The sequence below is a fragment of the Chenopodium quinoa genome, unplaced genomic scaffold (genome assembly GCF_001683475.1).
Source record: "Chenopodium quinoa cultivar QQ74 unplaced genomic scaffold, ASM168347v1, whole genome shotgun sequence".
Taxonomy (NCBI): Eukaryota; Viridiplantae; Streptophyta; class Magnoliopsida; order Caryophyllales; family Amaranthaceae; genus Chenopodium; species Chenopodium quinoa.
This window is the reverse complement of record NW_018742461.1, coordinates 1,051,296-1,122,772: the sequence shown is the minus strand read 5'-3', so window position 1 is coordinate 1,122,772 and position 71,477 is coordinate 1,051,296. Positions and strand designations below refer to the sequence as shown.

General features: G+C 35.0%; 7 protein-coding genes, 1 non-coding gene and 1 pseudogene across 9 annotated transcripts; 6 read left to right on the top strand and 3 right to left on the bottom strand.

Moving 5' to 3' along the window:
- Positions 1–3,685: 3,685 nt before the first annotated feature.
- On the top strand, positions 3,686–3,757 carry TRNAP-UGG. The gene has a single exon. It is a non-coding gene; the product is annotated as a tRNA-Pro (tRNA).
- Positions 3,758–5,840: 2,083 nt separating this feature from the next.
- Positions 5,841–11,817, top strand: LOC110718554 (thaumatin-like protein 1b). 2 transcript variants are annotated; one of them, XM_021897404.1, is made up of 3 exons: positions 5,847–7,050; positions 11,217–11,317; positions 11,421–11,817. In XM_021897404.1, exons 1-3 carry the CDS (start codon positions 6,275–6,277, stop codon positions 11,426–11,428), a joined length of 885 nt encoding a protein of 294 aa, XP_021753096.1. In that variant the 5' UTR covers positions 5,847–6,274; the 3' UTR covers positions 11,429–11,817. The 2 variants fall into 2 exon arrangements, with proteins under 2 accessions (XP_021753095.1, XP_021753096.1); XM_021897403.1 differs by having other exon boundaries at positions 5,841–7,050; positions 11,217–11,817.
- Positions 11,818–20,971: 9,154 nt separating this feature from the next.
- Positions 20,972–21,316, top strand: LOC110718937. Its single transcript, XM_021897874.1, has one exon. The coding sequence runs from the start codon at positions 20,972–20,974 to the stop codon at positions 21,314–21,316; it is 345 nt and encodes a 114-aa protein (XP_021753566.1).
- Positions 21,317–21,886: 570 nt separating this feature from the next.
- LOC110718553 (thaumatin-like protein) lies at positions 21,887–24,260 on the top strand. Its single transcript, XM_021897401.1, has 3 exons — positions 21,887–22,209; positions 22,481–23,150; positions 23,879–24,260. The coding sequence occupies exons 1-3, from the start codon at positions 22,140–22,142 to the stop codon at positions 24,237–24,239; spliced, it is 1,101 nt and encodes a 366-aa protein (XP_021753093.1). The 5' UTR covers positions 21,887–22,139; the 3' UTR covers positions 24,240–24,260.
- Positions 24,261–29,368: 5,108 nt separating this feature from the next.
- Positions 29,369–30,284, top strand: LOC110718552 (photosystem I reaction center subunit III, chloroplastic-like). Its single transcript, XM_021897400.1, has one exon. The coding sequence runs from the start codon at positions 29,451–29,453 to the stop codon at positions 30,150–30,152; it is 702 nt and encodes a 233-aa protein (XP_021753092.1). The 5' UTR covers positions 29,369–29,450; the 3' UTR covers positions 30,153–30,284.
- Positions 30,285–30,513: 229 nt separating this feature from the next.
- LOC110718936 lies at positions 30,514–34,179 on the bottom strand (annotated as a pseudogene).
- Positions 34,180–34,545: 366 nt separating this feature from the next.
- On the bottom strand, positions 34,546–39,324 carry LOC110718549 (anti-sigma-I factor RsgI6-like). The gene is made up of 8 exons (XM_021897398.1): positions 37,238–39,324; positions 37,104–37,138; positions 36,774–36,906; positions 36,320–36,492; positions 36,133–36,231; positions 35,872–36,018; positions 35,073–35,711; positions 34,546–34,983 (listed from the first exon to the last, which is right to left on the bottom strand). Exons 1-8 carry the CDS (start codon positions 37,317–37,319, stop codon positions 34,645–34,647), a joined length of 1,647 nt encoding a protein of 548 aa, XP_021753090.1. The 5' UTR covers positions 37,320–39,324; the 3' UTR covers positions 34,546–34,644.
- A 99-nt stretch (positions 39,325–39,423) lies between these two features.
- LOC110718551 (protein NUCLEAR FUSION DEFECTIVE 4-like) lies at positions 39,424–43,277 on the bottom strand. Its single transcript, XM_021897399.1, has 3 exons — positions 42,942–43,277; positions 41,443–42,281; positions 39,424–40,336 (listed from the first exon to the last, which is right to left on the bottom strand). Exons 1-3 carry the CDS (start codon positions 43,275–43,277, stop codon positions 39,868–39,870), a joined length of 1,644 nt encoding a protein of 547 aa, XP_021753091.1. The 3' UTR covers positions 39,424–39,867.
- Positions 43,278–63,944: 20,667 nt separating this feature from the next.
- On the top strand, positions 63,945–68,592 carry LOC110718548 (peptidyl-prolyl cis-trans isomerase CYP21-1-like). Its single transcript, XM_021897397.1, has 7 exons — positions 63,945–64,264; positions 65,130–65,202; positions 66,578–66,625; positions 66,915–66,938; positions 67,054–67,236; positions 67,362–67,437; positions 68,112–68,592. The coding sequence occupies exons 1-7, from the start codon at positions 64,163–64,165 to the stop codon at positions 68,281–68,283; spliced, it is 678 nt and encodes a 225-aa protein (XP_021753089.1). The 5' UTR covers positions 63,945–64,162; the 3' UTR covers positions 68,284–68,592.
- Positions 68,593–71,477: the final 2,885 nt, after the last annotated feature.

Genomic DNA, 71,477 nt, shown 5'->3' with positions numbered 1-71,477 from the left:
TAAAAGCATATTTGCATATACATTTGACCATGAATATAAATTCTCATATCCAAACAAATAAGAATCTTGACATTTCTTTGACCGCAATTTTGAACTAGCTAGGTTATGTCACTCACATATCACATATGCTTACACTGTTACACATGTCTAATGCCTTTGAAAACAATCTATCCTCAATGTTCTTAGAATATTTTTCAATAGATAATATTTGTGAAAGTTAAGTACAACAAATATCATTATCAGTGAGTATTGTACGAAGTATGCACTATGATTAATATCAAATGAATCAAAAGTTATCTGGAAGATAAAAAAAAGTGACACACAATTGATTCATAAAATGTGGAACGAAGGAATTCGAATTCATTATATATTGAGCTTTATACGCATCTGACTTGATTAGACGCGTGATGATATGAGAGAGGGAATCAAGATATTACTTTGCATTGATGTTGTAACTATGCTACATATTAACATATGAAATTGGTCCATTATGAACACATTGCCACATCGGTTTAACCTTGGCATGCCCTTTCAAGTGCCTAGTGGCTTGCTTATTGAATGCCCTATGAACCTATATGTAACTGGTTGCATAGTTACATTATGCAATGTAATCACTTAATTAAACTCTAACGAATTTCACTGCTACATAAAGATATTCCATCAATAATTAACTGGTTTCATTAACCTTTATTTATTTATTATTATTTTTTTTCAAAATTAGTAAAAGAGAGCATCACTCATTGAGCTTTTGTTGTTACTTTCTAGAGATTTGGCGTTCTAGTGTTTCTTTTCATTCTATATATATACTGTATTTTTGTTATATGCTTCAACCTATAATGTTGGCTTTTGTGTTGGGGTCTTGTGGATACCATATTAGGTGTTTTTAACATGCTTTAGGTATTACTTTTATTTTGATATCGAAAGATGGACTTAGATGTATTGAGTTTCTATGTTTTTAGCTTCAATTCTACTTCGTTCCAACAAAATGAGTTATCGAATTGTGAATTTGGATGGTGTTTAGACTAGATTTTCTTCGTTCACAATACAATATATAGAATGTGAGTCATGTGACACAAGAATACAAGATCAATTAATGTAGATGAACATGTGACAAATGACAATTATACAAATACAATTATTAGCAATTTTGCAGCATAAACACCTAATATAATTAAAAGAGTCCACTCATTGAATAATTTGTGGTGAAACTTAAAAAGTATACCCATTTTCAAGAAAATACCTTTGATTGAAATTACCCACTATAAAATTAATCATTTAACCTGCCATTTCATGAAATATCGGGCTAACCCTAATGCTAGTTAATTTGCATATCACGGATATATTGTGTGCGCATGAATGACAGGTCTGTACATTTATATTCTGTTACAGTGTTAAACTGTTATAAATTAGTCACATACTGTATGATTTTAACACATTACTTTTAGCTTAACATTCTCTGATATTTCAGACTATAATGTCTTGCTTAGCAGTGCCCACTGCATGCTCAGTCCTGCTACATTAGCTGATTGTATCATCAGATTATATGGGCTTCCACGCACTTCGAATTGTGTGATACCCTCAATTCTCAATCGAGTAGGGAGTATGTTACAAGTGATTCAAATTATTTGAACATGGTTTCCGAAGTAAAGATATTAAAGATTGGATCCTATTGAGACAATCGAGTTATTTGATGGTTTAGTTTTCTAATGTTTTTATATGCATGGTCGAGATTATATGAAGTAAAAATGCACACACATTAAATTATACTGAGTATATAATTTTGAATTAACAGTCATGGTTTTTTTATTATATATCTGTCAAATGACCAAATCAATCAAAAGATTAATCTTATGAATAGTGCATTAAAATTCTATGATTAATTTTAATACACTGTTATTAGTATAACTTGATTGCCTAAGTTACTTTATCTGACGTATTTTGAGTAAATTTATGTTGAAGGTATTTAACTCTGACCCACTGAATTTCCTTGGATGCACAAAAGTTTACATACTTAGTTCATAATATATGATATGATGAAATAAATCGACAAGCAATGTTTATTATGTTTTGCTGCTCTGAAAAATAAGCATGCCATGGAGGCGTCCACACCATAGTTAAGTTGCTCGCAAATCTATTGAAAAAAAAACATGTTGGTGTGTATCACGCTAAAGTTGATCATGATGAGCAACCAACACATCTATCATACATGCTAGGACATATAAATAAAGGGTAACAAGCAACTTATAACAGTTATAAGCCTTTGATATATAATTTGATCAATAGGCTATGATGATGGATTGAAGGTGTGCTGACTAATAGTCCACTCGGATATTTACTTAATTGAGTATTGATAAGATGTTACAATTATGCCTCTCAAGCTATCCAAATAAAGCTCCATTACCCAGGCCACTATAAAACTAGACTATTTTCTCTTCGCCTTATTTAAAGTGTTTTGAGATTATTTTTTTATTTTAGGTTTGGTGTGCTCTGGATCTTTCTAGTTTGATTTTAGTAGTTATATGAAATATATCTTTATAATTTGATCTCTAATCTACTCTTATATTTACAAGAATATGTCATATATATACGAAATATTATAATAAGTTGAAGAAGAACAAAGCTTAAATTGGTGTACCTGAATCGTATGCCCTAAGCCAATATATATTAACGTGACCATTACTAATCATTTATCACAAGAAGGTGATTGACAATCATCCCAACCCCAAATGTGACTTGAGTAGTCTTAAACATAATGACTAATCACTCAAATAAGACCTAAAATGAAATACATACACCAAGTCGATCGTTTGCCACAGTTTACCTTGTTCAAACAACTTTTTAAGAACAAAAGTTTTGGTTCTAGATATAGTGTGAAACATAATTGTTCTAATAATGATTGAGATCAAAGATAAACTTTTGCTTTAGAGCAAACAACATGAAGAAACATTTGACTTAAAGATGATGATGAAGTTACTAAAAATGTGGGTCGCCAATTTTCGAAATCTTTATTGTTGTAATCTATTCGTTAACACTTTTTGCTTGTTCTGATCACTCGTTACTTATGCATTGATTGGTGGTCAGCTCGATTAGCATACCTGTGTTTACAATTGATGGTGGCAGCATTATTATTTATTGTGAGTATGTATGGATAATAAAAAGTCAATTTTTAAGGCTATGAACACACCATCATGTTTACCCTTTTTCTATGGGCTTCATTCCATGTTTCATGTTTGTGCTCTTAATTTTAATCAAATGCTTGTCCTCAGTCTTATATTACATGTGAACTTAACAATTTGCAAAAATTTTAGTACATTTTTTTCTTAAAATAAAAAAAAAAAAACAGGAAAATAAATTGTTAGTCAAGTTTATATTGAAATTCCACTAAAATAAATATCAAAATAGGCGTACTCTTTTAAATTTTTCTGCCTACAGGGTTACTAAGGTCCCTCTTGGCTGGGTGACTCCTGTGCATTGGTTGGCTGGGAAAGCTCGATGGCGTGGGCTTTTATTTTGGTCATTTTGAGTAGTTGTTGTTCTCGTTATTAGTCACTCTTGTCAAAAAAAAATAAAAAATAAAAAAAGGCAGAATCCAAGAAAAAGAAAAAAATATGAAATGAATAATTTTCGTAAAAAAAATGATTGATAATTAATACTATATTTTGTTTTCCACAAAATTCATATCAGTGGGCGTTTGGTCTAGTGGTATGATTCTTGCTTTGGGTGCAAGAGGTCCCGAGTTCGATTCTCGGAACGCCCCCATTTTTTAGTTCTACTTTAATATTTTGGCTCCTTCCATTTGGACTTTGGAGGTGGATCTGTTATACTGATATGGGCCTGACTTTTTGCACATTCAGAGACCAGGCCTTCTGTGACCCAGTTCTAAGATCCTATTACTGGCCCATTTATTTTCGGCCAATCAAAAGCTTCTAGCCCAACAGCTATGTGATCAAAGTTGGTGGCAAATTTGCATATTCTTCTGTTCTGTTGTTGTACTGCTTACAATTTGCATACTTCTAGGCTTCTAGCCCAACAGCTTGTATAATCAAAACTAATCAAAGTTGATTACATAAATTCTTTTGTTCTATAAGGAGGAGGAGGGCTAAGGAACATGCATTTGATACATGAAGTACAATTCTTAGGAATATTGGCTTTATTTTCTAAAATGATTAGTCTTTACAAAAACAACACCAATCTTGTATAGAGGGATACAAATACGATAAATGAAAAATGAATTCATTATAAACTTAATTTCTCTTGCTATGAAACATGGTTTAATTAAAGACCACTATCTTCTATCCATATGATTATAGGAAAATGATTTTGGCACACTCATTATGAAAGTACAAGTTTATATACTTTACTCACAAAAAGGTGTGGCAGAATCAATTTTTGGGGTGCCAAAATCAATTTCTCTAATGATGCTTGTACATGTGGATTACCATTCATCATATCTATAGAGAATAAAATTGTGCAACAGGTCATCTGAAAATCGCGAAATATGTTTGTAATAACTTTACTTTTGTTATTGTTCTTTTTTACGATACATTAAAAATTCCCTTCATGAAGAAGTTTTTTTAATATTTATTTTTTTACCACCTTTTGTTTTTAGAAAAAAACACATATACATGAACTTTAATATGTTAGGCTTCATTTTCTCTCCCTCCTAGCCAAGGGCGGAGCCAAGGAGGGGCTGGGGTGGGCCATGGCCTTCCCTTGGCTCAAGGTAAAATTTAAATTTTTCTTATACTTGTTATAAGTTTTAGTGTAGAGGAGTTGGTTTTTGCCCTGTGATAGTGGACAAGATGTCAAGAGTTTAATTCTTGTATTTATTTTTTTATAGTAAATGTAATCAACAAACTCAATAATAGTTGCGAAATTACACATACATAGATATGATCTTGGTCCCCCTCACTTAAAAATTCTAGTTCCGCCACTGCTCCTAGCTATATACACTATGGAGTATGTGTTCAAGTCTATTAATGTATATCTCTAAGTTTTATAAGTCTAAAGCGCTCCTACTCTTCTATCCAATTGCTTTAGATTTCATTGGAATCTCTAATGACTAACCAACTGCATTTGACTCGTAGATGCCTCACTAACCCTTTAAATGTTATCACCATCCAACCTTCAATTAGAAATTTTGGTTGGATTTATTTTGCAGTTATATGATGATATTCTAAGATTAACTTTTATATTCAATGTTGAATATATAAATTGACCCTCACTCTATTTATTGAGTACTCAATTACTCGTATGTCAGTACATATTCAAATGTGAATTTATAACCTCTCTCAAATCCTCGATAAAACCTTTCCAAAAAATTTAAAAAGTTTGAAGGGAATAGCCAAAAGGAGAATAAGTTAATCAAGTTAAACTTAATTTTGCTATAGTATAATGGACCACTTCAATGGCTTTTCAACCGTAAAAATCAATCACATGATTTAAAAATAGGATTTTTTGTGAAAAACTACCTTATATACATCAAATTTTGTGAAAAACTACCTTATAAAAAAATTGTTGTAAGAAACTAACTTATAGAAACTAAATGTTGTAAGTTGCTACCATGTGCTTAATTTAACAATGAAAGAGAAGGGAAACTAGGGGTTATGAAGGGGGCTATGGAGAAATTGGGTGGAAAAAGGAGAAAAAATAATTGAAAATGGGGCATTTAACATCTCTTATTCAATGCAATAATCCGGCGAAAATGTAGCTTCTTACAACATTAAGCATTTTATAAAGTGGATTTTATACAACATAAAATGTTTATAAGGTTGTGTTTTACAATATTTTTTTAATAAGGTAGTTTTTCACAAAAACTGAAATACATAAAGTAGTTTTTCACAAAAAGTCCTTAAAAATAACATAGTGTGAATCTTGCTTTGGAAAGGCCTTGGACTTCTGTTGACTAGTGTAGTGAGTGTGGTTACCAAGTTCTACAAAATTCAGTAAAAAAATTTCATCTTACTGCAATTATTACTTCATTCTTGACCGTCTGATAGAAGAATTTACGTGTGCTAAAGCGACTTCTAAACCACGATCAAACCAACAAACCCTCACATAAACCTGATTAAAGAAAAGATGATAAAAAAGGAAATTAAAGCTAAAGAAAGAAGAAACAGGTAAAAGATTCAAGAACCCAAAAGCAATTAATCAAAAGAACAAACCAGAAATAAACATTAGTGAAGTGGAAAACTAGCTTTAATTCTTCATCATTCTTTTTTTACAAAATCCCCCTTTGTATTTTCCCGGCAAACTATCTCATTCCCTTCTTTCAATGGCTAACATCTTCGTCTTCTTCTTCATCTTCGTCCTTTCTCTCTCCTCCCAAACAATTTACGCCGCAAAATTCCGACTAGTAAACAAGTGCAGACACACAGTATGGCCGGGCTTACTCTCCGGTGCAAATTCCCCTCCTCTTCCGACCACCGGGTTCTCTCTCTCCGCCGGAAAATCCCGCACTTTCCATTTCCCAAGATCCTGGTCGGGCCGACTTTGGGCCCGAACCCTCTGCTCCGGCGACCCCTCTGCCGGAAAACTGGTCTGCCTTACCGGAGACTGCGCCTCCGGTAAACTCGAATGCTCCGGCGCCGGCGCAATCCCTCCGGCAACCTTAGCTGAGTTCACCCTCAACGGCGCTGGTGGGCTTGACTTCTATGACGTCAGCCTCGTCGACGGTTACAATCTTCCTATCCTCGTCGTGCCACGTGGAGGCCGCGGCGGCGACTGTAGCCCCACCGGATGTCTCGTCGATATTAACCGCGCGTGTCCTAGAGAGCTTAGTGTTGCGGCGGCGCGTGGGAATGGGAGTGTGAAAGTGAGGTCGAAAACTGCCGTCGCATGTAAGAGCGCGTGTGAGGCGTTTGGGGACCCACGGTATTGTTGTAGTGAAAGTTATAATACGCCTGACACGTGTCCGCCGTCGGTGTACTCGGTGTTTTTCAAGGAGGCTTGCCCACGCGCGTATAGCTACGCGTATGATGATAAGACGAGTACTTTCACTTGCGGAAATGCTGATTATATTATCGTCTTTTGCCCGCCTCCTTACACAAGGTAATTAGGTTTTCTTTTCTTGCTTTTGCTTTTGAAATTCTTGTTGTTCATGTATTATTGGTTTAGCTTAGGTGTTAAGCTTTTTACTTTATCTGATCTTAAGTCGTCAACAAAACTTTAACCAACTAAATAAGTTACTCCGTGTAGTTGACTAGGTGACACTTGCGAATTGCGATTGGTTCGTTCAGTTGGTTTGATGTGTGTTATTAAAAAAAATCAGGGGTAATGAATTATTAAGTTGATGTGAGCTGCTTGTAATTGATTTAAATTGATGACAATAATAATGGACAAAAATATATTAATAATTGAAAATGTGCTAATAATTCATGTGGTTGCTTGTTGGGTCAGTTTAGGATAGTTAGTAAGTTATGTGGCAGTCCACTTGGGTTTGCTTAACCAGATTTGTGAGTTGGCATATCAATGTGGACTTTAGTACGAAGTATGATGTGGCTTATATGTCTAGTGCTTCCTACAGGGCCCTAGAATGCAATCTGCCTATAAGTACATAACCTTTCCAACGAGAATCAAACCCTTGTTGCCTGGACAACAACATAGACGTCTTGTTGAGTCGTGGGTGATAATATAGGGCTAGTCCCAAGTCAAGTGGATCCTTGGTGTTAACCGGAGTTAGGACATGTAACTTGTATTACGAAGAAGTAAGTTGGTGTAAATGGCGGCAAGGTAATAACATTAACATGTTAAGAGGAGAGAATGTTCGAAAATGAACTTCTAACAAGGTTTAGATGCTTTTAGTGAAGCCCCCATTTGTTATTATAACTTGTAACCTTATGATGGATGAGCTTTTGGTTCATTAACGAGATACAGATAAGAATATTGAGTCGGTAAACTAAAGGAGGAAAAGTAGTAGAGCCCTAAATGAAGCTATTGCTAGCCTAACGGATTGTGGCTGAATGGCAAAAGATTGTTATTGAATAGTTGAAAGTAAGTCGGTGAGAGCTGCATGACTGCCAATGTCAAATGGAGCCTGTACTAATGAAAGAACAATCAATTAATCAATCAATCAAAGCCTTAATCCCATTGTACTAATGAAAGAACCTTGCTGAAATATTATTTTGATCATTAGTTCTGGGCACTAAGCCCTTCCATTGAGGATCTGGTCTCTCTTACTTTATCTCGTTAGTTAATATATGCAAGTTTTTGTCACTGCCTTCTTAAGGCAAACTTTTATTGAAGCTGAATTCTTAGTGCTCTGTAATTGTTCCTATTGGTTTAACCTGAGATAATTCACCACTTTTAATAGTCTTCATAAAATTCCTACCTTAAGTGATAGTATTGCTCTTATGCTTAGCAGGTTATTCAAATTTCTAGAAAAATGGTCTTATTCTTTTTTATCAGATGAGAGGGATGCAATAGAGTACTACTATTGCACTATTGCTCCTAAAAAGCTCTAAAGTAGTCTCTCCAACATACTTTAGGATATAGGTATTAAGGTATTAAACTGGATGCTAAAACTAACAGCTTCTGAAAGGGATGCAGATGAACATATTTGATCTTACAGCAGAAAGAACAGAATCAATCTCACCTAAGAGACCTTAAAAAATAAAATTTATGCATTGTTTGCTTTTACTGAGGCTTTGATAAAAACATTCAAAGCCCTTTCTTTATCTTGACACTTCCAAACTGTCAAGGATAGTATTTTCCTAACCCCTGCTATATGCATCTCCTGTTGAAACACACGAGGAGAAGGTGTAGTTGAAATTAATATGATAACAATCCTTCATGCATTAGAGCAAAGGAAGCTGATTTCAATTTCAAACATATGAAAGTATCCTTTGATTGCTCATCTTTTAGAATTCTATGACCCCTAGAAACGAGTTAAGTATAAAGATGGGGATTATCTTTTTACTTTTTGTCACCTTTTGGGACCTCACTTTTATTTTTTCACCTTTTGGGACCTCAAGTGACTTTTCCGGCAAAATATCAATTGTGGGTGAGTTAAAAAGATAGTCCCCTATAAAGTGAACCTAAAATGATAGTCCCCCGTATAGAAAAAAGATAGTCCCCTATATAGAAAAAAGATAGTCCCCTAAAAGTGAGGCTAAGAATACCACAAATATTATAGAATAATAGATCTATCAATATTGTAAAAACTAAGGCTAAAATTAAATACTCAAATTTATTTAGAGTATTAATTTATACGTGCACAAAATAATTTCCTCCAAATAATAATAATAATAATAATAAAACAGAAAACTCAAAATTGTTTAAAAATCTCTCACATGCACCATGTTTAGAGCGTTAATATTTTTTTAGAGCGGTAATTAGCCAGAAATGACTAATTGAAAGCCTTGCTCACCAAGTTTATTATGCATGTATGTACCATTCAATATGGTAATTATCTTTCTATCCCTTATTACAAGAGTGATATGCAGTGGATGTGAAGAGGTTCTAAAAAATTAATTGGGTTGATTTTTTAAAAATAAATTTATAAACGTTTAACCAAAAATAAAATTTGCTTTATAAATATTTTTTTTCATACTAGCTTGGGTTAAAAATTAATTTATAAACGTATTTCATTTTTATTAAATTTAAATTTGATAGGATTTAAGTTGGAGAAATGGGGATTTTGAGCATTCTCGTTAAAACCGACTCTTAAATTATATAATAGATTCGATACAACAACGATACTTAATTATCTTTTCAATTACCAAGCAAATATAACTCCGGCCCCATATTTCTTGGTAATTTTATTTTTAATAAATAAATACGGTACACAAAAAATAAAAAAAATAAAAAAAATAAAAATCCTTCAGTATTTGGATAAATAACAGTTTAAAAAATTGTACTTAAATTTCCTTCAGTTATTTTTTAGGAGATAAGAATTTGAAGGACCTATCTTTTTGGAATTGACATTTATTTAATGAAGGGACTGTTTTTTTTACATGAAATTCAATGAAGGGACTAAGTTTTTGCTCCGGTGAGTTAAACAAGGGTTAGTTTGCCGGATTGTTAACTAGAGGTCCCAAAAGGTGGAAAAAAAAGACTGAGGTCCCAAATGGTGAAAAAACTAAAAACTTAGTCCCCATTGTTATGCTTAACTAGCGATGGCAATATCTTCCCTGAGTCATCAGCCATAAAGTAATGCTGAATATTCTCTACAAAATTAATCTAATTTTTAATAGCTGGTATGGGCAGAAACAGGATGGGAAGTAATAGGTCATTTCTTCAAGTAGAAAGAGGGCTCATCATACTTATAGATATATCTGCTACAATCCACTCTAATTCTTATGATTGGTATACAGATTATATGCCCAAGGTCAAGCAATCAGTGGAAATTTCCTGTCTTGATCAGGGGATTTTAATGTGTACATTGACAGCTTGGTCATATTACCATGGAGCTTTAACACTTGACAATCTTTCTGAATCTCCTTTCTAATTCCAACTGTGAAAAATATCATGGGACGGAGGGAGTAATATTCAAAGATATGATAGGCTGATATCTGTAAATTTTGTGTTCGAATTATGACTTGTGAAAAGGCTTTAGCTTGTAGTATGTGTAGATGTGCGGCTTGTCCTTTTTCTAGTGAAACTTTTAAACTGGAGTACTTTTCTCTAATACTATTTACTTATTTCATCTTGCATTCACTTCAAATAGTTTCCCCTGGTCTGCATACTGTACGTGTCATCTAATCTGGATATTCATCGGTTAAATTCTGGATTTAATTTGGCACTATACTGCTCAGAGAATGCTGAAGTTTAATGTGTGAAGTGGTTGATTAGCCTTTTAATTAATTGATCCACCTTTGAGACCTTAGGAATGTGACTTTTTTATACAACTTAATGAATCTGGTGACCACTTTGATCTTCCCTATTGTCACTCTTAAATTATCTTTGTTTGTTCGGGAAACAGTTCATCTTAGCCAACTCTAATATGTTACAAATGATTTTTCCCCCTTCATATTCCACTAAATTTACTTCTGCCTTTTCAATCTTCTTACTGTATGATGCACATACCAATTCATCTAGATTGTTACACTGCAGTTAGGGTAGTTCATTAGTTAAACTATGCACAGCTGTGGAAATTTTTTAACTAATTGTGATTGCATGCTAACTGTACTTCCCCCCCCAACGAAGTATATCTGTGAAGCTCTGATGCATTTTGTAATGGCTGCTTCTCACAATAAAACTGTGACTAATTTTTGTAGCTTGAAATTGCTGGGTAAACGAAGAGTAATGGCAGGTGAACTACCATTGGTGAACAAAACAATGATGTACTTGCATTCAAGAGGCAGCAAAGTATCCTCAGGTCTGACTATTCCTCTACTTATTGTTGGTACCTTGATAGTAGTTTTACGTTTTGTTTTCTGGGATCTCATTCTTGTTTACTAACATTGATGGGATTTTTCCAGGCCGGTAGTGAAGAGAAGTGGGCGTCTTCGACCCCATTATTTTACCCATTTCCTTTCACCTTTTACCATCTTCCTTCAAAGCCCTCTTCTCCGAAATCCTGGCTCAAACATGCTGGGAAAAGACGAACAATTCAATGTCATGTATAATCTGAAATATTGCTCAAATCAAACTGTATATATCATTTTTCCCCCTTGCCATAAGCGGCTCATTTAAGGAGCATATTTTAGTTTTTGACAGAATGTAATTCTATGTTGTACTCAACAATGTCAGCAAAGATATCCATTCCTCGAAGAACTTTTACTGTTGGGGTTCATCCCCAGCTGATCTTAAATGCTGTCAAAGCTTGTGTTTGTACTACACAAATCTTATTACAAGTTGAATTTTGTGGCCAGATAACTTGATGCTTTACTTCCAGATAAACTATTTGGTTATGACTTAAAGTCGAATAATTGAGCTGTGATTTGTAGCTAGTTGTATGCTTAGAACATGTTCTCATCTGGTTGATTTGCTATGAGCCAGTGATTGCGGCTTCCATTTATATGGACTATTAAGTACACTCCTGATATTCAATCGAAACAGCCCCTTCTTTCTACTTAGAGCAAAAAAATATATATTCATGGTAGCATTGGAACAGTTAAAATGAAAATTTAACTCTGTTTTTCTCAGTCTATAGCCGGCCTGGCCCAAATTGAGTGGGAGTGAAGCCAATGGCCCAAATGTAACCTGTAAGAGTTGTAACCAAAGCCATTAGGGGTAGTTTAACAAGGTAAATAGGAAAGAATACTAGTAGATAAAGAACATATGGCCCCAATATGGAGAAGAAGCAAGAATAAAGTGGCCCCAAATGTAGAAAGAAGGATAATGAGACCCTACTTTGAGGAAAAGATGCCCATAAAATAACATGATTTAATGCGCAAAAGGCTGGTCTTTAAGATTTACCAAAAGCAATACTGCTATTTCAACAAAGTGGGTCTCAAAAAAAAAAAAAAAAAAAAAATCTACAGCTTCCTCCAAGACAATTTTTTTCTTTATTTGTTTAATGGTTAACAAATTACTTGAAATTGAAAACAAATGGAGGAAAATGAAATTGAGATCCCTAATTTAAAACCTATGGAGTACTCTGTACAGCTACTTACTCTGTATAGGCGTATAGCTACTTCGTCTGTCTTAATTTATTTGCTCTAAATCCAAATAATGGTAGTTAAAGCAAGAGAGAAAAAGGTTAACTATATAAGTTATGGAGTGGAAAATTTACATTACGAATTTATGATGCTCTAAGATTGTAGAAAGAAATTCATTTATAGGGGCATGATACTAACAAAAATTTAATTCATAACCTGTAACTTTTATTGATACAACTAGCAATGGATATATGCAAATGCAACATAGACATCAAGAAAGTTAAAAATATATACATGACGTCAAAACGAAAGTTATTCCTTAACTATTGCATTTCATTATTGGTTCTAGTGGTGTGTTCTTTAACCATAATGCGTGAACAATCAAGAACTAACTAAATCCAACATGTATGCATGTTCACGTGGGGAAGGAATAAGGATCTCCTAAAGTTAATTTTTCTTTCCTCCTTTTTTTTTGTTATGCAATTGATAGAGAGAGTCCACTTCACAAGATCTAAGGAGGTTTCATCCCAAAATCATATGGCAATATGAAGAGTAGCCCCTTAGCCTTATTAAGTGTTTAACTCTCTCTTCTTATAATAATGTGGGACACGTACATGTGGTATTTGTTAGGATATGCTGTCAATCACAATTTTTTGTATGCGGCTTGCTGTACCATGCGGCATGCTTAAAAAAATAACGGACCCCCATTTCTAACCTCGTTTTCCATTATCGTAAAGCCAAAAATAACGGACCCCCATTTAAAGCCATTTTTTTCCCACTTCTCACTCCGCATTGTATTCCCCTACTCATGCTTTTCTCTCTCCTACCTTCTATGAGGATGATTACTCTGACAAATTAGGGTGAAGAGAGAATAAAATAGCTTGTTTATTATTCATCAATAGGTAGAGTATTTATACAAAACCTAAACTCATAAGATAAAAAACAATATTCCTAAAAGATATACTACCATAATCATAAATCCTAAAGATATATTCTCTAAAATAATTTCTTAACATAAATAAATCTAAATATATTATCTCTTAATGATATCTACGGAAAATATATCACACATATATTTTCCGATATCTTATATCTCTAACATACTCTCTCCTACCTTTCATGAAAATGATTTGTACAACATACAAACAAATTCGTGCAAGAAATTTACACAAAGAGCAAGTAATTTGAAAACCCCCAAATCGATTTTTGGGGTTTTTACGTATGATTTTTGGCAAAATTCTCAAGCAATTCCGCAACAAAAGCATATAAACGAGGTTGTTGATTTGGTGTAGTTGGGGTTGTTCGTCGTCATCGTCGTCGTCTTCTTCGGCGCTATTGAAGTAGCTTCGAAGGAGATCTATTAAAGAAGAAGATGAAGAAAAGGGGTTACTTATAATAAATAATAATAAATCAAAATTAGAGATTACTTATAATATGGGTTACTTGTTTTTGTCTTATGTTCTGAGTATTAGGGGTTACTTATAATATGGGTTACTTGAAATTAGGGGTCACTACTTAGAATTAGGGGTCACTGTTTAAAATTATGGGTTACTTGAAATTAGGGGTTATTTATAATATGAATTACTTGAAATTAGGGGTTAATTAAAATTGTGCGTGAGTGTCAGACTCCGTTATACACGTCCGTCATATATTTGCTGAGTTAGCATCAGGCCGCACAATATGACTTGTTTCACCAAAAAGTTGTTGAAGATAGGTTCCTGTACGTTACAGGTTTAGTGTGCTTGAGTTCATCGTCAAGCATTCTGCATTCCACACATTTGGAATCCCGCATGGGACACCCTAGCTCCACCATTATTATTGGTCAATCTTTACTTTTAAATTTACCATCATGCATGCAACACTATTGTACAATTACACAGTAGTTACTAAATTATTAGCTTAACTTTATACACCCTTTGCATAAAGGTAAAATTAAGTAGTACTCCGATATATAATAGATCGAGTATGCTGAATTTTGCGGTTTTTTTTTTTTTAAGTTAACAGTCTATTTGAACATTTATGTGTATTCTCTAATAAATGAATGTGATAGTAACATGTGATATAGTATAAAACATGTTCTTGGGCTTCAATCATCAGCTTAAGCTTTTGGTTGAGTTGGTCATTTAACATGGTATTAGAGTCAGCGTGACACAAAGGTCATGGGTTCGAATCTCAGGGTGTTAAACATATTCCTGAGCCTCAACCATCAAGGTTAAGTTTTGTACGAGCTGAAACTAGGTTCGTTGTATGAAATTTATGAAGGAAACAATATACTATTTCCCGTATATATAAATCATGTACTCTGTGAATCTGTGATTAATTCTATTTTCTAGCTTAGATGATTAACGCATAAGTTGCAAAATAATTTAACATACTACTTTTCCTAAATTAATGTTTGACATTCATGCTGCATTGCAAAAATTAGCATTGCCTCAATGCGAGAGGGAATCTGTCGATCAAAGAGTACGTTGTACCAACATCTTTATCTCTTTCCTTTATCTCTGGAAAAGCTGAACTTCTTTGTTGATCAAAGTTTTGGTATTAAATTTTGTTTGGTCCTCCTTCTAAAGTGTTGCAGAAAGATATTTAGCTACATACTTTACTAATTAAGTCTATGATATGATTAAAATATTCTTATTTAATGAGTTTATCAAAATATTCTTGAAATGATCTTTAATTTTTCTCCACTTCTAGATATGGATTTTGAGAAATTCGATCACATGCAAAAGCATTTTTTACAATATATGATTATGTCATTTCCCATGCATATGTAGCTAATCAATCATATATACGTACTATATTAGGCAGCCTGCATTTTAAAATATAAGTTGTAAATTGAACTATCTGTGTAAATTTGGGTTTAAATTGCGGAGATTGTTGTTTGAAAATATCACAATAATTAACTTTCTCCATAAAATGAAAGCATTTTGAGACTGATGCTTTACTATATACTGTAGTAATCAATAATCCATATTCTTTTAGGGCCGACTTTCTAAAAATACTCCCTCTGTGTAACACATTATACTCCGTAGTTAGCTTTTCTCCCGCCTTCAATTGTTTCAATAAGAGTTGTAGGCGAGAGATATGAAATAGTGGCAAGGTCAAAGTCTTTATTTTTTTTATTTATTTATTTATTTATTTTATTTTATTTTTTATTATTTTTTTTTTGTTTCAATAAGAGTTGTAGGCGAGAGATATGAAATACTAGCTCAATGTCTTTCAAATACATCACCTCATATTTGGGAAAAGAGGGGAATACATCACATTGAACAAGCTTAACTACCACTCCACTTTTTATGGCGCATAGAGCTACATACATGGGGTATTTACATCACAAAGCATGATGCGCTTCCAAATTCACTACTCCGTAATTGTTTATATTTGTAACTATGCATTAACGATAGGATAGTACGGAGTAATATTTTAATATTTTATATATGAAGTACTCGTATATACTAACTATATATACATGATACATTGATACTTCTTGTCATGCTGGAATTCCGTTTTCTAGAATAATAATTGACACTTGACAGAGTTGACACTATATTGATGAGTTGATATAATAAGCCCCAGAAATGTGAAAAAAGTCAGACAAACGGTCAAATATTCACAATTTTTTTTAGCAAATCGCGCATAGCAACGGTCTGATCCACTCTTCGGGATCTTGTCATCTACCAAGTTCTCTTCTTCACTTTTTTAAGTACAGAGTATTCCTAATCACCTGGTTAAACAAAACCTAAACAGTTCTAGGATTCATTCTCTACAATTTCGATCTTAAAACATAATTTTATATTTCATGTCGCACCTACTAATTAATGAACTAATAATTGATAGTCAAATTTTAATTTACTTGTATTACATATGAGTAATAGTTTGAGTCATTATAATATACCTCCTCTGTTTCTCTATAGTTGCAACACTTTTCTTTTCACGCTTGCTGATGTATGATTTCAATCGTTAATATCTTTAATTACCAATATGTAAAAATTATAAACATTTGATATTAAAGTAATATTAATCAAAACGAACCTAACAATATCTCACATGACTATATTTTTGCATAACTATAAATCATAAAGCTAATCAAAGTGGAACACATAAACAGTGTAAAAGTCAAACTATTGCAACTATAAAAAAAATAGAGGAAGTAAGTGTCATGCTAAATACAAGATTTAAGACGTGTTAAGAAATAAAATAAAAACAAATATAAAAAAAGGTTGGAATTTTGAAGACTTAATATTGTGTTATTTGAGATCATGCCCAACATTATGCCTTAGTATTCAAACAATGTACTACTCTCTATGCATATTTCATATTTGCTAGGTTGAATTGGATATTTGCTACATCTACCCATTAATTAGCCTAGCTAGGTAGATAACTCACTATGAAAAATATTCATATGATTAATGCTTTTGATATTTACTTGGTGGATAAGCACATAAGCCAAAATTTTCTCTAAGTTTTGATGATGTAGCTTCCTAGCTATATACTTCCTCCGTTTCAAGTTATGTGCAACATTTGCCAAAAAGGAAAATTCACATTATGTGCAACAAACTTTTTTTTTTCCTTTATTAGTAAGTTTTTAAAATGAAATTACTATAATACTCCATGTTTAAGAACTAATAGCATTATTTTAGTTACTAATTTAAATTAATTAAATTTCTTAACATTAATAATTAAAAAAACTCCTTCTCTCCCCTGCCTACAACTGCCACCACCACCATCATCACTGACCACCATGAGAACCACCGCACCAGACTATCAACACCGCGAACACCTTCGACACTAGACCACCGACACCAAGGCCACCATAAACACCTCTGATACCGGACCATTACAACCACAAACACCACCTTCTTCATCTTCATTTAGGGTTCATCTTCTTTACCGCAGCCACCACCACCACCAGACGCATTCTTCTTCCTCTCAATTAAGGATCTCATATCGAAACAAAAGAGAGTGAGAAATGGGTGTGCGATGTTAGAAAAACGACGGGGTTGGTGTTTTTGTGGTGGATTTCGATTTACTGCGGCTGGTGGGGAAGGTGAGTACGTGAGGTGGGTTGGGTTCCTGCCGCGGAGTGGCTTTCGATTTGCTGCGAGGAGAGTGACTACAGGGTAGGGTTTCAGGATTTCGCTGGTGGTGGGGTTTCGGGATTTTGTTGATGGTGGGGTTTCAGGTGGTAGCGGTGTTAGTGGTGGTGCGAGTTGGGTGAGGTTGGTTATGGAGGGGTTTCAGATCTTGGTTGTGGTGAGAGTGATTGTAGGATGCGGTGTTAGTGGTGGTGCGAGTTGGCTGGTGCAGTGGTGCGAGTTGGCTGGGACGGCAATGCGAGTTGGTAGTGGTGGCCCTTGATTAGTTAATTATCTCTCCTACCCTTAATCACACACCCTTCACTTTGTTAATCAACCATTAACAAAATTTGTCTTGGAAAACGTGCAATCATCTTGAAACATGCATTATGGCTTATAATTATAGTATTAGTAGCTTTGGACTTTGGACGTAGAAGAAGAGATGTTGTTGCCCTAATTCCAAATAAAAATTGTTCTAGCTGTTCTTGTTCACGTGAAATGAGGTGAGAGGACAAACAATAATAAGAATTTGACAGTATTATACATGCGAAGTTGAGGAGGTCACATGCATGTATATCTCGGCACCACTTAATCAAACCAGATTGTATTAATTTAATCTCATATGAGATAATGATAATTATTAATGCACATATAATTGCATGAAACGCGATGACTTCCCAATATCATGAAGGTGGAAATTTTATAATCATCAAACCTTACACACTAAAGACCGAATTGTAGTACATTATACACATGATAAAACCTATTACGGTGACCTACTCCCCAGTAATCCACAAGTTAAGAGGATTATTAGCTCATAGTATGACAAATCCAAATCTACATGTCATAGACATTGATTAGCTCATATATAATTGATTCCTTAAATACTACGGAGTATGATTAATTACTTTGGGATTTAGAATAATGGTGCATATTATTGGTTGGGTTTACAATCAAAGTTATTTGCTCACCACAACCTTTTTCCTTCTTGAGATAGAGAGATTTATTAAGATCCAAATTGCAATCTTGAAGAAACTAGTGTCCTTCCAAGAAAATTAAATTACTACTCCCTTAACCCTTTATTCTCCCTAGCTCTCTTCGCAAGTTGTAGGCTAACAGCCTGCAGCCATCTGACGATGGCTACTTTCTCTTCTCTTGTTTTACTTATTCGCGGACAAGGACCACTCCCTCTAGCCTCTAACACCAAATTAGATATGAAATTACTTAAGTTGTTGGAGCATGTTATATGAAATTGTAGTAGAACATAATTAGGTACAATTAATACAAAGTATAAAGTAGTTAAAACAAACTTTATCAAGAATAGAGAGAATAGAGTTGTGTGTTTCGTATTAGAGTATGCACAAGTGTATATATACAACCTAAAGAGATTAGGGCTAGGGCTTTATAACATTGGCCCATAAGCTGTACACTACATACGGGCCTAACACCCTCCCCTCCCCCCCCCCCCCCTCAAGTTGGAGCATGCAAATCACAAATGCCCAACTTGCCAAGTAAATACAAGAATTGGTTTTTACTCAATGCCTTAGTGAAAATATCCGTTAGTTGATCCGTTGTCTTCACATATGACGGACTAATAACCCCTTCCTGAATAGCGTCCCTAACATAATGACAATCAACCTCAATATGCTTTGTGCTAGGGCTAGGGCTTTATAACATTGGCCCATAAGTTGTACACTACATACAGGCCTAACAAGCTTGTAATTAATGAAGTTGTGCGTGATAGTTTTGGAACTACCCTGCACATGAATGTGCGTTGTACGTATACATGTACTCACAACAATTAACTACAAAATCCAAAAAAATTGGCTTCTGTAAAGGATAATGATGATTATCAATTTATCATTGTTAGTTATTGTTAAGATTATGTAAATCCCTTGATTTACTCCTTAGATTGATAGTCAAAAATATCTCTAACTCTTAGCTAATATACCTAGTCAAATGCTCAAATGTATCTAGTTGTATTCTATTGCTAACTCATGTACTATATATACTCATAGAATCACATAACTTTAAGCTTTCCAACATTGTCTTTATCATACTCCGTAACTCTATTAGCTTCCACCTCAATGGTGTCGGAATTATTAACATCCTTGAACAATGACATATGAAGTATGTGACAGTCACTTAAGATATAAGACAAGCACACCAAAAACCAGTGTTACAAAAAAGGAGCAAGAGTCTACTCTTATTTTGCTATGGAGTAAGAGTCTACTCTTATTTTGCTATGGAATTCTTAATTTTAAAACACGAAGAAACAAGTATAGATCTAGGCATTGGTCAAATTGTGAAGTATGAGTAAATGTGCCCCCTGAAAAGAAACAACAAGTATGGATGTATGTTTTGGAGTCATGTAAATATTTTAGGTCACCAACAACAAAATTACAATTCACAATACAAATGGACTCTTTATGTAGAATGACTTGTAGTCAGTTAAACAAGGTGCCCATATGAGTTGGGATAGTGCGTTAAGGTTAAACTAATAAATTAATGACCCAACCCATCTGAACAGTGACAGATAAAAAAGCCACTATACAACCCTACCTTATTGGCAGATGCTACAAATCAAGTACTTCGTATTAACTATTAATTTAATTAATTAATTAATTATATTCTACTATTAAGGGCAGCCTTAAGGGTGAACAAAAAAATAGTTCACAATGAGTGAACAAGTGAATGGGTGGCTTAATGGTGATCTCTATAATTGTTCATAGTGAATGGTTGTGGGATTGATTGCTGCTGCAAGCATTTGGACGAATTTATGGATTGTGGGCCCCACCCATTTTTATTTTTTTTCAGGAAAAAAATAGAAAGCAGCGGCTGGGAGCGCGCCACTTGGCCCAGCCGCTGCTTGACACGTGTCACTGTTTTAAATAAATCCGTTGTAATTTTGCAACGGATATATTTTACAAAACACAAATCAAAAAAAAAAAAAAATTACCAACGGCTCTATTTTTTTCCCCTCTATAAATAGACACCCATATTGCTATACTTTCTTCAACTTTGAAAATCCATTTCTTTCTACTATATTTTTCTCTTCAAAAATCCCCTCTATAATTATTATTATTATTATTATTATTATTATTATTATTATTATTATTATTATTATTATTATTATTATTATTATTATCGTTATTATTATCATTTTTATTATTATTATCGTTATTATTATTATTTCCTTTATTATTATTATCGTTATTATTATTATTTTTATTATTATTGTCGTTATTATTATTATTATTAAATTTTTATTTTTTCCAAATATAAATTATAATTATGGATGCTAATACCAACCCCAAAACAAATAGAAAGAAGAAAAAAAATTTGGGTCAAAATATGATCCTTCAAGCTCGTTTTGCCATTATTAAAAAGCCGTCTTTGGCGTGGGATACCGACATACTCCACAATATCATGCTCGCTTGCATCATAATACATAATATGATCGTTGAAGATGAACGAGAGACGTATCAAAATAACGTTAATACCAATGAGTTTATGAATGCTGGAGGCAACGCTAATGAGGACACTACCGAGTACCGTACTGATCGTATTGTGGATATCGGCTTATACTTGTCTCGTAGAACAGAGATTGAGGATCAACAGACTCATTTGCAGCTAAAAAACGACTTGGTCGAACATATATGGAATAAATTTGGTAACAACGAAAACTTAGGCAATTAGGTTTACAACAAATTGTTATCCCTAAGGACATCTTACAAAACGATGTGTAGTTGTTTTTTTTTTTAAATAAAATGTTTTAGATTATAGTTGTAGAACTGTAATCACGATTTGTACCTCTTTTTTTATTTTTGTTAATTAAAATTAGCTGCGTTGTTGTTTAAAAAATATTAATCACAAGAATTAGTTTTTTAAAAAGCTGATAAAAAAATGCGATAATTTCTTAATTAGTAATCACGATTATAATATTAAATACGTCAATTAATTACATTGACATCGGGTTAATAAATTATAATTATGAAACAAAAAAAATTATATTTACAAAAATAAAATAAGGTGGGGTAGGGAGTATTGATGATGAACCATTGTTTAGTGTTCATTGTTAAGAGTGAATATTGTAAATGGTTTGTTGGGTTGATGTGGATGAAAGAGAAATGGTGATAGTGACCCATGAACCATTTATTTGGCTTCACCAATAAAGATGCTCTAAAGTAGCATGATTATGAGTTCGTATAAACAAACATTAATATGAAATTAGAAATCTGATTAAAAGGAATAAAGTGAGGGGCAGATGAAATATTTTAGATTTTCTTAAGTGTGCCCTACTCTCTTCTTCTGACACTCCCTCTTTCTCTCTCTCTCTCTCTCTACTCGAGGTGTAATTTTGTTTGTTTTATGGGTGTTCAACACCCCATTTTTCTGCCCAATTAGCCACTTCCTCACTCCCCCCTTTCCCACTCTATTTCTTCCTCCATTTCTCTTTCTTGAACAGAGAAAAAAACAGAGGAAAAACAGGGGGAAACAGAGTAATTTACAAGATTTACACATGGATCCACTAAAATACTTCAAGTTATTCTTCATTCTCAATGTTGCTATCTCACCACTTTATCTTACAGGTAAATTTTCATTTTCTCAGTTTAAGTGAACTATAAATGTCATCTTTTTTCCATTTACATCCTGAAAATACTAACTTTAACCTCATTTCATCTTCTAAGGGTTCTAACTGTAATTAGTTTTATTATTTCAAGTCTATTTATCTTCAAATGAACTAAAAATGCTAACTTTTTCCCATTCAACAAATTGCGATAGTATCCATTATACACTCGAATGTAACATATTGCGATACTTTTTCCCTTTTAAACAATTTGCAAACTTTGGATTTGACAGGAGTTTCAGGAACAACATTCACATTCGTCAACAGTTGCGAAAACACAGTATGGCCCGGAATCCTAGCCAATGCAGGTACCCCAAAGCTTGAATCAACCGGTTTCGAACTCCCAACCGGCACTTCCCGGTCATTCCAAGCCCCAACCGGTTGGTCCGGTCGGTTCTGGGGTCGAACCGGCTGCAATTTCGCCGACTCCGGTCTAGGTTACTGCGAAACCGGAGACTGCGGCTCCGGAGGCGTCGAGTGCGAAGGCGCCGGCGCCGAACCTCCGGCAACCCTAGCCGAGTTCAACTTAGGAACAGGTAGTCAAGATTTCTATGACGTCAGCTTAGTTGACGGGTATAATTTACCCATATTGGTTGAGGTCAGTGGCGGATCTGGTCAATGCGCCGATACCGGGTGCGTAGTTGATTTGAACCAAGTTTGTCCGACTGAGCTTAAGGCGGGAAATGGTGGCGCGTGTAAGAGCGCGTGTGAGGCGTTTAAGAGTCCCGAGTATTGTTGTAGTGGCGCGTATGGGTCACCTTCGACGTGTAAGCCTACGGTTTACTCGAAGATGTTTAAGTTGGCGTGTCCGAGGTCTTATAGTTATGCTTATGATGATCCTACTAGTACTTTCACTTGCAGTGGAGCTGATTATACCATTACGTTTTGCCCTTCTACTCCAAGGTATGATGCTCACTACCTATCATTGTGTAAAAATGTGAATGCGGTTTTGTTACAACTATGCTGGTTATTATATTCACTACATTTCAATATACTTGCAATACTCTGATTAGTGTACCAATTCACGAGTTTGATTATAAATATAAGCAATTATCCACGTACGTAGTAGAAGCATTAATATGAAGTGAAAAAAGTAGATGGAGTATTGCGAATCATACAATATTCCGCATGAAGTACAAATACGAATTATAGTGTATGAAAATTTAGTTATTTTGAACTTAGAAATAGTGTAATACTCCGTACTCGTAGTCAAGTTGTTGCAAAGTCAAGTACTCCGTATTATAAGATGACTACCCTATACGTGCTTGTAAGTCTAAAGTTGGCACAAAATGATGCACTCACCAATAATTGTATGAAGTAAAATAATTAACGATAGGACAAATGGGTTGAATCCGTGTTTGAACATAAGTGTTTTGGGTTCGGGTCTTGTTGTCGTATCAAAACAATACGAAGTATTATTATTGTCTTGCTGGATTCAGGTTTCTTTCCAGTGATTTGTGCTGGGTTTGGGTCGGATGTGGGTCATTAATTTATACTCTACTTGTATTAGCTATTTTCTGTTACAGGCTAACAGACATGACTAAAACCCTTCCCTACAAAATTGTTTAATTTCTGACAACATTCAATCAATGCAATTTGTAATTGAATTTGGTGTTTGTATTCGTCAACAGTCAAAAATCAGCAAGAGAAACAGCTCCTACTCCAGTTACTCCTACTCAAATGAACCCTACTCCAATGAACCCAACTCCAATGACGACGACACCTCCAGTTTTTCCCGGGTCGGATCCAATGGTCTCAACACCAACTGAACCCGCAGGAGGAGACATGGCATATGGATCAGCTTCCGATGCTATACCTGGAATGGTTACTGGACCCGGAACTGGAACCGGTACTACAACCTCAGCTATGCTAGCAGATGGGTCATGGTTAGCTGGCTTAGCAATGGGAAACTCACCTTTATTACAACCCACATTATTATTACCCCTTGTTTGTGCACTTTTTTCTCTTGTCCTCACATTTCTCTCTTTGTAGTGAAATTAACGGATATATTCATATGTTATCTCATTAGTTTGTATTATTCAGTCTAGCATTTCATCAAACAGGCAAAGCCGAAAAAGGGTGTTGTTATCCAGAATTCATCAAGAAAAAGGCTGAAGACTCGCCCAAATATATCAGATCAAATCAACAATGAAAAATGTATACTTAAATATTGGTATATATTTGGGATTAGGGTTTTATATGAATTATTAGTGTGAACTTGTACAGAAAAAGAAGGGGATTGCGGGTGTAGCAAGGTTGCAGTTATTTTGTGTCAGCAGTACTGCAATTGGATTTGTTTTAGTAGTATTGTCATGATTCATATCTGTGGATTTTGGTACCATTTCTAATGATGAAGTCATCTTAAAAATAAAGGTGTGGTATTTTTAATTGATGATGAATATGGAATAGAATTATGAATGAATATCTGGTTAAAGATCTTTTGAATAAATCTTGTCTTAGAAATTAAGAGGAAAAAGTTGTGCGTCATACTTCTTTTGACTTATGGTCTTGTAAAAGTTGTTTTTAATCATTATTGTAACTATAATCAAACAATAACTTAATACTAAAACAGATATCGAAAATGACACATGTTACATCCTGCCATCTTGGTGCTACTTTTTCCCTCCAAAATTCTCCTTTCTTTTTTAACCATTTTTTTGTTGTTGAATATTTGATACAATTATAATAATATCATTTCAAATATTTTATATTATTTTATTCCTTTTTATTTTGTGCTTATAATTTTTCCCTAAAAATTAATCTAACTCCTGTTTAATTAATTGATAGAAGGAGTATCATTAGATTTTGCTATAAAAAGAATACTCCGTAATAAAATTGATTCATATTATTGATATTAAAGAAATTACTTTGAAGCATCAGTTTTATTTGTTAGACATAATATTTTTTTAAAAAAAGAATTACACTTACCATACATGGTACGGGGTCTAAGCTAGTTATTGGGTTAATTAGGTGTCATTAGTCTTTATTTGTGGCTTGATGTGAGGTTGTCTAGCTAATGAATTGTGTTCAAGCAAAGTATTGACATAAAATCATTTTGTGTCACCATTTAAGCATTCACTTCAACCCGAGTTTAGCCGTTTAGGTGGATGGGATGTCTTGAAAATGTGATGAGATCCAACGACTTTTGTGTCTGCCCTCGAATTTGATAGAGTGAAGTATTTTTTTTTTTAAAGAGATAGAGTGAAGTATTTTTTTTTTAAAGAGATAGAGTGAAGTATTGGAGTAAATAATTATAAGTTAAAAAAAAAAAATTGTGCTCCAAAGCCTCCAATACAGTTTTTTCATTGCTGCCGACATGGTGTGGGGGTAACAATGTTTTCTCTATACTAACAAAAATTGCAGAATCTCTATGTTGTTTTTGACTTGGGTAACGCAGTTTGATAAATCACAAATTTTTATTTACTCAGTTACTTCATATGCATCAAACTTTATGTACAAGCAGTAGTGCGATACAACTGTAATGTCGCAACTCGCAAGTATCGACGCTTATAAATATCAAACTCTATAGTCAATACAAGTGTGAGAATAATTTCTTTGTTAAATTATACATGTATGGTTAACCCCTTACTAAATCCTAAACCCTTAACTCTAACAATGTCACAATCAAAAACCCATTGATGGTGAGAAATTATAAATCCACTTTTCATATATAGAGTAATTGATTAAGCGTTTGATTTTATTTACTATATGAAAGAACTTATTGACTATAAATTTTTGATAACATTTGAATGATTTAAGTTAGGACATGTTACCTTTAACTTATTTCATAGATGGATCAATCTTACAAGATTTTCATTAATTTATAAGATAAAAGTTCAATAAAATCATTACATCAAATCATATTAGACCAAACCATTAAGATTTAAATCATATCAAATTATACACCTTATTACCTCCATTTTATAATAATCACAACAATTTGACTTTGTATTATTCATATGCTTATTTTGATTATACTTTTTATTAGTCTATAAGAAACATATGTTGTCATATGTATAGTTTCATTATATAAACCTTTTAATGGTCAAAGTCGTATATTAACATATGTATCAATCAAAGTATTGTGATTATTTTGAAACGAAGGGAGTATTAAAAACATACCAAAACACCTCTTCTTTTTTTTTGTGCACACCAAAACATCTTATTTAAGGTGAAGAGAAATCCGTTTACTAAAAAGTACTACCCTCCCTAACCACTCAATCCTTGATCAATTACAGAGTACTCCGTAGTAAGGTCCATTGATGTAGGGGTGTACAAAAAATAGACCGGACCTGAACCGACCTGAATCGGACCGGACCTGGACCGGACCTGCTGATTCAGGTCCGGTCCCGGTCCTTGAAAATAAGCGATTCCGGTTTTCCGGTCCGGTCCGGGTAAAACCCAGAAAACCCCGGTCTGGACCTGAAACCCTGAATTAATAATTATATATATATATATATATATATATATATATATATATATATATATATATATATATATATATATATATATAATAGCAACTCAGCAAAACCCTATAACTAATATCCTATATCAGAGTTTCTGATGGTTGTATCTCAAATTCTCTCCTCTCCTCTCTCTTCTCAAACCCTAGATCTAATCTCCTCTCCTTTCCCAACACCGACAACCACCACAAGAAAACCACCAGAGTAGACCAGCAGCCATTATTGCAACTTCCGGCAATTTGGCGTCAACCACAGCAGCCGTTAGCCCGTTACCACCATTTAGCGTCGCAAGAAAACCACCGCAACAACCTCTCCTTCTCCTTCTCCTTCATCTCGGACCCAAGAAAACCACTGTGATGGGTGGTTTTTATTTTTTAATTTCAGTTTTTTATTTTTTGTTCATTCGTTCGTCAATTTCCAGATTTTGATTTCTTATTCATTCATTCGTCAATTTCCAGAATTTTTTTTTTTTCGGATTTTAATTTTTCTGTTTTTGAATTTGTATTATTCAATTTTATTATAGATATGTTTTTGTTCAATTTGTATATTAGATCTATTTTTTTTTTGTTAATTTGTGTATCCAATATTCTGATCTTCTTTTTAAAGTCGTGAATTCTCGACTTGTCTGCAAATTCAGACCACTTGTGTGGATCGTGTTTTGCCTTTTGTATTCTTAGTTCTCGGAATATGATGAAATTAAGAGTGCATAAGTGAAATATTAGTGGGCTTTTGTGGTTGAATATCAGTATACCACTAAAGGCACTAGTCTTCATTTGTACATAATTGAAATGTAAGTTCTGTGTACAGAATATATTTTTTAGTTTTGAGTTACTCTCGATAATCAATATATATATATACAAAATAGGTCCATTCAGGTCTAAACCCGGACCGGACCTGATTTTTCAGGTCTGGCCCGGAACCGGACCTGTTAAATCAGGTCTGGCCCGGAACCAGACCTGTTAAATCAGGTCCGGTCCCCGGTCCTTAAAATTACCTAATTCAGGTCCCCGGTCCAAACAGGTCCGGTCCAAGTCTGGTCCGGTTTTGGACCGGTGTACACCCCTACATTGATGTATACATTTATAATATAGTGATCTCTACATTATTTTGTCCAATATCCATAATATTAGCCACCGATCCTGGCAACGGCGTTTACCTTTAAGCCAATGGCCAACAAAACAGCAACATTAGACCGCCAAATTCTTCTCCTACTACATAGCTACCTACCTACCGCAGTTCCTCCACTGGTGGAGCCAATTAATTGTATACATCACATTTTAATTTAGGTTCATATTAAAATATACGACTACTCGTATAATGTATGAACACCAAAGTGAAAGGAAAGGATCTCGTTTGTCAAAAAGCTAATGTCCAATTGAACAAAAGAAATTATAGATTATATGCAAAGATTACAAAAGAAACATAAAGACTGAATAACGTTTATTTGTAAAATTGTAATGATTCATTTGGGATAATTTTAAATAGTACTAGTACTAGTTCATTAGTAATGATAGAACTTCCAATAACTGCCTGATTATTAGGCCTTTCTTGAGCATATTTACTGGACCGCATCCGTTTTCTAGCTGCATCATCCATTCATCCCAGTGCTCCATAAAGGTGTATGCTTTCCATATATTTTGTGGTAACAAGAAAATTAAAGAGACTTGATCGTTGTGAGTGGATTGGCATAATTTTTAATCCTTATTCAGTAGGGTTACTAGTTAGCAATGATTTCATATGAACAATATTGAATACTTTGTACTTAGTACTAAATAGTCCAATAGGCTATAAGCTTATTATCTTATTATCAAGGGTGGTCCTTGATTTTAATAGTATTTATAATAAAGCACGAACACACCAACCATCTAATGGGTATAGATCCGACATATAACGTGATCTATAGTGCATAGTGTATTTGTCACACTTGAGTCCTTTTATCCGCCGATTGCCACTCATCTTCTCACTTATCAATAATGTGCTTATATATATCTTCGTATCTATTTTTATGCAATATACTTAATACTAGCTAAGCTATATCAGGACTCATAAGTTTAGATAATTTTAGATACAATAAGTTCATGATTAAAAATAAGTTTTGATGAGGGTTTACTTTAGTTTAAATTACAACTAAGATAAGTTGTAATAAAGTCTAATAATTTCATGCATGCAATTTTTAAATAAATTTAGATAAGTGACAATCAAGTGAATAGAGTTATAGAGCAAACTCTTAATATATTTGTTGTACTCCATATATACTTTACAACAAATACAATATATTGTAGAGAATATTACACGGATACTTGTAATCTTATATGTGTATCATTCTCTCAAATATGAATTGAGGAGACCCGACCCACATTTGGTACCCAAAAATCCAAAATAAAACAAGTCATTACTCATCATCAATAATCATGCCACCATGGCACCAATCTACAAGGTAGGCTTGTCCAAGTCACAAGCTTGTGTTATCCACATACTCCACCTCTACATTCAAATCTACCCAAATCACACCCTCAAACATAGAAACAATAGCTAAACAAATCTAAAAAAGCAACACCCAAAATATGAACAAACCAATAGAAAGCATACAACTCACCTCCCTTTGTCATTTCCTATCTTATCCTCACAAAATCTAAATCCCACCTCTCCTTTCTTCTTCTTCAATTCTTCCAAGTTCCAATCTTCCTCCATATCACACAACTCCTCCCACCCCCATTTTCTCTCTCCTCATTCTCCCACCATGTCTTTGACAATTCCCACTAACCTCTACAAACCACTCGCAACCGCTAAACCTAGAAACTTCTCCACGTCATTCACACCTAGACCATCAAAGATAGCATGCCAACAACAACAAGAAAATGATCATCAACCAAACAAACTTGACCTAACCAAGGTTGGAGCCAACGCAGCCGCGGCGTTGGCTCTATCCTCAGTGCTGCTGTCCTCATGGACAGTAGCACCCGATGCCGCAATGGCCGACATTGCAGGACTAACCCCATGCAAAGAATCAAAACAATTCGCTAAACGTGAAAAACAGGCCTTAAAAAAGCTACAATCATCCTTAAAGCTTTACGCGCCTGATAGTGCACCAGCTTTGGCGATCCAAGCTACGATGGAAAAGACCAAGAGAAGGTTTGATAACTATGGAAAGTACGGGCTATTATGTGGGTCAGATGGACTTCCTCATTTGATAGTAAGCGGTGATCAGAGACATTGGGGTGAGTTTATTACTCCCGGTATATTGTTCTTGTATATTGCCGGGTGGATCGGGTGGGTCGGACGGAGTTATTTGATTGCAATTCGTGATGAGAAGAAGCCTACTCAGAAGGAGATCATTATTGATGTTCCTTTGGCTTCAAGACTTCTTTTTAGGGGTTTCAGTTGGCCTGTTGCTGCTTACAGAGAGTTGCTCAATGGTGACCTTATTGACAACAATGTCTAATTTTTAGTATTATTCTTGTTGTTCAATTGAGATATCATATTGTTGTCTGTTTTAATTTTGTGTATGTACTATATTATTATATCGTAAGATACTCTAATTTCAGAACGTTATATATGTGTGTTGGTTTCGTAATTTGTTTCTTGATTCACTCAATTGCTAGCTTATTAATCCGGATTAAAGTATTAGAATTGACATAACTTTTTTGTGCTAGTGTTACAGTTTTATGTTCAATACTAGACCTCTTGTCGGTATGAAATTGTCTCATACTAGAATTTGCCGTTTACTAGATGCATAACTTGTACTAGTACAAAATCGATGTATGGATGGATAAAGCAAGAGTAATGTAAATTGAAAATGATATGTTTAATGTAAACTCAAACATACTGTGAAGCATACCTTAATGCAACTTTAGTTTGTTGTATGTTTAAAAGCTAAAACTAAGCTTAGTAAACTAGTTGAGAAGTCACAATTGAATGTTAATATGCTTGGTTTCATCACTTTGGCTGAGTGAGAATGTGGAATTTGTGGTTTTGTTTCCAAATACAACATGAACATTGTATTCTCCTAAGAAACCAGAGAAGCTATAGGAGCCATATTTATCAGTATTTCCTTGAATTTCCTCTGTTTGCCATTCCTTAAGAAGGCGGTCCACGACATCTCCAGCAGGGAGATTTTGGAAATTGTTGTCTGTCAAGCACATTCTATAGCATCCATCTGGGTTTAAGGCTGTCCACAAAATCATCCCTTTCACTGATGGATGGTAGAAACCTTCTCTCAATACCACTTCTAAATATGTAGACTGCAAAAAAACATCACGTCAAGTGTAATTTACATTATTCTCTCAAGACTTTGACCAACTAAGCTAGATGAAATCGGCATATTGTTATGCTGTGTATATACCTGTGTTTGTTTGTCAAGGGTATTGCTAATATCAATCTCAGTAAGCCAAATGGGAAGCCCGAGTGTGGCCAACTTATCTAAGGTAGCCCTAATAAGCGGCGGATTTGGAACGTGAAATGACCCTCCAACCCAATACCATCCATTACAATTCCACCTAGTTGGAGCCCTCTCAACTTTGCAATGTAAGAATCAACACTTGAGTTCACATCATTGCAAGTCTCCACAACATTGAACTCATTCATGAAAAGGGTTGCTAACGGGTCAGCCTGATGGGCTGTCTTGAAAAATCCCAGTGTTGCATTAGGCCCGAGCTTGTCTTCATAGAATCCATAGTGGAGCATCTCATTGCTAACATCCCAGTGTATGAACTCTCCCTTGTACTTGTCCATCAGGCTTGCTATTCGGGAGTTTACGGCCTGCTCGAGGTCTGAGCCTGTTAGATTTAGTACCCATGATGGTGTGTAGCTTGGGGCTTCCCAAAAGATGTTGTGGCCTCTTGCAATTAGCTTGTTGGACCTAACAAAATCTAGCAGTTTGTCTGGGATAGTGTAGTTTAGTTGCCCTGGTTTAGGTTCTGTTGCATTCCACTTTAGCTCATTCTCAAAAACTGCTGCATTGAATCTCTTTACAAACCATTGCTGCATTGTACTTTGCTCATTAACTTTAACCACATAAAAGAATTCGCGTAGTAAAATGATAACAAATTTGATATGCAGTATAAGATATATACCTGGTAAGGCAAATTTCCTAGGATGTTTTTTGATATAGCTGAACCGAAGGGAAAGTCCTTAGAAACTTGTTGCAAGGTAATTTCTGCTCCTTGCAGCCGATTTCCATATTCATCGGACACATGGATTGTTGCAGCACGCTTTCTAAGCTGAACAGATATGATGGTTAATAATACTCGTATAATTTAACATTATAGCTCCATATAATAGAAGATTAGAAATTGACTTAGTTGAGTGATGCTGTGTACTCTTTGAGAGCAAAACAGAATGGAATGGCAGAGGAATTCCTTACAGATTTTATATTAGTTTGCTGATCTGTTTTCCATTCATCATTTGTAAATGGTTGAAGCGAAGCACTTGAGAGTTCAATCTCAACATTCCCTCCTGAATTCTGATAGACAACATAGTAAAATGTATGTACGAAGTTGTTAAAACCTGTACATGTATAATATAGAAGATAGTTGTAGAATTAATTAGAAGGATAAGAAAGGAAACAAAGTATACCTGAAAATAAAGTGTTGACAATTTAGAAGGTGAAAGTAGTGTAAAGCCACCCTTCAAAAATGACGAGCATCCACTGCTAGCGATGACACTGCCTATGCAGCTGTAATTTTCATTTTCCGATGTTAAGCTTGCCCTTATAAGTGCAGAATCTGCTCCCTTTATCTTAACCCAAACTGTTCTTGATCACAAAACATGTCATGTAACAATGTAAAGTAGATACTGACATCATTACTCTTCTATGCTTCGAATGTTAAAGACTGAAAATTGTTGTTAAGCATCTACAGTACAAATGATCCAATAATTCATTCATTAAATTGCTTTAAACAATGACATTTTGCACTTGGATAATAGATTTTACATTTACAATACATAGATGATCAGTTTTTTTTTTTAAGAATTATTTTATTTTATTTTATTTATTATTATTATTTTATTTTTTAATCATAATATAATTTATTTATTTATCTTTAGGATAGAGATATGAAAACTCAACTGGAAAAGGAGTAGATTGTGGCACCAGGAAGATTATGTAGCAGAAAAGCAGGGGAATGCTCAAATGATCCTCTTGGGACCTCTTGCTGAACATTATCTTTGAGGATTCCTCCCTTGTAGAGAGCTTTCTCAGGGTTTTCCTTGCACTGCAATAACCAATAAATTGAAATCATTCACACATTAGTACAGGAAATATATGTTACAGGGGAAACACGTTGTAACTATTGTAATGAATCATATAATAAGGCTACATACTTTTGAATCATATTAGCCCACACATGTTATGAATACGATTTACAGTTCAAAAATTGGAAAATTACCTCAGAATAAGCCGTGTGATCGTACACAAGACCACCTTAAGAAAAGAAAAAAATTTGTATACATCACAAGAAAACAAAGAGGAAAAAAAAAAACATGATCAGCAACAAAATGCACAAGTAATTAATTGAGCAAGAATGATAGAGTGAATTTGTGACATTAGTGAGAGCAAACCATAAGTTGGTATTATAGCAGCTCCTAAGAGGAAACAGAACAGCATCAAAATTATACAGCGACATTCTTTCATGCTATTTTCCTAGGCCAAAATCTGCTATTATCAGTATATGATTTGCAATGTCCCAACCCGAGAGTAACGAATGAGAGTTGGTATGGGAAATGAAGATAAAGAGATAGTTATGTTGCCTTATAAATTTTGAATCATATAAAGACATCTTGAAATCATCCTTTTCTCCTTGCATTCTGTGAAGATTTTGTCCTCTTTAAACAACTGGGATTTTTAGTCCTATAATATTTTGCCATGTTCAGTTAATCGACCGGCCAAGCACAACGCCCAATTAAGTATTATGACTTTACGACTAATAATTTATTTGCCATTTTTTGGCAACAGTTGTTTATAGCTGCATTATGCTGTAACACTGTAATTTGAATTTGAATATGGGAAGTTTGTGCCAAATAATATAGTCAGAGAAAAGAGCAGAAGGATTTTGTTTAGTTCCTCGATTTTGGTTTCTTTAGTAAGTTGGCCATAAACAATGAAGTACTAGACTATGATTCAGGTGATATGCCGTTACTTAGGGAACATGCAGTGTTTATGTGAAAGTGAGTACAATTGTACTAATATAATATTATCAGTTATGATTATATACTACCCTAAGTGATGTATATAAGCATTAACTAAATTTCCTTAAATGATACTTCTTCAAAAAAAAAATTCCTAAAATGATACTTGTATTTATATTGAAAAGCATAACAAAATCACGTGTTGATCGATGTAATTAATATTGACTGTTGAAATGCCTCAATTTTACGGTACCTATGTGACATGAGCCAAAATGTGATACTTTTAAATTAAAGTTGCCTCTTGATTTCTTAAGAGGTGCCATGTTGCAAGGCCATTGGACCATTTTGAGTAAGAGTGTCGTAGAATTCAAGTTTCTGATTGAAAATTAATGTTAAGGCATGCAGCATGTTTACCTTATGTCTTAAGTTTACTTCCATCATGAACTCAGAGTGATGTAATAATGTACTATAGGAAATAATTGACTATGTTGATGGGTACTTGGGTGTACTGTATAGTAAGGCACATTTTAACAGCGTGAGTGACTAATAATGACGCGAGAGTTTCTCACTTTCTCAACCATTATACAAGGTTATATTCTAACAGTGCCTTGTATGGTTCAAGTGTATCTATTTAGAGCGGTTATGTGGTTTTAAGGGTAGCGCGACTTTAAAGAAGTTGTCTACAAGGGAATAAAAATAAATTCTTATACTTAAGAACTAACAATTTGAAAACAATGAGATTTGATCTAATGTAACACATACAAGTATAGCAAGTAGAATGATAATATTACATGTATACTAGTATATGTTTAGAGTTGAACGTTTATATACCTAGTTTCGTGTCCTCCTGTTAATGAGAATGACAATTTTATAGTTCTATTTTCATACGTAGCCATTATTGTATACTCCCCTAAAAATCCATGAAAGTTAAATGAACCAAGTTGATCAGTAACTCCCTCTACTTTCCCGGTTTGCCATTCTTTCAACAGCTTATCCACGATTTCTCCTGCTGGGAGGTTCTGAAAATTGTTGTCTGTAAGGCACATTTGGTAACATTTTCCCTCAGGATGCAGGGCTGTCCAAAGCATTAAACCTTTTACTGATTGGTGCGAGAATCCTTCTCGCAATACTTGCTCCAAGTATACACCCTGCAAAATGAATAAGATTGACTTAAAAATGCATTTCAATTAACTTCCTTAAGAACACTTCTTAATGCAACAACAATGCTTGGCTTTACCTGTGTTTGTTTGTCAATAGTATGAGATATATCAACTTCAGTGAGCCAAATGGGAAGTCCAAGGGTGCCCAATTTATCTAGGATAGCTCTAATTAAGGGAGGATTAGGAACACTAAAGTGCCCTTCTAGGCCAATTCCATCCATAGTAACTCCTCCTGCTTTAAGCTCCCTTAACCTTCTAACATAATCATCGACAGTCGAATTACCATCATTACAAGTCTCAACCACATTGAACTCATTCATGAACAAGGTGGCCAACGGATCAGCCTGATGAGCCGTCTTGAAGAAATCTAAGGTGGCATTAGGTCCAAGCCGCTGCTCATAGAAATTGAAGTGGAGCATCTCATTGCTGACATCCCAGTGAATGAACTCTTCTCTGAATCTGTTCATCAGGCTTGTTATTCTAGAATTAACAGCCTGTTGAAGGTCCGGCCCCTCAAGTTTTTTCACCCATGCTGGAGTGTAGTCCATATCCTCCCAGAATATGTTGTGGCCTCTTGTAGTTATCTGATTCGCTCTGACAAATTCTAGCATTTGATCAGCTAAGGTGTAGTTGGTTTTTCCTGGTTCTGGTTCTGTTGCATACCACTTTAGCTCATTTTCGAACACTGCTGCATTAAACCTCTTCAAGAACCAACTCTGCTAGAGTAAATGTATATGATTAAGAATCAAGGGATAATCTTTGCTGTCTTTAACTGAATTTTACAAAACAGAACTGATAATTATTGATTAAAACTGAATTTTGGAAATCATTTTATAAGTCGAAGAGAATAAAGCCTAATGAAGGTACAAGTATAACCTGGTAGGGAAGATTTCCAATAATGGTAGCAGCAATGGCTGATCCAATAGGGAAATCTTTGTAGATTTGCTGAATGGTTATTGAAGCTCCTACTAGCCTTTCTCCATGCAAATTCGACACATGAACTGTCACATAACGCTTGCGTTCCTTCAATTATGAAGGCCAAAAGTGTTGATCCATGTTAGTTAGCTTGTTTTCAAAAGTGTTAAATGACTTTTATCAAACTTGAGTAGGTAATTAATAAGCACACAATAAAATTACTCTGTTAATTATGGCTTGTTGATTCAATCTCCACTGCTCTTCACTAAATGGCTGCAAGGATGCACTAGCAACTGATATATTGGTGGATTTTCCATTGTCCTGTAATAAATTAGTTAGAAGGCACAAGTTAAAGGAAGAATTGTTGTTAATTACATGTTTAAAGTAGAATTAAGCAACACCCAAATACCTTAAAATATAGAATTGAAGATTTTGAAGGTGAATCCAGTACAAATCCTCCCTTAAGAAAAGACCAGCATCCTTGCTTTGCTATTACAGTTCCAATACAACTAATTGTTGCATGTTCTGTTTTTAAGCTTGCTCTTATTAGAGTTGAATCAACTCCCTCTATCATTACCCAAGCTGTCATAATATTATGATAGTAACAAATTCAGAAGGTCGGAAAGAAAATTGTCACTGATTCATAAATATCATGATTACTAGAGATGTACTATTTTTCATTGCAGAGTGCTTGTCCTAGTTGACTTTTCACGAATAATAACATAGTACATGTTAGGTAAAATATAAACTTAAGATGTTACTTAGTCATATGACCCAAAACGTTCAATGCTCATGAAATGAGGACTTGTTCATAGTTCATATATACAAACTAGAAAATGACAAAGTGGAAGAGAGAAATTTACCAGATAAGGTGTAGAAAGCAGGGGAGAGATTGTTGATCATGAATGAAGGTATTGATGGATCACTGATGCAACAATTTCTATAGTCTTGTAGGATTCCTCCATTATATAGTGGGTCCTCAGGATATTCTTTGCACTCCATGTAAGGAAAAAATCATATGAAAACTATATCAAGATTAACAACATGAACACAAACTACCTTCATCCGGAATCAGTAGTTACATTACTAGTTCAAATTATACACAATGTACGTGGCAATTACTATAGTATAGATGGAAGGTGTATAAATGAGTAATTTAGATTCACAAGTACTACTAGAAATATGCAATGCACCTCAGTATAAGCAGAAGAATCATAAAGAGGTCCATCTGCCACAAAATATCAACAATGTTAAAAGAAGCTCAATGGTATAGTAAGAAAATGTAAATTTACAAAAACTATATACCAAGTAAATAGAATATAATTACCATAACTATTAGCCAAGAAAAATAAGCCTAGAGCACATAGGAAAATCAAGGTGAAATGCATCTTCAACATCCTTTCTTTCATGTTTTATTCAAAAAAACTTTATTTGTAAGTAAAGATAATGGAGCCAAAGTTTTGGGAGTGGGGGAGTTCACAAGAGAATAGTGGAGATTGGTTAAAAGAGTGGCAAGGTCCTTTATAATGTAAACCAAGCCCGTGTGCTTATTCACATGTGAAGATAGTGAGTAAAGTACCCCCCATGTCTAGAGGGTATGGATGGAGTACAACTTTTGTTAAATTAAGGTAAGACCATTTCACAACATTGGCTTTTGTTGAAATGGTTAGTGAATTTTGTTAGCTTTTCTTCTTTCGTTGTCCCTGAATAACTGTCACATTTGACTTTCATTGCTTTTGAAAATATATACAATATTCCATATCAAAACACATCTACTACGGTACATTTTTTGATGTTTTTCTTTAATTTGTATGGTGTAATAGTATGACCTTTTAAAAGTCAAATGCAATAATTAAATTCAGACATAACGAGTATAAACAGGACCTAGATTATCTATATTAGAGGAAATGATCAACTGATCGAGTTGGATTCTTGTGACACTTAGTATATGATTATGGAGTTGAATAGAGGCCTTAGAGGGGGTTCGTGAACAGTTGAAAGTGGAACTTATTACCCAAACCTTTCTAACTTTTCCTTCCCCATGGGTTTGTTTGTCTCTAGAAAGAGTTAGAAAGTTGTTGGATCCTTTTAAAGTACCAATACAAATTGTTGTTGTATTTCCTATTTCCCTTCATCAACCAGCTTTGATGAAACATGGTACAAACCAATGAACCAATAATGGAGCATCCTAATTCAATATAAATGCACCACATTATCTTGGTTTTGTCTATTGTTAATTTTGTAAGATTTTTTGTTTTTTGATATTTTGCCCATAATAACTCCTTACAATTAAAAGTTGTCTCTAAGAATTAAGAACTATACTTTTTTCTGGTTATCAACCTATTATTATAATCCAATATTTTACAGGTAATTAATACCTGCTTTGAGTATTTGAAGAACCGTGGAATAGTTTAGCCACTGACCTAGAGACTGACAATCAAAGAGCACCCATAAAAACAAAAAGGAGTAACTAATTAAAATATCGAAATGGGTAAATAGTATACACCAAAACACGAAGTATTTTTCTAAAAGCATGTTGTATTGATTCTACATAGTACTCACTCTATACTATCATCTAATTACTTGTGATTTTACATTTTGAATTAACCAATTTTATAGCTTTACATAGATTATGCCAACTTTAAACACCAAAGCAATCTCCTGTCAAAAAAAAAACACCAAAGCAATCACATAGAAATTCTTAATAGTCGAATAGAACATGCATTAATTGATTGTGTTGTTAGTCTTGTTACACTACAAGTTATCTAATAAAAGGCCTAATAAAAATACAAGTCATCCAACAATATCAATACAATATTGGATGTCACAATATATATTAAGACAAGAGAGAAAAAATATCATAAAAGGGACAAAAATTAACTAAGCAATTCCCAAATAAGGTTTGGTCTTGTGAAAAAGTTTCTATCTTACACAACTATGAGGCTGTAGAATGAAATCCCATTAAATGCACTTGGCCTAATCCGTCAACCCAGTTTGAGTGAACCTGGGAGAGGTTTTTGTCTGATATGGTCCTTCTTACCAACCAACCAAAAAAAAAAGTCAATTGAAGATATTATGAAACTATTATAGGATTGTGGAAGGTTTATGGCCTCATTAAGATACTCCGTATATGCTTATAGCAATAGGAACGGCCCATTAGAAGACAAAATTTTAAACTACGATTTTCAGACCATCAGTGACAGGCCACAGGCCCTCTTTTTCCAAATCTTTCCTGCAACAGCAAGCATGTTTTTGCATGCTGCAAAAGCAGACCACCCTATTTGTTAATTCAGATTAGAAAATATTTGCCATTAGTCCATTTGATGGTCAGTCAGACACAACGATCACCCCCTCATACAAGTAAATTTTTACAGCTAAACAAGTGAGATCGAATTCGAATAACTTACTCCCTTGATCCGAAGTTAATAGTCACGTTCATACTCTGGTAGCGTAATCTGAATTAGAGTGTGATGACCTGTTCCGAACAAATGGAGTAAGGCTTAGAACATAGAATTTAATTATCAAAAGAACTCTTATATGATTTGCTATTATAATTGAGTACAGTGTTACAAGTATAAATAAGGTTTGTACAAGTAGAGGAAGCACTCAACTTACAACATATAACACCTAGTACAAAATAATCTTAACTAAGGTTCAAAGTTGCCAAGAATGAAAAAACTGCTGCTTCTAAGCATACACCAGATAAAAATACTCCTACCTTTTTTTTTTCCTTCTGAGGGTGATGGGAGAAAAGATAATTGTTACAGACCCCAACCCTCTTAATTCCCTCTTTGCTAAGCAATATGAAGTTGTCAAAATTGTGTTTTGGGACGTAGAATGTACTGATATTTATTTTTCGTCAACAAACACTGAACATCCACTTCACAGATGACAACCCCACCAGAACCACATGTTGTTCTATTGCCGTCAGCTGCATGCAACAATTAAGAGCTCAGCTCATTTTCCTTTCACCACAGATTTCGATCTTTTGCTAGCAGCAATCGTTTTGTAAAGGACCTTGGTTCTAGAAGCCATCAACACGTCCAAGGCACAACCAATAAGGCAAGCAACACCCATGACCAAGTAGCAGAGTCTATAACAGTGGGCCCCGTAGCACTCATTCCCTCCACTAGGAGTGATGGTAGCCTCCGCATCATAGAGCAAACCAGCAAGAAGTCCCGAGAAAAGGAATGAGCCAAGTGGCAAGTTCAAAATAAGAATGTTGTATATGAGACCATAGTATTTGAGGCCGAAAAGTTCTGAGGCAGTTGGGACGGTGATTGCAAGACGGACACCATAACACAAACCAACTATGACTGCTCCAAAGTATAGGCTCCCGGGGACTGCCATTGCCATAATCACATATCCAACAGCTAGTAAGATTTGTGAGGCTGCATTGAAAAGTGGTCTAGGAGTAGCGGCTTTCCTGCAAAGACATGATTGCATACATAAGATCAATTTTATTCTTGAAGTTGTACAGCTTAGTAAATGTATGTCACCTCTCAGGCTAAAAACCATTATTTGGACTTATAGGAACTTATATACTATACTGGTTTCATTGAAAACTGAATTTGCACCCTTATTAGAGCTTATCAATAATTGATTGAACTTTACTTCATTGAGCCACGCCAATAAAATATAAAAACAAAAATAGAGTACAGTGAGAAATTTCTGTATTCTGTCCCATTGAAAGTTTCTAATTGAAGATTAATCACATGGTCCAAAGAAAACCCTACATGACCAAATCTGAAACTCCATTGTCATAAATCAGCTACGGTGACTACAGAACTGCAAATTACTATTCGTATTTAAATGTGGTCCATAATGTCGAATGAGCCCATTTTGACGATGACAAAAATAAATATCCTCCTACAGCTGTGCCTAAACCGGGGAAAAGTATGAAATCAAACTATGCTACCTCTACAAGACAGATAAATATCACAAACAACAAAGGTACTTGCATAGGTCAATTTCGATATAATAACTTAGTATGTACTCGTAGCAAACAGAGCTTTGAATTTTATAGTTTTTTACTCCGTGCTACTTGAATCTTCCCCAGCTACAGGCAAATTAAAAGATTTTTCTTTTTTGGTTGAACAAACCAAGGTGAACTTTGCAGACTAGTAGGCAACATGTCCGTAAACAAATCAAATATAGTTGCAACTTGCTAGGTATTCCACTAGGTCAAGTCTGCTTCATTAAAAGAAAAAAAAGTTTCATTGCACCCACAGAAAATTTCCATTTCTAATAACAACTATCATGCACTTTGTATTACCAATACTTTTAATACTCTGTTTAAACCAAATTGCTAGCTACAAAACTCTTTGAATAAATTACATTTTTAAAAGAAAAGGACAGCATATTCAGCAAAGATTTTCCAGGACAACAGGATCAATATTTAATTATATAATAATCTAGCATGAAAAACGCGGATCTATTTGACTTTCCCCACTAACCTACCCACAATCAGAATTATGATTATGAACAAAAGTTAATGACAGTAAAAGAAAAAAAAAACAGGAGAATACTTACTTGATACAGTATTCGGAAACTGTTCCAGAGATAATCCTACCAAAAAATCCCATAATGCTAAGTAGAGACACAAAGATTGACACATCCGAGTAGCCAAGAGAAGAACCCATTTGGCCCATATTGTTCATCACAGCCATACCAGGTCCAACTCCACACAAGAACGACACAAACAAAACCCAAAAATCAACTGTCTTTAGTGCCTCAACAATAGTGTGCTCTTCACCTAGGATAGGCTGCAATTTCTTAGCCTCCCCATTTACTTCCTCGGCCACAACATCCTCTTGAATCGGCTGTGATATAGGCACAGCATCCGGGGCTAGTAAGGGCTCTGTACTCGGATCCTCAATATCATCCTTAGCTTTCGAATCCAGCCAGATTTTGAATGCAATATAAGCTGGTATTACCAACGGAAAAGCAAGCAATGCCACTAGAACGACAGAAAAGGTAACATCGAAAATATGCCCTTGTGAACCAACAAAATCATGAGCTAAGAGGTAAACTGCAACAGTAACAGCCACAATATTGAACATATTGAAATACTTTGATTCTTCCGATATGTCCGACTCAGTGGTAGATGGAGGAACCTCCCGGAGGAAGATCATTGCAGTTAAACATACCGCAAGAGGAATAACCGTAAGCATCATGAGGAACGTAGCAGGACTATCAGCAAAAAGTGCACTACAGACATCAGTGAATATAGCAGTGCTTAAACCCACATAACCCTTTAGGATCCCAGAAACAGGTCCCCTATTTTTCCTGAAATTTCGGATACATGTAACTAAAATGGCTGTGTTCATCCATGTTGTGCTGTTTCCTCCCATACACATAATTATACACATCTGCAGCATTCCAAAAATCAATCAACTTCATCAATTTGGATCTCATTAGCCACCACACCACACAAAACTAATTCTATATCAATATTAACTAAATTTGTTAATATCCCACTAGTGAAAAACTTTAAAATTTCAAAATTAATATATTTCTAGTTCCAAAATCAATTCACGTCCCACAAATATCTTTTTTTTCTTTGTTAATTGAGTCAAAACCCCTCCCTACAATCCAATAAAGACCCTTTGGTAGTTAAAAGATCCTCATTATTATCTCTCAAAAGTAAAAACTACAACATATTACTATCAAATCTCGTCTATATCACTACCTTACTAGGCTACTATACCCTTCGCAACTCTCTCTATAACAAGCTAAATACATTTGTTACAAAGACCAACTCAACCAAAAGCTTTTAATGGTTGAAGCCCAAGATCGGATTATATACTCTATCAACCATCAAATCAATAATAGATTCCAATAGACCAATGTAAAAAACTCTCATGCATCACCAAATATAACAAACAAGTATTAGTATAACAAAACTAAACAAACAAATTAAGAAAGAATGCCAAATTACATAACATTACAAGAAAAGACACAAAAAATACCAAAATAAACATGATCCAAAACTTATTTCAAATAAAACAAGAAGAATAAGAAGAACATACAGCCCAATAAGGAAGGGGTGAAATGGTCTTGCTAACAACAAGCCATTGAGCGCCATAACCAACAAGACCCTCAAGAGAACCAATGAGAAGAAGAAGCCAAGTAGGAAAAGTATCAGAAGCAAGCCCAGCAACAAGCCCAAAAGCTTTACCAACATCTTTAGCAACAGATAAATTGTTTAATTGAAGTTGGGTCAAATTCATCAAAGTTTTAACGGCGTCAGAGTAGTTAGAAAAAGTGTAATTGTTGCCTGAAATGGCTTGCACCCAAACGGCCGTTACGAAACCTAACCATTTTAAGGCGGTCGCCATTGATGGACGTTCAGAAGGTAACCCCATTGTTAATGGAGTTAGAAAAACAAGGATAAAAGTCACAGTTTTTATTTATAAAATAAATTTATAAAAAATAAATTAAAACTTTGATTTGAAGAGAGAGAATGAGGTGATGTACTCAAGCGGTTGTGCAAAGGTTGACGCTTTGTTATTGCAAGATTTGCAATTGGTGTCTCATTTTATAATGTTGTATAGAGATTTGTTGGGCCCCACCTTTTTTTATAAAAGTTTTGTTTTTTTCTTTTTGAAAAAGTGTGTCCAATTAATATTGAAGGACAAGAATTCTGGATGAAGGCGGAATTTCATTAAGTTATTGTAAGACGGGTTAAAGTTATGCTAAAAATATTTAAAGTTACTATTTTATACAATAAAAGTTACCATTTTTATAACAAAAATTTTACCCTAAAAAACATTTATAATGTACTCCGTAATAGATTAATCATAGGGTTAAATTTACCATAAAAATTGTTAAAGTTATCCTTAAATTGACCGTTTTATAATAAAATTAATGTGAGTCTGCCTTACACGAGAATTATTGTAAAAAATTTAGAATTTTGAGTTGTACTGTACTTTCTAATTTTTATCGAGAAAATTAAGAAAGTTGAATATATTTTTTTTGTTTTGAAAACAAATCAATTCATTAATAAAAAGACATCCGCATCTACAAATAAAATTAAAATTAACAAATAAATAAAATTGAATCAAATAAGGGTTTCCTTCATCAAAGCTACGATCGTTGAATAGATCTTGTAGTATGGTACATCTCTCGCACATCACTGGAATATACAGCCTTTTCGGAGAGACGATCTAACGATTTGTTATAGCTATAAGCATGTAAGAATGATTTTCATCTAATTCGCTTGAACGTATTTGAAAACTTGACAACCATTGCAATCCCGAACAAATTTTTGCCAACAAACTGATAATAGGGCAAAAGATGATTGCTTTTTTGATAAACCCTAACCCAAATAAAATAAAAATAAAAAATAAAAAAAAACATAAACAAACAACTAAACTAACAAAAACTGACGACTCCACCATAAGGAGACGGATGAATGTCTACACTACTCGTATAGATTTATTGAAACCTAAATTGCAAAACTAAAGAAAATTAAGGGAAAATGATCGGAAATAGTCCAATTTTCGAAGAAATAAGACTATTTCCGGCCTAAGCGGCCAAGAATTTAGAAAACCCCTAGAAGAGAGAAGGAGAGAGAGGAGAGACGGTATCGTAAGAAACTATCACAAGAAAGTTGAATATCATTGTGTTGATGTAAGTCTCAAATCTATACTATTATTTTAAAACAAGAAGTTGGAAGGACATGTGTCCACTTCCTGTTTTTTCTGATTAAAAAAAATATTTAACAAAAAAAAAAAAAAAAAAAAAAAAAACAACTAATGCCATTACAAATACCTTTATTTCAAACTAATTTTATACATGAAAATTGATCATGCCTTTACAATTATCTTAATTTTCAAACTAAGTTTATACATGAAAATTGATCACGTCTTTACAAAAAATAAAAAAAATAATAAAAATAAAAAAATAAAAAACTAACTTTTTTCAAACTAATGTCGATTTAAGTTTGACTGTTATTTAAAAAAAAATTGTGTGAAAAAAGTGTTCTCTAACTTACAAAGGTTTCACTTAAGTTCTTTTTAAAAATGTAAATACAGGATGCTAAACCTAAAATTAGTGTTTTTTTTTATAAAGGGAAGTTAATTGTTCATAAACCCATCACCCTATTGAAAATAGTAAGTTCCTTTCTACTTTTCATTCCACTATATATGTATCATATTTTAAGTTTCATTTATGTTATTTATGTTTGATCAATTTGTTTTTCAAATTTAACAAAATTGTTATTTTTAATTTGTACAAAGGTGATTGTGGGTCAACAGTGAAAGTGAAGATTAAAGCGGGCTGCAAATTATGTTTAGGTGAGCCTATTTCTTCAATTTGGTGTATAATGTAATTTTAATTTGTAGCCCTCTTATGTATATTGTATCGGGGAATACATGATTTTTTTTGCATGCATGGTTGATATTGCATATGTATGGCAAAAGAATGGTATAGTCACAGGCTCAAAACTTATATGCCCTTATAAGTCACAATATTGCATATGTGCATATGGCAAAAGAAAAAGAAAGTTAAAGAAACCTTACATATATGCAATGCATATTGTAGAATACTAATAATTAGAGAAAGTTAAAGAATATTAATATTGAAAAATAAAATTTGAAAGTTCGACTAAAGTACTATAAAATGCAGTTTTTCACAATATGACATATGTTTTTTTTTTTTTTTGGTTGTTGTTGTAAAAGTTTTGATAGACTTTTAACTATGTTTTACCTTTAAAATGCTTTTTTTTTCTTTTTTTTTTATTTGTTCTTTTAAAGTACGGAGTTCTTATTTAACACTACTATTAAAATATTTTTTACGGAGTACTATTTTTATATGAAATTGAAATACTAAGCAAAAATACAAACACAAAAACAATTATTATAAAACATTAGATAGCCGTGCATTGCATGGATTTAAGACTAGTTCAGTAAAAATATGGATTATGGAGTAGTAATGAATCTATACTACGATTGTGTGATAGTTCGATGGTATAATTGGTGAGTTAAGCATATATTTGGTGATTAAGTTTTCCAATTTTTCACCTTTTGGTGATTGAACATTTTTTTTTCACTCTTTGGTGATTGAAGCCAATGTTCCAGTTCCAGCCAATTAACCCATCAGAATTTCAGTTAACCCCACCTTTAACCACACCAAAAATCACCTGTTACCTTTTATTATGTACTATTACTCCCTTCGTCACACAATACTATACAAAGCCTATTTGGATTTTTTTTTTCACGAGAATTAAGGAGATTCTAGATTCTTTAAAACTAATGATTGATAGTACATATGTGCATGTGAGGTTAGAGAGAGATAAAAAGAAAAAAGTAGTTGAGAATTATTGAAGAGAGGGAGAGAGAAATTAAAGTGTTGGGAATTAATGTCAAAAGTACAAAAAAAAAAAAAAAGGATAACAACTCATCAAAAAGAGGGTAATAGGGTATTGTGTGACGGAGAGAGACAACTTACTTTTTGAGGAAAAAAAAAATCCCTTAAACCCAGAATACAATGTACAATATTCCCTCCGTCCTTTATTTACATACCTACTTCCCATTTTACACGGGAATTAAGAAACTTAAAAACCATGATTGGGAATACAAATATGTATGTGGGTTTAGAGAAAGATAGAGAGAAAGAAAAGATAGTTGGTAATTGAAGAGATAGAGAGAAAAAGTGTTTGAAAATGACGTCAAAAGTACAAAAATAAAATAAAATAAATTAATAACAAATCATAGAAAAAGGGAATATTATCATAAAGTATATTCTTAAAATAAAAATAAACGGGGTAATTTTAAAACTCCCCAAAAGAAAAGTAGGCATAAGGGACGGAGGGATTATTATTTTTTAGAAACCATATACCCAAAACATCGATCTATACAAAGCATAATCCTTGAAAGAGATGCAAGAAATCTTAGGACCCAGAATACAATTGATAATATCCTTCAGACCTTATTGGTGAAGGATCTCCATCTTGAACAATAATCAAATGGTAAGCTGACTGTTTTTTTTTTAACCAAAAGTCACTATTATTTTTAAGAATGTAGTACGAATTGATGGTCCTTCATTAAATGTAGAATTGGCTAATCCAATTCAAAGGTGACTATTTTTTTAACCAAAGGTGACTGACTATCATTTTAACCTAAGGTTTTTTTTTTTTTTTTTTTTTTTTTTTTTTTATCCCATTTTATTTTTTCCAACGAAAAGTTATTACCAATCACCAAACCGTGAAAAAAAAAAGTGTCTATCACCAAATATATGCTTAACTCTATAATTGATATTTCACTCTTTTGTTTCTTTATTGTAAATGTAAATGTGGATAGTAGATACAATGTATTTAAAGTTTTTTATTTTGACATATATAGTAAAAATTACAGTAAGAAGTAGTGTATGGAATAGTAAGATATAAGGAGTAATTCCTCCATTTATGACTTTTTACGATCTCATACACACATAAATATTTATTCTTTCAATTCCTCTTATGTAATAATTATAAAAACTGTGATATCCCTATAGGGTGAGTTCGCCGAGCAAATGGGCGAACAAGAGTTGGGTAACTTGGTCTTATGTTGAGGAGGGTTTTTGGACCACTAAGTGCGCCTAACCAGGTGGGTTCGTCCGATCTGACTAGTCGAACGAGAGCACGTGTGTCTAATAAGTCACAATAATTTTCGATTTCCGTTATTTTGTTTCAGATTATGGAGTGCTATAATATATATCATAAAAAGAGAGATGGCAGTTGTGTTATGTCATTAGACTATCCGAGTTCGTAGAGAGAGAACATATACCTAACAATCTAAGACTGAGATAATATGAGATTATAATATGTCGATAATCATGTTTCTATTGATTGTTTTGAATCTATTCTATAATTTGTAATCAGTTTTCCTCAAGATCAATAAAATAATTACTCTAGCTATCGCTTTACTTTAAGAAAGGTGGATGCCTCCGTGTGGATGTAGCTAACACATTATTGGTGAACTATGTAAATTCTGTTGCGATATTGCTTTACCTTTTTACCTTTTTTTTTTTTTTTTTGGAAGATAACAGTAAGATTCTTCCACATGACTATATTTTAATGTTAATAAGAATTTATAGCTTGACCATGATGATAGAAACATGCAAATGCAATACATTAAGGAAGTGATAAGAGTCCTTTCAAAAAAAAAAAAATGGAAGTGATAAGAGTATATCCTTTAGGATTTACTTAATTTCATTTTTTAGTGTTTTATTAGTCGATCTACTCACAATTAAAGCTTTAACCTACATGATTTTTTTTTAAAAAAAAAAAAAAAGTTTTAACCTACGTATTATTTTTTTGATATTAATTCAACTTCTTTTACTCTAGCTCATATAAACTACCTTATGCATGTCACTATAACATTTCTTTTTCAAATAATTCAACCAAGAACATCGAGAGTATAACTCTGGCAAATCAATATGACATTGAGTTGGGCTAATTTGAGAGATAATATGACACAAAACGGACACGCACGACACGTTATTATTATTATAGTTTGATATACGAATTCCTCAATTGTTGATCAATAATCAACCAAATTGAAATGATTTTAAAATTTATTTGGTAAATATTGATAGTAACTACTCCATATGAATTATTACTCTATTATAAAAGAAAAAAAAAAAAAAATTGCACAGCAGGGATGTTGTCATGTTGCCTGCAAACTGAATCAACCATGGGGGCATAGATTTTATTTTTATTTTTTTCTTTTTGATGGGGACATAGATTTGGACTATATTATTGTTACATCACAATTTCAAAAAGCAAGAAATACAAAAAACTTAAAAGCAATGAGCTCTATTTTATTTTAATTAATTAAATAACTAGCACACGTTTTATATGGAAGGTAGCGTGATACATGATACTTGAACACTTTTAGCAAGTTGAAGGGCATCGGCTGCGAGCCACAACGCGATTGATCGATCAAAGCCAAGCCGAGGCAGCTTCCTAGCTTCCCACATTGTAGCTTTCTTATAGATTGAATGAGCCGCTAGGAGCCAACGCGATCGATCAAAGCCAAGCCGAGGCAGCTTCGTAGCTTCCCACATTGTAGCTTTCTAATTTTGCAACTTGATATTGTTAACCCTTTTAATTAAGGAAGATCAAAACATGGGATTAAGATACTTTAATTAGACGCCACTATTAGCTGGCTTAGCTGTTTTGTGTGACTTCACTTTAAGTCTCCATATTTTAATCATATATACGAAGTATATGATTCCATATTCGTTTTCGCTTCGTTTCATTTCATGGTGTTTTTGTTGATCTTTTATTAACAATAATAATAATACTCTAATAAAAAAGTATATCACTATCAAACTTTATCATTTTTGTTTTTTTGTTTGTAATTATTACTCGTATAATGTACGTAGGCCGTGGTACTTACACAAGCAAATGTCATCAATTTTGTCCAAACATAACCAAATTCATTTTCAAATTTATGTTATGGAGCAATTTATTTGGGATGATATGGAGTAATATTTTTAGACTATTTTTTTTAATAGGGTGTAACTGTGTAAATATAGTGTGTGAATGTGTATAACTACGTGTTTTTTTAATTTTATTGACTTTTGACTATATACGTGGTATAAGATTTACTAAAGTACAAGTACAGGCAATATACGAGTACAAACTACATTTTATACGTATTATTTCTAAGTTATTGTCGTGATGCTCTATTATAATTGGTTGGTTAGTTGAAAAAATTTGAGCATCCAATATTGGGGAAATTTTTTTAGCTTTTAATATTGGTGGAAAAGGAAAATGAGAACTCTATAAGGGAGTAAGGGACCATATTCTGACATGCGTGGTACTTTTACTTTTATGGAGAGATTAAAAGATACTCTTTGAAGAAGATATTCTTCAAAAAAAAAAAAAAATGTAATCACACATGCAAGATGGTGTATAAGATGATAACAAAATGATAAATATATTGTCAATTTTGTCATATGGATATAAAGTAAAAGAGAATATAATTGTAAAAAAAATTGAATGAATGCAAAGACTGAGCTAGTAGAAATCTTAAAATCAAATATAGCAACTTTGATGCATTATTTAACTTATCCTTACAATTCACATTATTTTTTCTTCATGTACCATATATCTTATTCAGTTCATTCATTAGTTCTAAACTTCTATTGTAGAGCCAACAAGACTTGAATAAACAGAGTTCTTAAATTTGGATCCCAACAAAAAAAATATCTCCAAAAAGTACTAAAAATATCATAAGCCATATAGTTTATGTGGTGCTAGTGGTGCAACTTGTGATAGTCATTTTGAGAACTTATCAACTATCAAATACTTTCACAAACAATCAATTATCAAATCAATAAAATTATTTAATAACATGTCCCACAGTTTGGTGTGTATTGTTGATTTCTTGGATGCTTTTAAAATCCTATTGACTCCATTGATCAAGTAAGAAAGCAATATTACGTGTTTATACAATACTATGTGTATGGATAGAAAGAAATGGAGGAAAGGAAGAAAAGAGAAAAGAAGGGATGCATCATTTTTTTTATTTGGATATTCAATGTAATGATCATGAGAGGAAATTGGAATGATTCATTTTCCTTCCTCTTTTAATAAACTGAATCTCTCTATCGTTTGGAAGCAGGAGAATGAAAGGTCACCTTATCCCTCCCCTCATCTCCGTTTCCCTTTCCCTCTTTTTCCTAGCCATTTTGTTCCCTTCATTATTGTTATCTACATAATGTTATAGTTATACTACGTATATGACAATGATTTATGACTTACACATAGTTTATAACCGTGATAATTAAGAGAGAAATACTTTTGACACACTCATTTTGATAGCACACTTTTTCAATGCTCTTATCACACAGTGGTATGCAAATATCAAACAAAGGTGCGCCAAAATCAAATGAATGATTCAAACCAAACAATTCAACTTTCAACGTATTCTCTCCGTCCCTTTTTATTTGTTCTACAGAAAACTAAAGCAAAGTCACTTTTTTTTTTAATTTTAGCTAGGAGGGAATGATGAAAGAGAAAAGTAATAATAAAACTTTTTTTAGAAATAATATTGGTGTGAGCCTGTGAAAGTAATAACTCAATGAGCTTATATAAATTTCAAGTAATATTCCTTCAAATAAAGTTTCAAGTAACATAAAAAAAATTTAATCAAATCCTGTCTATATCTAGTAATAACGCTAGGTAAACATCGAGTGAATTTCTATTCATATGAAAATAACAAATTAAAGGAATAGTTACTCATTTTCGTTTATACTCCGTACACATGCATGTAGTAAATTTAGAGTGAGTGTCAATGTAGCCAAAATATATCCAGGCCACTTTGGAGTAAAGACGATAAGATATTGACGGCTTAGACGAGATGGGCAGTACAATATCATTATAAAGCGCACAAGCAGCCTGACTACAACTGGATGGGTGCGCCCATAAGGTAAAAGAGATTGATCAGATCAAACTATCCTTCTCAATCATTCATTCCTATTATTTTCAATGCATTCAGACAAACACACCTACATTTTCTTGGCTAAAGTTGGCATTTTTTGACTTCCCTTTTGCGTTACATTTTTATAATACAAATAATTTTTTTTTTTTTTTAAATAAGTTGATAGACTTATACAGTACTTCATGTCAAAATAGACGGACCATATCTATGATCAATTCGAGTAATGTATGTATGTGCAATAGTTAAACCACATAATAAAGAAGTGACAGAATTGAAGGAAGCCGACGCGGAGTCTGATAAGCTTTGTGAAAGATGTGATAACTGATAAGATACCCAAACATTCATGTTGCTATCATGTTGGTGATAACGTACGGAGCTTGATAAGTACACAATGGTTTATCTTCTTAATTACTTCTTAGTGCGGAGTATGTACTAACCTTTCATTTGGATAAGATTATTGATCTCATATCCCTTAATCCCTTTCACCTTAATTATTTCAATATAATACTTCATACCTTATTACTTATTTCAAATCAGATCATTAAAAACTAAGTTTAGATCGTATTTTATTGTTTTATGTATGAGTTTTAATAGCTAAGGGTTTGTTTGACATCGTTGTGATTTTCTGTTTTTTGTTTTTCAAAATCATATGATATATATTGTATAATGAATCAAAAATTAGTTAAACTTATAACAATTATGATAATTTTGAAAACTGACAACTGAATTGTGAAAACACTTTTTTCTTGTTTCTTGTTTTTGGCCTTTTGTTTTAAAAAAACAGAAAACTAAAAATAAAAAACGATGCCAAACAAGCCCTAAATAATTTAATTTCGCAATGCAAAAAATATAACTTGTATGAAAATTACATACTCTGTATTTAGAAACTACGAATTCATACAAATCTTATAGAATCCCATTTGATACATTTTTTTCCTTATTGGTTAGTGTATACATAAGGTTAAAGTTTAGTGAATTATACAATTGAATTTGTTTTGAAGAAAAAAAAAAGTTGAAATAAGAAAAAATTAATTCATATCATATCCGAGAGTAAACATGTAATCTACCTTTTTATGACTTGGTTCACTTAATTGCAAGTATGTTGGATTCTTATTTATTGTCTTTTAATGGTTGTACGTGCCTATCTCTCGTGCTTCTTAATTCTTACCTACTTGCATGACTGCATGCTACCTCCCAATCTCCCATGCATCTTACCTACTACTCCGTAGTAATTAAATATGAGCATGTTTCCGTCCAAAAAAAAAAAAAAAACAGAAAAGCATATATACTCTATTGCTTGAACAGTTGAACTAAATGGAATAAAATGGAGATATCTATGATAATTCTATGACAATAATTGCAGCTGATCAATAAACATACAATTTTGCTCATTTGAAAAGATTAAAACGAGCAAAAAATACTCTTGAAACACGTAACTCCCAAATGCAGCAATTTTCTAAATTGGCCATTTTATCTCAAATACTTCCTCCGGTTTCGGTTATTTGCAACAATGGTACCGTTTACGGATATCAATGCAAAACTTTTAGGAAGTGTTTAGTAGTGAAAAATTGGATAGTGGGGTAGGTGATTAATAAATTAAAAAGGGAGGGAAAGATATTCTAATTTTATGAGGAGAGAGAAAAAGAGAAACATGTGGTCCCAAAATTTCAAATAATTGGGGGTATTGTGGCTTAAAATTTCAAAGCACCGAATTTTTTTTTTCCCCACCAAATCCAAATTTACAAAACTCATTCAAATTTCCCTCCCCCCTTTAAATTTTTCATTCAAATAGGGGGTATTTAAAGCTACCAGAATATCAGTTCAGAAATATTCTTTACAAAATTAGTGTCCTACATTCCAGACACAAAAACCAGTCCCAAAATTAATGTTCTGCCTAAATTCCAGACATAAAAAGCTACTAAGTTAGTTGCAGCTTCATCTTCTTCTTCCCTGGTTTAGTAACAGCAACCCAGTAAAAAAAAAGCTCCCACACCTCATCACCAGTACCTGACAACTGGAACTCAGTAAAATTAGTAATCTGAACATGTCAGATTTTGCAAATGATCCATATTTTGGCATTGATCAGATGCTGAACGATGAAAACAGTATGGGACAAAGTCAAGCAAACCACCAAGAAGGGACTGAACTGAATGACAACAACAACAATCAGCATGAGGGTTCATTCCAGGGACCAACAACAAGAAAACAACTGACTGCTCAACAAAAAAGGGAGCTGGTAGATGGTTTTTTACTTAAGTTAGAGAGGGGGGGAGTTGCCCAGAGGGTACTTATCAGAACAAGCAAGAAAATTCAATGTACACAGGTCAACCATCCTGAGATTATTTATAGACATCAAAACACAAATGGCACAGGGCAATGTCATAGATGTGAGAAGCAAGAAAATGGGCAAAACAGGACCCAAACCCAGAGAGTACACTGATGAGTTCCTACAGTCAGCACCATTGAATAAGAGGACAACAGAGAGAAGCTATGGATGTGCTCTCAAGATCTCACATTCAGCCATCCATAAGCTAAAAAAACAAGGCAGATTGAGAACACATACAACAACAAATCACCCAGCATTGACATCCAATCACAAAATAGCAAGAATGAAATGGGTGTTAAATCATATACTGCCATCCACTCAGAATGGGGACCCCAAATTTATGGACATGCAACAAGTTATCCATGTAGATGAAAAATGGTTCTACTTGAACCCAGAAACAAGGAGGTTCTACCTTCTACCAAATGAGGCAAACCCATACATGTGCCAACAGTCCAAGAGGTTCAAAGTTAAAGGTATGTTCATGGCAGCAATTGGCAAACCCATATTTGGTCCTAATGGAGCATTAGTACATGATGGAAAGTATGGAATTTTTCCATTTGTCTGTGAAAGCATAGCAAAGAAAAAAAGCAAAAACAGGGATGCTGGTGCTGTGGAAATCAAGGCAGCACAGAATGTCAACAAAGAAGCCATAAGAGCAATGCTAATCAACAATGTCATTCCATCAATCAAAGCTAAATGGCCTGCCCATCTACCCAAGGACATATTTATTTAGTGGGATAATGTCAGACCTCATCAAATTCCTAGGGATGAGGAATTTGAAACAACTTGTCACTCTAAGGGATTCAACATTCAATTCATTTACCAACCAGCTCAGTCCCCAGATTTAAATGTGTTGGATCTAGGGCTATTCAATGTAATCCAATAAATACAATAGCAATCCTTCCCAAAAAACCTAAAGAAACTCATTGAAAGAGTGACAGAGGCTTATTAGATGTTCAACCCAGAGTTAAACAAGCAAATTTGGATAAGTCTACAATGTTTTATGGAAGAAATTCTGAAAAACCAAGGAGGGAATAACTTTATCCCTCCCCACAAAGGCAAAAAAAGGCTTGACAGGATTGGGATGCTGCCAGAGCAACTTGAGGTGGAGAAGAATGTGGTTTAACAAGCTATTGATTACCTCAACACCCTTTTCATACCAACTGACCAAGGGATTGAAGAAGATGAAGGTATGCAAGTAGATACTGATTGAAATCAAGTCAAACAAATGAAGAAGATCAACAGACTTAGAGACTGCCACACATAACCATTGAAAATCAAACAACCAGCATGTAACACAATATGTGTTGTTTTTTTTATTTTGTTTAATTACCGTATGTCAATCATTGGTTAGGTGTCTTTTGTTTAAAGTTATGCGAACTAATATTGTAGGGCAGTCTTAAGATCCTATAGTTGGGAAATGTACAAGTTTTTGGTAAATTTTATCACTTCATTGATGGTTCAATTATTTACAAGTACTTACAAATAGGATGAGTTAAATGTGCAAAACAGACTCAAAGCATCATTCCATCAGATGGGTTTTTTTTTTTTCACATACATTGCATAACTGGTTCCCTCAACAACAACTCTTATATGGAGTTGTTGGAGCAATTCCAAGTTATGAATGTGAAGTGTCAAATGAGTCCCTTCATCACTTGGATTTTGCAGGCACACACAACACAACACACTGAGTGACTCTAACTTCACCTAGGGACAGGTATCACATGGGGGGACTCATAGAGGGACACTCATGCAGGCAACAAGTTGGTCATCATTCTGTGCAGCAGCCTCAGGACAACAAACACAGCATAAACAGGCCAACCACCTTCCCACTATTTTTTATTTTTTGTTACCCATCCCAACCACCAAGCAAACCACAAACAAGAATCAATAGCATGCAGAGCATGTCAACTAGCAACCAACAGAATTCCTCACAGGTGAGGATGCACAACAAGCCACCAATACATCCAACAACTACATACAAATTATCTGCACCAGCCTCAGGACAACAAGCACAGCCTAAACAGCCCAACCAGTTTTCTACTATTTTTAATTTTTTTTTAAACATCCCAACTGTTTAGGGTAAAATTACCCATGACAAATGGACCAATCCGGACCTGCCACGTGTCCACCACGTGGGCCAATCAGCGTCCGCCACTTGTCACCCTAAGAGGTCCAACATGAACTAATCAGGCCACGCCACGTGGCCTCCCATATGCCAAATAGGCAAAAATGGCCACCAAGGCCCAAAGTCCTAGAGAAGCCCAATTTGCCCTGGTTAACCTAAACCTAAAATTGGCACGCTTCTCAAGACTATAAATACTTAATTAATCCTCATTAAAGGGGATTCAACAATTGATGACTCTCACCTAGAGAAGTCTAAACACATTGATCACTCCTCCCCTAGAGGAACCAGATCTCCCACCTTTACTTTTCCGCACTATTCACTCCTCAAGCAAGTACTAACTTGATCGTCGGAGGCGGAGCTCCTACCACAAGGAGTCTCCGTTTGTTTTGCAGGTACAGGCGTCCGGTTCCAGTCTCGGAATTGTAACTCTCCCGCTGGACATCAGAAAACCCCGAAACATTTTGGCGCCGTCTGTGGGGAGAGTACTTCTGAGATGGCATCCACGTCTGTACCGACTCCTGAAGAGAGGCGTCCCCTAGACGACCCTCAAGTTCAGTCGGACCATGATACTGAGGAAGAATTTAAAGTTGAAGCTCACACAGCTTCAGACGGGACCCTAAGGGCCCGGCGCACCCGTCCTACCGAAAGGAGGGAACGAGAGGCTGGTCCCAGTCGGCCAGCCGGCCCACCGCCTGAGACTCAGCAGGCAGCCGAAGGATCTGCTCCTATTACTAGGACAGAACTCATGACTCTCATGAGTACTTTCAAGGGAAAGATCCAAGAGCTTGTCAATACAAAGGCGACTGCTCCACCAAAGGAACAGTCGGCCAGATCAAACAACTCCCAGTTGAAGTTACATGCGCCTCGCATGAAACTACTGGGTACAACCGGCAATATACCAGCTTCCGAGCATCCGGCCAGGCGGCCAACTACTGCAGGCGTCATATGGCCGAATGCAAAGAGTCAGACGGTCAAGCTTGTAAGCTATTTATTATTATCATATCATTATTATGATGGTAAAAAAAAATTTCATTATTATCAAATCATTATCATACGGCCACATGCGCCTAACTTACTGATTTTGTATGGCAAAGCTCCACCTAAGAGCCTTAGGTGGCAACCTACTACAAAGTTAATCTTAGCATTTGATATTATCAAGTGGCATAAGTAGTATCATAACTACCAGCCCACATCGCTATATACATAGCCGGCTCCCATGATGCTTGTCACGAACAGCTTCCTCGGTCGGTTGTTCTACATGTCTAGGAAGCCTGCTGTTTTTCCTTCGATAAAGGCCCGACTGTGAGTGCAGTAGTGTCATTCCAACGTCGAGCCTTTGAGCTTTTAGGCGGCAACCATAAGAGCAGCCCTCATTCTCGCATAAACAGCCGGCTCTATATGATGTTTTATCAAGGTACAGTCGCAAGGTTTTTGCTCAAAATATAATGCCAAGTATACTTGATACAAATGAGTTTGGTTCCAGCTTGTTCTTCCAAAAGCAAACAGCCAAAATACTCGCACATATAAAAATCTCTCGGCCTGCCGAGAGGAGTAGCGCTTGGCTCGTAGTAATATAATTGGCCATGAGAGTGAATGCTTTAACTTGTTCATGTGCTAGTCTCTTATTGTGAAAGCTGGGCATTGGCGTCTCGCCCAAGGAAGCAGGCGGCCAGATGACAGCCGGCCTAGTCCTAGCCACGAAGCATGACAAATCAGCTAGCCATACTAATGTAGGCGACACCTAAACAGCCAGCCCAATCCGAGCCACCAAACAGCCGGATTGATCACTTCAAGAACAAGCAACTCAAAAGGCCGAGACGAATGAGTTCGTGTGTATGTAAAAAATAGGCAGCTAGGCAGCTGTATTTATGTATGGGAAGCATTGAAACCGGCTGTTTAGCCATCAAGTAAATCCAACAAACCACTTGTCTTTCAAGGAGAAACAGGCAGCACCTACCCAGCAAAAACAGCCGCAACTACATAGCATCCAAAATCAACACGCGGTTGGTTCAATACAATCGGCTCTATAATCATTCAACGACAGCTGAGAGAATTATTTTAAAATAAAGTGCTTATCTCATACTATCAGCTAGCCTACAAGAAGGATACCGGCCATTAAAACCATTCGCAAAGAACGAAGCGGCATTCGCAACCATTGATTATTAAAAGCATAGCTAAGCTCAAGTTCTTATAACCATGGAAGCAGCCGGCCTGCTCCTAATGTAAGTTCAGGCTATGTGATTCTTGAATTTCGAAGGGTCATGGTCGAGTAAATTCAGGCTATGTAAGTTCAGACTACGAGTTTTGTGCTTGGACTGAGCAGGGGCTTGAGTAGGCGGCACCAGCCCTCATCCCAGCCAAAACATCGTTCAGCCATATTTTACCCTAAACATTCGGCTCTCCGCTATTGAAACTTGTAAGCGAGAGCTTGATGGCTCTCATCTCAAACACATACAAGCGTTAAATCAAGACTCGAATGGCTCGAAACAGCCGTCACTCTTTTATGGACAGCTACAAATATCTAATGGGCAGGAACGATACGGAACAGCCGTCACCTCATAACAAAACCAGCTGGCCTTCATCATGGTTGTGTTACTTGCAAATTCTACCTAGCTTGCATTAAGAAAACTAGGCATGTCTGGAGGGCCGAGCATCTCACATCTCAATGGCCATCGCAAAAACAGTCGGCTATGGTTTACAAGAGCCGTCTAGTTCATATAAGCAGGCGACATTCACAGCTAACTCAGTAAACGAATGCGGGACTATGGAATGCGTAGCATACTTCCCTACACCTGGGAGTTTAAGAGTGGTCGCACAGGTTGTGATACGGCACTTCAAGGACAAACGTCTCTAATAAGCAGCTGAATGGCTTCGCTCATAAAACAAGGGCTATTTGATGTAATTGTCTCTCCTAGACGCCTGATATATCAAAGCTCCCAAGCAGTGTGGGTCCTAGGCTCATAAAACTAAACCAATGAACCATTGAAATTGCATAAATTTGTGCCACAAGCTAGCAAGCAAAGGCACAACAAGACAAGAGTGTGTTCGTTATGCATGGCAAAATACACAAGACGGGAGTGGACGTCTAATCTTGAGAGTTTGTAAATTTTCATAACAGGCGGCTCTCGCTACCATCACAAGTCAGGCTATACGGCAATTAAAAACAGCCGACACATCACGGCAGAACCAGCCGGCCTTTGAAATCATTGACAAAGTACAAGGTGGAGCATGGGCACCTATGATTAAAGCATCCGGCAGTAGCACAAGCAAGGGGCAAAAGCCGTATGTTTGATAGACTCCTTGCTGAGTAGAAAACTGAAGATGAATTAGAAACACAAGCGGCATAATAAGCCACCTGTGAATATGCAAGCTATATACAAGTGGCTCGGCAATCGACATCATACAACAGGCGGCATGCCAAATGATTATTGAAAACACCCCCTCGTATCTTGGTGCTATGAGAGAGCCAGCTCTCTTTGATCAACCACCAAAGGAGACCGGCACCATGCTTGGCCGGATGTGAAGCTTGAGCAGGCGGCATGTAAAGCGTCGTAGCTCAAGCAGCCGGCCTCAAAACCCAAAGAGTAGTCGATTGCTTGTTCATTGCAAGCATGTGTGGGGCTTGACGCCTTGCATATCGTATAAAACCTGCCGCATGATTATCCAGGAAGTCTCATCTTATGTGTGAGTTGTCACCATAAGCACATTATCATTATTATGATTGCCTAAGGTTAGTAAAACCGGCTGTTTAGGCGACACCCTATTGAAGACCGTCTCCCTTCTGTTTAGGCGGCACCTTACTGAAGACCGTCCTCCACTTATTTGTGTGACAATCTATCAAGCAAGAGAGGCGACATGAATAGTAGCCGACCCCCTATACAATGAAGTCTCGTAGCTATGAAAGCAGCCGACTCTCATTAATAACACCATCCATCCTTTATGGAAGGGAACTAGGTGATCCATCTGCTCTAACACTTGAAATGATTTCAATACTTGATACTGATTCAGAGGGGCAGGCCGCCTATACATTTACAGTCGCCTACTCTCCATTGAGTATTTCACTTTATCATCAGAGGGGCATGCCGTCTGTACCTTTACAGTCGGCTACTCTCCATTGAGTATTTTACTCTATCTTCAGAGGGGCATGCCGTCTGTACCTTTACAGTCGGCTACTCTCCACTGAGTATTTTACTCTATCTTCAGAGGGGCATGCCGCCTGTACCTTTACAGTCGGCTACTCTCCATTGAATATTTTACTCTATCACCATAGGGGCATGCCGTCTGGACATACAGTCGATTCCAAGACAGACGACCACCCTCCTATACTTAGCTAAAAAATGATGGTGGCCTGGCCGACCCTGTGCCTAAATAGGCAGTTGTCCTCCTCTTACTTAGCATCTGCGTCCACCAAAGGACTAACCAAGGCCACAGGCCGAATGATCAGACCAGGCGCCAAGCCAACTGATCCAATCTTCAAAACTAATACGACCTGTCCCAACATCATAACAGGCGTCCGGCGGCATCCCTCCGGATGAAATTCGTCGCAGAGAGCAGCTCCCTTTTGGGTGGAACATTGCTCTATAAACTAATTACACGGCACCTATACGACTGTCCCCAAGGGCAACCACGTAGCCGTTTTTGAGACAAGGATAACTCTATCACTAACCAAACCAGTGGTAGCAGTTGACATCTGAGTCAGATGACCGCCTGTATTACTTGGGATAAATGCAGGGGGTACCTCTTGAGTTAATAGCCAACAAACATTGGCGAATCAAGGGGATCAGCCGGCCTCCGCCGCCTGGTACCTCTACTACTCAAGCTAGAGTGTGACGGAGACTAAGTAACTGCTATGTTAACTTATAGTCACTCCCTCAAACTTAGTATGGAGCCTAAAAAGTATGAGTCGCCCGCCTGTTTTTAGCAAACAGGGGCTCTCAACCACTACTCCTGCTAGGTTAACAACCTTTGAGTTAATAGCCAAGAAAAACTTGGCGAATCAAGGGGACTATCCGGCCCCCGCCGCCTGGTTTCCCTACCACTCAAACAAAATAGGCAGTGATTGACTAACCGCAAGGTTAACCAGTCGCCCTCCTTAGTACGGAACCTAAAAGGTATGAGGAGTCCGCCTGTTTTTTGGTAAACAGAGGTACTCGACCACTATTCTTACTAGGTTGGCTATACTTAAAGCTGCCGTCTGTAACCCAACAGACGTAGCTACTTTGGTTGGACGTCCTGTCTGACGCCTGCTTCTATGCAGACACCAAAGCAGACGACCAGCCATCCCCCAACGAAATAAACTAAGTACCGAACTTAGTATATTGAATCAAAAGAGGCCAACGGCCGAATAATGCTAAAACGCTTACCCCTTGTGCAATAGTTGACAATCCACCTGATCAGGGGCTATCTGCATAGTAGGGCAAAGAATCGGCATCTGTCTAGTTCGGCGGCAATCATTATTATGATTGATTAACTTTGAAAATGTCATACCGCCCAAGGTATCAAAATTTTCTAAGTTAATCAAGTCCATCTCCCATTAGAACTAGACAAGATGCCGACCTAGCAAAGCTTCGAGGGTCTAACTTTCGAAAGGAGCAATCCCTCCTGGAAAGAGAAATAACTCCTTCCGAGGGGCAAATGTTTAGGGTAAAATTACCCATGACAAATGGACCAATCCGGACCTGCCACGTGTCCACCACGTGGGCCAATCAGCGTCCGCCACTTGTCACCCTAAGAGGTCCAACATGAACTAATCAGGCCACGCCACGTGGCCTCCCATATGCCAAATAGGCAAAAATGGCCACCAAGGCCCAAAGTCCGAGAGAAGCCCAATTTGCCCTGGTTAACCTACACCTAAAATTGGCACGCTTCTCAAGACTATAAATACTTAATTAATCCTCATTAAAGGGGATTCAACAATTGATGACTCTCACCTAGAGAAGTCTAAACACATTGATCACTCCTCCCCTAGAGGAACCAGATCTCCCACCTTTACTTTTCCGCACTATTCACTCCTCAAGCAAGTACTAACTTGATCGTCGGAGGCGGAGCTCCTATCACAAGGATTCTCTGTTTGTTTTGCAGGTACAGGCGTCCGGTTCCAGTCTCGGAATTGTAACTCTCCCGCAGGACATCAGAAAACCCCGAAACACCAAGCACATAACTAACCACAATGAATAGCAAAGAGAGCATGAATAGGTCAACCAGCAGCCAACATAATTCCAAACAGGTGAAGATGCACAACAAGCAAGCAATACAGCCAACAACATACAAATTATGTGCATCAGCCTCAGGACAACAAGCCCAACAACCATGCCACTCAATAATCCCACAGTTACTAGCAATCAATCTCAATTTGGATACAGAGCAAAATTAGGGCAACCAACATGAAATACCAACAACACATATACCACATACTTAATACGGAAATAAGCATGAAAATCAGGTTACTCAACGCAAATTTTTCAAAGAACGCCACATCAAATTAAGAGAAAAATCAAAAACCATGAGATAAAGGAGTGAATAAGAAGTAGGTTAAGAAATGCGTTACGCTGCTAGATTAGTTGGTGGTAGTGGTGAAAGGGTTGCAAGACCCTGCACTTTCAACACTGTGAGCCTTAGGGGACTCAGATTTGACGCGCTTTTTTCCAGAGAACTCTTGGGTAGTCTTAGATCTGACCACTCCCACCTCCTCCGCAACGGATCTGGCCTGGACAGGGGTTGCAACTGGGGTTTCATCATCATCGCTGTCAAGATCAACAATTTCAGGAGGCTTATTGGCAGAAACCTCAACATCTTTGCGCAGATCTGGCTTCAAAGCCTGACCATGCTCCTCATCGGAGACGTAAGGAGTCAGCTTTGCACCCCCTCTAGTTCGACGTTTCATATCAAGGTACATTGCAGTGCGCGTACCTATCAAACGCATCCTCCCCGTGCGTGGGTGGCACTTGTAGGTGGCAATAATGTCAGGATCTTCCTTTTTTTGGTTAGGGGAACTCATTTTTCAGAAATTTTGGAAGAAATAGGTAGTGGAAAACCCAGATCTGCCAATTTTAGGGTTTCGAAATGGAGAGAGAGTGAGTTAAAGAAGGAAGTTTCTGTGAGAACAGTAAGAGTGAGACAGCAAAAGACGAAAACAAGGAATAAGTGGTGTAGAAAAGGGGAAGAACGAGGATGTTGAACAATCGCCATTAATGGTGGTGAGTAGAACTTGCATTCAATACGGTGGTTGGGAAGATGAACACTGAGAGGGTAAATGGGATGGGAACCCTAAATTTTTGGTGGGAATGGTTATATTAATTGGGTGGGTATTAAATTTAGGTAAGTAGAGTTAATCTTTTGATTAGAATATAATCAATTTTTTAAGGGTATTACCGTAATTTGACAATTAAAAAATGTACCAAATATGGAAAAAAATCTATTTGTTGCAAATAATAGCAAACACCCCAATAAGATAAATGTTGCAAATAACCGAAACCGGAGGAAGTATATCACTTTCTTATTTGGATTTCTTTTTTTAAATTAGATTTTCTTCAAGTTTCTCCTTATATTATATGGTTTTTATTATCAATTTTTTTAAACAAAACATCCCTTATTTTTTACTTCTCCGTATTACCCCACTAACCCCCTCTATTCTCTAATCCCTGTTCTTTGATCTTTTTAAAAGTTTGAGATAACCTTTATAAATAATGTTTGGATAATTATAACTTCTAAAATATTTATTTACTTATTTGTCCTCATAATTGGTAATTGCCTCTTTTCTTTTAACACTTAAGAACAATGTGTGGACATTTATACCCCTAACACTATTTGTTTGAATATTTTCCCTCATTAATATTGCCAAGCACTAGTTATGACATAAGGCCAAAAAGAAATCTCCGCACATGAAAGTGTTAGCCACCCTAGTATTTTTTAAATTTCCTACAAACTCCACTTACACAATATTTTACCCCATTTAACCAATGGAAGGCGGAGGGAGTAAAAAATAAACTTAACGGGCTGAGGGAAGGGGCGAAGGGCAAGAGGTTGCACAAGGAAAAGAAAGAGAGAGTGTACAAATGCAAATTATTGGGCAACAGACATTTGGCCCGGCCCAAAGTGTCCAAGACCCACTCGCAAAGAAATACGAAGTACTAAAAAAACAATACTCCCAAAGACTTTCGTCAATTATTTCCCAGAAAAAACGACAGCGGAGAGAGAAAATTCATGAATCACTACTCCACACTCTCTGACACTCTACCAATTCTTTCGTCAGGAGAGAGAAAGAGAGTGAGTGATTGGGTTTATATCTGTGAATTTGTGATGATTTATTGAGCATTGATTTCCCAGAAAAAAGAAGAAGATTTATTTTGAGAGAAATTTATAGTGATGGTGCGAAGAGAGATCTTTGCATTTGCTCAACGTCGATGGCTTTATTTTCTCATCGTTGCTGCTTTTCTCCTCATCTTCACCATTTCCTTCAGTTTCCAGGTTTTTTTCTCTCTCTTCTTCCTGCTATTTCATGCATTCATTTCCGATTTTTTTGTTTTTATTATCTGCAATTTTTAGGTTTTCAATTTGTTACTGCTGATTTCATGTTTTAATGTAGAATACTAGAATCTGTGTTATTAGTTTCATTGGCGTTTCGCAATGTGAATCTGTTAGGGTTTTTTTTTTTTTTTTTTTTTTTTTTTTTATAATTTATAATTTTTAATTTTCGGTTGAATTTTTTATTGGTATGCTCGAGGAACTATTTATTGTTTTGGAATTTGAGGCTACAATTGGAAGTATGAGTAACATATGGGAGATCCTAAATTCATGCTCATGAATTTCAATCTAATGATAGTGATTTAGTCTTGTGACTCGAAGTCATGATCAAATGAGGAGTCAATGAGATGTAATTGTTTCATGTAGAAGAATTGAGCTTGAAAAATGGGGAACTAAGGGTTTAATTCGTGAGATGGGATGGCGGGGCAAAGTACATGTTTGCCGATTTGAGTCAGTTAGACCTTTTGGAAAAGAAATCGGTTTTACTCGAATTTAATGATGGCGATGTTACCTTAATATTGCTGCTGATACTTGATAGTGCTGAACATTGTAACATTTCTCTGATTAACTGTATGATATTTGTGGTCTGAATGAAGCAGGATTAGATCTTTGTTATATGCTGTTGTGCTATGCTAGAAAAAAGAGACTAAGAGGCATAGTGTCTACTTGCAATTTGAGTTGCAATAAGCTTATATGGAGTAGTTAAGATGTTTCTTCCCTTCGATAAAGAATGTATTATTATCTTAGAGGCTGGATGTTACTTTGTTGTTTGCATTGAGAAGAATCATCCTGTCCTTTTCATGTGCAGGGCATAGTTGAGGAGGATCTTGAAATTACTCACAGAGTGTTTTTGGATGTTGACATGGATGATCAACGATTAGGTATGTACTCCGTAATGCATATCTATACTACTACTACCACTACCACCACCACCACCACCACCACTACCACTATCACTGTGAACTTGACCATGGTCATGGCTAGATGATTTAGTTTGTTATTTCCCTTCTTTGTTTTCTTCCTTCACTTCCTTTTTAGGGTTGCTTAGTTTTGGAGAGAGAAGGGGGGTGGGGGTGGGGGGTTGGGGAGTGTGTAACCAGACCGACATTCGTGAGTTTCATTAAAATATGCTTATTTCATTTTAGAGGAGGAGATATTTATTTGAGAGGACATTGCCTTGTTTTCTGAGTGCGTCTAAGGCTTCATCAGGGCTTTATGAATTCAATGCAATTCTGCAATAAAAGTAAAATAAAATAAGGTGGAGATTTGTGAAAAGAAGTTAGAACTTGCTAGAAAGATGGTTTGAATCGCTTCTTCTAGAGGGATCATGATGTAGGTTTCTTTGGCTGTAGCCTGTAGGTCATGGTTAGTGAGTAGTTGGTCAAGTGGTAAGACAATACTTTCTTTATTTCAAATGTGCAACATAACCCTTAAAATGAGGCAATGAGCAAGGGAGTGCACCAGTGTTTGATCATTTAAGGAATTGTTTATAAAATTTGGGGAACTTTTGATGTCTCTGGTGCTTCTTCACTAGGTTTACTTGGCATAAAGCGAAGAGAAGTCACTTCTATGAGGCTGAACTTGGCCGTTGTTACATTACCCCTCTTCGCCAAAGAGTAGTTATTATGTTCAAAGAACAGTGTTACACTGCTTTGCTACTCAAATAAACTGTACCAAAGATTCTATGGATGTTGTAGGGTTTCTGCTCCATTTCTATTTTTTCTCCAGCTTGCTTCTTAAATAGGCCCATTGCTGTACTTTGTCAACTGGCCCTTTAGTTGAGGTTTTTGAGTGAGTTATGAGTTTTTGCAGTTGTTGATGCATGCTCTTTGATACAGTATATTAACATATTTGATTTTGGTACATAACATGACCCGGATTGTCCACTTGTCAAAGCAATCTCTTGCTCCTATCTAGCGACCATTCTTATGCATCCCATGTTCTTCTCCTTTTCAGTAATTTCTTAAACTGTGCTTCACTTTCTTTTTACCCTTGCCACACCAACTTTGATGTCTCTTGCTTCGTGTTAGTGTCATTACTTGGTTTAATCTCTTAAAATTTGTTTATAGTGCACTCCTAACAGTTACATATATTGTTTCCAAGTCAACTGCTATCTGGTGACTCCTGGTGAACTTGAGGCTTTTCTTGGATATCTGATACTGGAAGATGTCTATTAATTTCTAATTTCTTAAATTAATAAGTACATAGGATTTGTTATTTTGGTCTCTCAAGCTTATTAACTCACAATTTTGACAGGTAGAATCGTGATTGGATTGTTTGGTACTGTTGTTCCAAAAACATCTGGTAGGTAATTTCTTTTTCATGGTTTTCTACTCTTTTTTTGTATTGGTTTTCTACACAAGTTCAGGCACGCAGTTGCTTTTGCGCTAGTGAATATTATGGTCTTATTAGTTGGGATGTGTGTCGATGATGTTTTTGTGCAATATGACTCAACTCACTTCGATCACCACGTGACTAAACTTACTGCATTCATTTCTAGTTTTCACCATATTGCTTTTTTCATTGAAAATGAATCCTTTCACCACTCTATGCATCAAAGCTAACTCTATTTTTTGGGTTGTTTTATTTCCAGAAAATTTCAGAGCTCTTTGCACCGGTACATATATTCTCTCTCACTTCTGATAATTTGAACTTATTTCTCCTTAAACTATTGGTTTCAAATAATTGTCCATTTGTCCTTTTGGGGTATAATATCCTGCTTCTAATTGCAGGAGAGAAGGGAATGGGCACAAGTGGTAAACCTCTACATTATAAGAAAACTCCTTTCCATCGTATAATTCCTGGGTTTATGATTCAAGGTGGTGATATTGTTCATGGTGATGGGAAGGGTGGAGAATCAATTTATGGCAGTACCTTCCCTGATGAGAATTTTAAACTTAAACATTGGCATGCAGGTCTTGATCTAACTGATTTATTGTAGCTGTACTGTTATATTACCTTTGCACTCTTCTTTCCAAACTTTTGTGCCCTGATACTTGTTACCAACTGATCTTTTCTCTGTTTTTACCTTTCTTAATAGGAATTGTGTCTATGGTGAATTCTGGACCTAATTCCAATGGCTCACAATTCTTTATTACCACAGTGAAGGCAAGCTGGTATGTCACATCTACTCCCCTACTTGCTGAAAATATACCCCCGGCCCCTACAGAAAAAAATTAAGCTTTATTAACTGAAAAGGAGTATCAAAATTTTCAGATCAGATTATCTAGTAAAATCGAGGACACATAACCATACTATCATTAAATTAAATTGAGATGATCTTATAGAGTTTGAAATCATTTTTGCCTGTATCATCTTATTTATATTAGGAACACGTGAGTTGTTTGTAGTTGCTTTTCATCTATTTCTGTTTGTTTTGTTTTGTAATTGCAACGAAGCTGCAAACTATCTTGCTAGAGGGCTGTTAAGGAATTTTTTTTTAGAGATTTATCATTTTAGGTGATAGGCTTAGGAGGAGGTTCTTCTAATTTATACCCCTTGCTAAAAAAATATATACAACAGTCTACTAGAACAAAATTTGTAAAAGGAGGACTTCCTCTTTCCAATTTACGTTCAGTGGGAACTTGAGATTTTGCTCATTTTTTAAGGAAAGCTGGTTTAAATAGGGAACTTGGATATGAAACACCAAAAGGCTTCTTTATCTCTTTCAAGTTTCTCTAAGATTTTGCATGAACAGTCTTGGGATACAAGAGCTATATTTGTGATTCTGAGTCGAATCTTCCATACTTTCTGAAAATTTTGTTATTTATGCCTATTTCAAAATGCTCAGGTTGGATGGCGAGCATGTTGTCTTTGGGAAGGTTTTACAAGGCATGGATACTGTATATGCCATTGAAGGAGGAGCTGGAACTTATAGTGGAAAACCTAGGAAGAAGGTGGTCATAGCTGACTCCGGAGAGATACCCAAGAGCAAATGGGATGAGGAAATGTCTAAACTTTAAGAATTTGCTTATTTCCAAGTGTAGAAGGTTTAGTTTGTAGTTGGCTAAGCATAAGATTTTATGTTGTATGTTTTTCATGCATGTCACGGCGGGGGAAGAAAGCTAAAATCTAGGTTGGCTTTACATGTCTGCTTCTGATCCCGGAAGGCGGAAGTGTTTATTGATCATTAGGCAAATTCTAGTTCTATTTATGTTGTTAGCTTGTAGAACCCTGTAATATAGGCTTGTAAATGATACACGTTGAATTCATTTATCAAAATTGGCATAAATGAGGGGATGAGTCATAATATAAAAATCTTACTAAGTCAACACTCGTGCCTCAATATTTTGCTGTCTACCATGTAAGTTTAAAAGTGCTTGAAGGTTACCTATATAGTTTTGTAGCTACAATTACTTTCTATTTGGTCTTATGACTTTTATAACAGGATGATGTCTGGAATCAGCATCGTTATCAAACAAGTAGTAGTCTTATCTATCCATCTCCTGAATCGATAGCTTGAGCACCTACGATTGTGACCGTGGAAAATACACAGCTTACAGTGGGAGTAGGGCATAAAACTAAACCACCATTGAATATGGATGTAAACAGCAGAACACAAAATGCTTGCTCATACAAAAGCAATTGTTAAAACTTACATGGTAATTGAGTTCAGGGGAACTTACATCAAGATTAAGTTAATACATACAGAAATGATTAATAAACTGATACGCGGTACACAGCAGAATCATTAATTAAACTTGGCTTGATACAAAATAAAGCAATAGGGAAGTTTCAAGGACGGTACTTGCAAGCTAATTTTCCTGCACTATCACCAGCAAATCCGGCGTCTACCCAGGCTGAGTATCCCCCTTCGATATTGGCTACATGCTCAAATCCCTATCCCACATAATTAGTATTTAAGTTAATTAGTATGTTCTGATAAACAAACCAATAGACTATTATTAATTACTTGTGCAAACTTTTTATGCCAAGAATAATTTACGTACTTCATGCTGCAGATCAATTGTTGCTTTCTTGCCTCTACCACCACTGTTGCAAGCCTGAGCCGAAACCGTGATCGTCATTAACACACTATTTTATAACTTAGATAATAATTCAAGAAAAAGATTAATCTGATCTGTAATACGAAGTTGTAAATGGCATATTCTCAATCACTGAGATAATCCGTCACAGAAAAAATAAAATAAAATTAATGTATGGTCCAAAATTGACCAGAGTACTTTTTGTCACAAAATTCCCAATGTTATGGAGTACTTCCTATCTTTCAATCAATTTTAGGCCTAGTTGCAAATTGAATGTCTTACCGCAACCAAGTGATCATCCTTCTTGCAAACTTCTAGAACTTGTGAAATGAAATCAGGATTCTTCACTCGCCCTGTCATACAAAATACATCACGATGCATACATCAATTAAACAGTTTTAAATATTTATTCTATTCGTAATTTGCCATGCCTACATTACCATGGTGAGCAGGTTGTGTTCATGTTTAATTTCGAGCCAATGTATTTGAAATATATCTAAAAAAAATGTAAAATGTAATACGGAGTATCCATTGATCAAGAGGTATTCTAACTTAAAATTCTTAATAATTTGTTTGGTTTTGAGTAAATTGACGTTCCTAACTAGCTTTTATATATACATACATAGAGTTTAGAGAGAGAAGAATAATAAAATTATATTATACAAGTATGTTAAATATAGAATTAATTAATTAAATTAAAAAAGATTTAGACAGTGATATAACATGCATCCGAGTTTATTTGCTCCAAATTTAGCTTAGCAAAAGAAACTTCAAGGAACATGTCAGAAAAAAAAATTTAATGAAGAAACTTTAAAGAAACGTATCTAAATTAAACCTATAGTGCTTAATTACTTTGGTTCTAGAACTTGTTCTTAGTCAACATGATGATTTAATTGGACATTAAAATTGGAACTAATATTTTTCAGTTATTATTTTGCCGACTAATGTGAATAAACTAGAAGTATGTTATATCACTGTCTAATGCTATTGACTGATTTTCAGCATGAAACGTTTTTTTAATCACATGGGTATTGGCTAATTACACGTTAATACACGAAGTTTCGAAACCTATAACTGAAAATGTACTCATCAATTCCTAAGAAGATAGGTATCCATCCCCTCATAAATACCAAGGTACAAATGACCTGAAAACCAATATCAAAATTGACATATTGTTAACGATAAATACTAGTGATCACTAATGGGTAGGTTTGGAGATGACCCGAGTTGTTGCATGTCCTACATTTGGTGTGTGTTTTTTTTTTTTCTTCCGAAAGATGATGAGTATGTAATGAATGAATTGAACAATTGTTGTCATTGTTAATATGCACAATTTTGCGCTATTTATATGCTTAGTTTTGACCATTAATTTTTTTTTTATTTTATTTTTTAAAATAAGGGGTACATAATTAACAAATGTTATCATGTAAATTTTGTTGAAGTAGTCTCAAATTTTCAATGCATTTTTGCAAAATATTATCTTTTTTATAAAAATTTTATTAAAAAATAATTAAAAAGATATATTGATTTTCTAGATAGTTGTTTGTCCAAAAATGTAAAACTCAAATTGTTGCGAATAAATTTGAACCAATGAGTATGAGTGTATGACCCAACTTGAACAAAACCAACATGACGATTGGCGAATCACTTGTTTTTACAGCTTAATCAAAATAGAGCCTTAAACCTTAATTGTTTGATCCACCGTTAACTAAATCTACATACCAAGCTATATGTTGATGTCTTTTCTTTAGATAAGATCCCTTGGCTTCTTGTAATGTTTTTTCGATTGAAATTAGAATTTGTGTACTTTCTAATAAGTTTGATAAATTAGAGAGCTATACAACCCCCTTGTTTTTAATTGTCGTTCTAGAGGATGGCAAGAGGAATGAGAATATATAAATTAAAGTGATCTTAATCCTTTATTTTGGTCCTAAAAGTTACTTTATTCTTGTAATATATAGCCCTCTTTAATACAAGTGCTCTTTTATCACGATTATACTTGCTTTGATATCCAAGCAATAATGCATGAGAACACGAATTATAAATTTAAAAAAAAAAAAAAAATACAATGATGATATACATATAGGTATTTGAATTTCCTCAAAAAAAATATATAAGTATTTAAAATGATGTAAGTTGGCTATAATTTTATATTTTATTTATATGTCTCA

What these genes read in the sequence shown, in the direction of transcription:
- LOC110718937 (XM_021897874.1), top strand. Translation starts at nt 20,972, where the DNA reads ATGATCCTTCAAGCTCGTTTTGCCATTATTAAAAAGCCGTCTTTGGCG.
- LOC110718549 (XM_021897398.1), bottom strand. Translation starts at nt 37,319, where the DNA reads ATGAAAGAAAGGATGTTGAAGATGCATTTCACCTTGATTTTCCTATGT. An exon ending in AACAAGCCATAATTAACAGA is followed by an intron (nt 36,019 to 36,132) that starts GTAATTTTATTG and finishes TCATAATTGAAG; the next exon opens with GAACGCAAGCGTTATGTGAC. An exon ending in CTATTGACAAACAAACACAG is followed by an intron (nt 34,984 to 35,072) that starts GTAAAGCCAAGC and finishes TTCATTTTGCAG; the next exon opens with GGTGTATACTTGGAGCAAGT.
- LOC110718553 (XM_021897401.1), top strand. Translation starts at nt 22,140, where the DNA reads ATGGATCCACTAAAATACTTCAAGTTATTCTTCATTCTCAATGTTGCT. An exon ending in CTCACCACTTTATCTTACAG is followed by an intron (nt 22,210 to 22,480) that starts GTAAATTTTCAT and finishes TGGATTTGACAG; the next exon opens with GAGTTTCAGGAACAACATTC. An exon ending in TTTTGCCCTTCTACTCCAAG is followed by an intron (nt 23,151 to 23,878) that starts GTATGATGCTCA and finishes ATTCGTCAACAG; the next exon opens with TCAAAAATCAGCAAGAGAAA.
- LOC110718551 (XM_021897399.1), bottom strand. Translation starts at nt 43,277, where the DNA reads ATGGGGTTACCTTCTGAACGTCCATCAATGGCGACCGCCTTAAAATGG. An exon ending in CACCCCTTCCTTATTGGGCT is followed by an intron (nt 42,282 to 42,941) that starts GTATGTTCTTCT and finishes GGAATGCTGCAG; the next exon opens with ATGTGTATAATTATGTGTAT. An exon ending in GTTTCCGAATACTGTATCAA is followed by an intron (nt 40,337 to 41,442) that starts GTAAGTATTCTC and finishes ATGTCTTTGCAG; the next exon opens with GAAAGCCGCTACTCCTAGAC.
- LOC110718552 (XM_021897400.1), top strand. Translation starts at nt 29,451, where the DNA reads ATGTCTTTGACAATTCCCACTAACCTCTACAAACCACTCGCAACCGCT.
- LOC110718548 (XM_021897397.1), top strand. Translation starts at nt 64,163, where the DNA reads ATGGTGCGAAGAGAGATCTTTGCATTTGCTCAACGTCGATGGCTTTAT. An exon ending in TTTCAGAGCTCTTTGCACCG is followed by an intron (nt 66,939 to 67,053) that starts GTACATATATTC and finishes TTCTAATTGCAG; the next exon opens with GAGAGAAGGGAATGGGCACA. An exon ending in ACTTAAACATTGGCATGCAG is followed by an intron (nt 67,237 to 67,361) that starts GTCTTGATCTAA and finishes CTTTCTTAATAG; the next exon opens with GAATTGTGTCTATGGTGAAT.
- LOC110718554 (XM_021897403.1), top strand. Translation starts at nt 6,275, where the DNA reads ATGGCTAACATCTTCGTCTTCTTCTTCATCTTCGTCCTTTCTCTCTCC. An exon ending in TGCCCGCCTCCTTACACAAG is followed by an intron (nt 7,051 to 11,216) that starts GTAATTAGGTTT and finishes TAATTTTTGTAG; the next exon opens with CTTGAAATTGCTGGGTAAAC.